Raw genomic sequence first — 72,089 nt, 5'->3', positions numbered from 1 at the left:
CGCACACACTGCACATTTTATTATAAGAATTTATTTACGAGTAAATGTGAACACATCACATGAAACGGGGCCCTATGACCTTGTGGGCCCTGGGGCCACCGCCCCCTTGCCCCCACTCTGGCTCTGCTTCAATCCAAAATGATGCGTTTTCATGTGAAACATCAAAGAAACGGGGTGTCAGGGGTTAGAAATGTTTGGTGTCAACATTGTGGACCAGGAGTGTTTAGTCCCTCTATAGCAGTTCCATCAACCTTTCACAACATGAAACGTGAGTAAGCATTTAAATTTGTATTATAGTGTCACACTGCAGAACTACCGGTATACTGAATGATTCATCGCCCTTGGTTCAACAGGGATTAAAAAAAGGTACAAGTAAAATTGGAGAAATTAGCTAAAACCACAAGAAATGAGGGGAAAAAATGATAGAATGACTTAAAAAAACCCTGAATTGTCTAGAATTTCTAAAACAAGAAAATGTAATATGAGATGAAAAATGAAGGCAAAACTGCTTAAAAAGAGGTAAAGCAGTTAAAATAGCTGAAATTTCAAAATGTGTCAACAAGAGAAGCTTTGAAAGAACAAAATTGAAATCAGGTACAAAAATCGGTTAAATATAGAAAAATGTTCACTGTTCTGATCTGTGGTTCAAACTTCATGAATGCATGATAAGATATAGTTTTTTTGGGAACACTTTACTTGAAGACCCCCTGTATAATACATTATAAGTAGTTATAAACACTCATAAATGATCACAATGCTTTGTAACCCACTATACAGCATAGGGTTAGGGTTAGGGTTCGGTCTTGATGTTATAAAGCATTGTGATCATTTATGAGTGTTTATAACTATAGTTATACAGTGCTATAATGTACTTATAATGTGTTATACAGGGGTGCTTCAAGTAAAGTGTTAATGTTTTTTCTTCTGCATCAAAACCAAGTATGAAACTCCATGAGCTGCATTCGCCTTAAGGTTAAATGTGTTTTGCGGCTCCAGACCAACCTGACTTGGCAGAAAGTCACAAAAATGGCTCTTTTGATGGTAAAGGCTGCAGAACCCTGATCTGGATCAAATGTCAACCATTTGTCGAGCCTCCCTGCTAACCGCTGCTCAGGGAGAACCAGCAGGGGCCTCATGGAGGGATTCTCAACACTCCGTCGCTGACTCTGGCTTTTCAGGCAAGCATGTTTTGTTGCTGACATTTGATGCATTTACATGGTCATTTTTCAGTCAATCTGATTGTTTTAAGAAAAGGAAACTTCTGTTTGACTACAGTTACTAGTTACTCATTTTAACAGTAGAGGAGCTGGCCTGAGGCTCTGACCTGGAAAAGGGCTGATCTGACATTGGTCCAGATTAGTGACAATATGACGGAATAGTTTTACAAAGTCGTCGTCTGAAGCAAAGACAATATGTGGGAATCCCCCAGATGGGAGCATCTGCTGGGACCTCTCATGGACTGGAACGGCCTGGAAATCCCCCTCAGAGGGCCCCGTTAGCCTGAAGCTGCTGAGATGTGTACTGAAAGCTCTTTTATTAAGAATATTTGACAAACTGATAAATCCAGGCAAGTCTCACCTCACTAGTGACAACAGCAAGGCCCTGAGTCCAGGAAGCCGCGGAGCTGTTACTGTTAAACCATCCCAGAACAACTCAGCAGAAACAGTTTGATTCCAGCTCTCTGTGAGATAGTACTTATTTAATACCAACTGCACCATGCACAACTGTTAAACAAAACATAAACAGTAATATTGCACAAACACATGTTGAACAAAGTTTGAAACAAAATGTTTTAAGATTAACACAGTTTTACACATGATGTACTGAAGTGTCTATGAAATTCACAGTTTTAAATATGCAAAGAAATGAGAACTGGAATCAATGATGGATGAGAGGAATGGCAGGATATAATGATCAAGCACAATGTTCAACTACTGTCATCAGAATTACAACAAATAACTGATTTTTCAAATAAAGAGCAGAGTTTCAGAAAATTAGTCTTTTCCACTACTTCCCCGGAGCCACGCTGGGGTTGTTTTAAAATGTTTCATTTCCCTCCTGTTTCTATAAAAACAATGTCAGAGGTTTTTGAAAAAGTTGCTTTTTTTTTTTACTGTTTCCATGGAAACGGAGCCAGAGCGTTTTCAAAAAGTTCCACCTTGCAAGCCGTTTTCAAAAAGTTGCCATTTTCAGTGAATCTGAGCAGCATCGCTGTGTAAACGGACACCTTATCAAAGTTTTCCATTTCCATCTGTAAACGTCATGAGGACGAGCAACACTGTACACTTCATGGGCGGCTGTGGTTCACTGGGGACAACGGCCGTCTCTCAATCAGGTGATTGTTAGTTCGATTCCTGTCTGCGTGTTGAAGTGTCGTTGGGCAAGACACTGAAACCAAAATTGCCCCCAGCGGATGGATTGAGCATCTCGCATGGCAGCTGCCTCCGCTGGTGTGTGAATGGGTGAATGTGATTTTACAGCGTAAAGCGCTTTGGAACCCCTGCAGGGTGAAAAGCGAAAATGAAGTCCATCTACCATTTGGAGCTCTGTGGGAAAAAAGAAATGGAGTCCTTTCCTGACGTGAGTCCAGATCTGAATCCCACTGACTCGTCTCTAGTCGAGATCTGAACTGAGCGACATGTGACAGAAAAATGCAGAAAATCCTGTATGTCTGGTGCTTTTGTTTGGAATAGCATATTTCTTGAAGGAATGTCAGAAACTGCTGGAAAAATATGCAAAACACTGATGAGAAGTTATTCCCAGGAGGACAGCAGGAGGAAAGCGGCGAATAGGGCCAAAGCTTTGACATTTCTTTAGGTAAAAAAAAGACAGATTAAAAATGTTGATTTCAGTGGTGGAAGCGTTGGGGACAGACTCGGGGACGACTGGAACCCCCCAGTGTGTCCGTGTCCTTTCTGTGCATTGTTTCACACCACTTCCTGTCATTTTCAGCTCAAGTAGTGCTGACGTTGTTTACCGCGCCTCACAGGATGTTTGTTTGCATCATATTTACCAAAATGATGAAGAAGAAAAAGTCTTCTGGGAAATTCTTCTACTCTATAATTTTTGGAATTTCTAAAACTGCACAGAACGACTGAAATAGAAGTTTTTGGAGATTCATCTCAGCAACATTGATTAGTGTTTTCTATTGGAAATAAACTGCTTTTTATCAACTATCTCTACATCACATGTATGTCTGTGAATTTTAGGATAACTGTAAATGAAGCTATTTATGGAAACAAAGTAAACAGCTCAGTCAGCAACACAAATATAAACTGTATCATCATACAGCTTTTCAGTGGTTAGAGATGGAAAAAAAAAACACACAAAGAAAGTGAAAAACTGTGTGAAACTGTCCTTTTTTCATTGCTTTTCTAAATTGTTTTTGCACATTCACACTGTGTGGAGCATTTATACAATTAGTGGCTCTTTCAAACACAATACACACTAAATACATGCTATGCAATTCCTTTAAGTGTTCAGATGCATCAGCACAGCGGCGACCAAACTGCTAAATAGACACGATTTAAGCTGCTTTTTACCGGAAGAGAAATTAAAACACTCTCCTTATATCGAAAAAGAAACAAAACTCACAGCTCTTGTGTGTGTGAAGGGGTAAGCTGAGAACATTTTAAAAGCTACCTGAGAGCGCCATTATCGGAAGGGTGAATGGAGCGTGATTAACGGCACAAAAACATGGAGTCAGCGCGGCCGGCGAGCTTCTACAGCCGAGCAGGAATGGATGCTCTGTGTGTGTGTGTGTGTGTGTGCGTGTGTGCGTGTGTGTGCGTGTGTGCTGGGGAAGGGAGTGAGGGAGGGAAGTGGTGGCTGCGGGGGGGGGGGGGGGGGGGGGGGGGGGGGGGGGGGGGGGCTGCATAATAAATCACCACCACTTCTTGCCCTTGACAAGGTTCCTGATTTTGAACAGCACCTATTCTTGACAGTGCTACTTTGAGAACTTGGCTTTTGTGTCCTGGCAACAATGGGAAAAAGCTGTTAGTTAAGGCTAAACTCAATTGCAACCTTGCTCGCTCTTAAATATATCGGCGGAGCAGTAATCCATCAGAGCGGGCGGCCGGCTCTGAAAGAACAGCCACTCACACGGCTGCCTGGGTCTGAATGGGGGCTCAGTGTAAAACCCGTTTGTGGTTTTAGATCGGTGGCGAGGCGGCGACAGCGAGCCAAGCTTCCCGACTTCAGCAGGATGATGAGGGAAGCGGTCAGAGAGAGAAAACCACTTCAGGGAGGAGTTTGCATGTTCCTCTGGTTTCCTCCGACAGTTCAGGCTGCTGGTTTGATCCCAAAGGCCTGAGAGTTTGGTATGCATGGAAGAGCATGTTGGAGCTGGACTGTCAGGAGTCGATCTACCCCGGTAGTCCCTGGACAATCTGGACTGGGATTCGGGAAAACTGTCCCCCGTTTGCACGGAGACAGGGTGGCGGTGTTTTCAAAAAGTTACATTTTCCTCCGTTTCCAAGGAGGAGACGGAGCGTTTTGAAAATGTTCAGTTTTCCTTCGTTTCCATGCAGATAGTGTTGGGGTGTTTTAGAAAAGTTGTGTTTTCCACCCATTTCCACTGGAACAAACTGGCAGCATTTTAGAAAAGTTGTGTTATCCTCCTTTCCCACGGAGACGGAGCATTTTCAAAAAGTTGTCTTTTCCCTGTTTTCATGGAGATGGAGTCAGCATGTTCTAGAAAATTTCTGTTTTCCCCATTTCCATGAAGATATAGTCAGGGTGTTTAAGGAAAAATGTTTCCCTCATCTACACAGAAATAAAGAGGGAACAATTTTGAAAAGTTTGATTTTCCCTGTTTCCATGGAGATGGAGTTGGGCTGTTTAAGAAAAGTTGTGTTTTCCCCCCGTTTCCGACACCCTGAACGCAGCAGAAGTTCTCCTGCTCATTTCAAAGCCTTGAGGTGTAACCGGGGCTGAAGACCTTGGAAACTGCTCAGTGCTTCTTCTCCGGTGTGTTTGAGTCCGTCAGTGGTTTGTTCCACTGTGACGCTTTATGAGCGGAGAGACGGCGGTCTTGAAGGGTCCCGACAGAAACACTGCTGAGAAAAACACCTTCAATTTACAAGTTAAACCTTAAATAAATAGATTCTGTAAAACTACACCAGAACGAAAATGGCTTTTGGAGACCGGAGCATTCTGACATGTTTCAGGCGGACCTAAGACGAGAGAATCATTGAGAAGGAAGCGGAGCTGAGACAATGGAAGCCCAGCCACCCTGCCCACACTCGCTCTTCTTTCAGCACATGAAGAAAGTCTCCTAAAGTCTTTGGAAAGATGAAGTGAGCTGATGTCTCACAGAGCAAATATTGCTGTAAGCCGAGCCAAACACTATCTCAAAATCCTTCAAATAATCCTTGAACCAAGTTCCCCTTTGACTGTTTGGAGAGAGATCTTAAAACGTGTTACATATATTTCATAACAACAGAAAATTGGAATTAAAAGTAGTTCCGTTCACTTTCTTTAAATCTCATCTCCTCAGCAGATAATTGCCAGTCTTATCACTATTTATGAAGGGGTGCATGACTTTTTCCTTTTTTCAAAAAAACTGTATTATGAGCATGGTGCGGGGAAATTTTTTCATTATCTGGACACCAGATGTTCAAGTGTAGATTTATCCCAGAATCGCATTCATTTTCAAGGCCACGGCAGGCTGGTTGGTAATTAGCCGCAATAAAAGAGGCTTTTTACAAACAGACTGAAGAAGGAGCAAAACACTGAGGAGAGAAAAGGCTCCTCTGAATGCCTCCACCGACAAAAACACAGTGACAAAATGTGAACTCAATTAAAATCAATGGAATCCTTTTCCTTGTTTCTTCCAATCAGGACTGGTCAGAAGGCGTAAATAACCACGGGGCCATGAGTAGGTCCAGTCCAGTAATTAGCGAGGACATTCACACTGTTTTCTGTGGGTACTTGTAGCTCACAGTGGCAGTAAGTACAGCAGGAGACACGGTGAACTCAGACTGATCAGTGAACCGCACGAGGCCGCAGTGTTAACACAGACGGACCGAGGACTTTGTGTCCGACCGGTCATTGAGGCGAACGGACGCATTTCTGTAGCCTGTGTGTGTTTTCACTCTTATTTTTCACCAGGAAACCACAAAAAAAGTGATGTTAAACAATAATATTCTAACAAAGGCTGAACTGAGTGGAGGGCAGATCTAATAAAGTATTAGTAATTAATGTATTTTTAACTTTAAGTAAGTTTTTCCTCTCTATCAAAACCTCACTTTGGTAAAATGTTGCACTGTTTCTTATTGGAAGAAAGTATTTTTCATTATGAACTTAATATTAAAAAGAAAAAAAAAGTTATTTTAAGTTATTCTGAATAAAAATGTCTACATTATTCAGAGCGTTCTCAAAAGTTGTTTTCAGAGACTCCGTTGTCGAGTAAACCGACCCCAGAACGCTCCAGAGTTTCCATTTTCAGTTGAAAACGTCGTGGTGTAAACGGAGCCTCGGTCTGCGCTCAGCCTGTCGTTGTGAATCCCCTCTGCTGCATGACATGTTGTATGAATCTTCAGGACCATGCAACATGCATGCAAACTTCAAACTCATTTTTAACTGATTTTCTGCGGGAGATTGTTGGTATAACATTCCTGTAACAAGCAAAAAGTAGTAATTTGAGTGTGATTCTGGGTGAAAACCGTCGATAAGTCGCATATTTTCCTCTGTGTTTGTGTCTGGAGCTTGTCTTGGTCACAGCTCAGTGAGAAACGGGCCTGATGCCGTTCGCAAAGTGGACAATCCAGGCTGCTCACTGCTGTATTTACTCTCCGCTTTATTCAAAATCAAACATCTCAGACGTTTGATGGCGGGCAGACCTGCAGGGAGCTCGAGCTCTTTGCCCGGACGCTCAACATGTGGCCCGCTTCCCGTTTCACAAACGGAGACAGAAATCTCGACTCCTGATGTTACCAAATAAAGTGAAAGATTTTTGAGCTGCAGCATCAACTGCTCCTAATTGCAAACGTGGACGTTTATTTGTATGGGCAGGTCGTGAGCTGGTCCTTAAAAGAGTGAAAGGAAACATAAAGAGGCAGAGAGGGAGAGAGGAGAGAGAGCTTTCAGGAGCCAAGACGAAATGGCAGCAGAGAAATGCGAGAGGAACAAGGTTACTCGTCCCCCCCTCACACACACACACACACACACACCCCTCCACCCTTTGGAAGTGTGTCAGTTGGCGAGGGGTGAGGAATGGCGGAGCTGTTGTCCCCCGTTATCGGCGTCCAGGTCACGGCGTGTCAGGGTCAAGGGGAACGAGATGAGAGGGAGCGGGGGGGGGGAGGGGGGTGGAGGAGGAGGAGGAGGAGGACCACACCTGGTGAAGCCACGCTCCGGGAGCGTGGAGGAGCGCGTGCGGCCACGAGAAGCCAAGAGAGGCTGAGCTTGGGCCGAGCTGCACAGCCAGTTCCAGCCTTGACTGGTGTCCCAGCTGACGTAGAGACAGTAGGCCAGAACCACAGCGGCGTGTGGGGGAGGGTGGAGGCGATGGGATGAAGCATGGATACAGTATCTGGGGAAGATTTTCATTAGAACACTACAGCCGAAACAGTCGTTTGGATGAATAATTCTCCCCCAAAAAATCCATTCAACTGAAGTAACATGGGTTACGGGAGGAAGATGCTCTAAAATAACGATAGTCAGTAAACCACCAAGCCTTTCACCGAATCTCCACTAGGATTGAAGATGGAGAAATGGATGGAGACCACGACGTTGTCAGTTAACTCTTAGCATGTGATCTCCCGTCTCGGTGTGCCCAATTCGTCCCATTGGCATTAGCACCTAACATGCAATTACTGAATATCCTCTACAGGCTGAATACGCCTGTTTACTGAATGAATATGTTGGAGCTAAAAGGGTAAAGGTGGCGGATGATATAAACTGAGCTGAGACTGTAGGAGTGGTGAACGAGTAAAGCTTATTAACCACCCGGCCCGCCCCCTGCCGTTCCATACCATCCCTCCGTGACTCACCTTTAAACACTGCTGGCACTATTGTGCCGTTTCAATGTCAGCCTGCGGGTTTCATTTCGTGCAGACGGAGTGTCCACTGGCTCGTCGCAGGCGGCTACAATGGCAGGAGATGAATAGAGCGCATCAGCATGTTACTTACATATGAATAGACGTTCCGGTACATCTCAGCTGGCTTCGTGGCTTTTAATGACTCCGTGTTCCGGCCTTGAACAAGCAGTCAGTTTCCAGCAGATTTCCTTTTGTTCCTGCTGCATTATTGCATCCCAACAATGTGGCTTTGACATAAAAAAAAAAAGTTACATGACACGGCTTGCTGGTGGCCAGCTGATGTATCTTCCAGCTGATTTTCAGAGTCAATCATCATGAACTGAACTCTCTGACACCAAGAGGCAAATCAAGTCAGGCGCTGTGAGGAGTGTTGGAGATGAATCACACAGAAAAGGGCAAATCCAGCACATCCTCATGAAAGCCACTCTGATGGGGGTGGTTTTCTGCCTCAGACAGGAGGACGTTTCCAGAAAAGATTTAAGCAGCATTTCATTCTTGACATAAAAAGTGAGTTCAAAGTGAAATTATCCATATTATCATTTGTACCTGGTGAGTAAAAGTCCCTCAGTCATTTTTTGAAGAACTAATATAGTGTCGTGGAAGATATTACTGTTCTATAGATGGAGGACGGAACTATTTCTTTCTATGGTTTCTATTTTATCAGCAGCTTACATAGATGTACAGTATATACAGTGTTGTTTGGAATTAGGCCAGTATGTGGGTAGATCGGTTGGTTTGCTGGTTGGTGGGCTGGTTGGTTTGGTTGGTTGGTGTATCAGAAAGTAGGCAGGTAGGTAAGTTAGTCGGTAGGTATTTATTAAGCTATGAAGCGGGTAGGTAGGGGATAGTTTGTAAAAAGTTGTACATGGAGGTAGTTGGGTAGGTAGATCAGTTCATTTATAATTAAATAGGTGTGAAGGGAGGTAGACAGTGACTAAAGTGGGTGTTGGACGGCAGATCTAAGTCAAATAAACCTGCGGTGTTGGTGATGATCACATATCTGGGTTCAGGATTTCTTTGTGTTGAGTTTCATCCTATTCTTTTCAGGGTTTCTCACAGTATCACACCGTCTACCCACAGTCCCAACATGCATCAGTCATGTTCATCAGTGGGTGAAAAGACAGAAAATGTTGCAGAGATGGTTTGAGCTTGGCGTTTTCCCATTTCTGTCATCTGCAGACAGCTTTTCATTAATCCTAAAGAAAGTTTGAGTAAGATTAACCACCATTATTAGACAACCCTTCAGAGCATTAATAGTATCATCATATCATAACAAATCATGTAGGTTTTATGCCTTAATATGCAAACTCACAGTTCGGATCAAAGCCAAGTTGGGCCGGGAGTCCCGTGACACTGCAAAACATCTCCGTGCTTTATCAAAGTGAAAGAGGATGTTGGACATTTGGTGCAGATAACACAATCGCAGGGGTCGGTGTTGGTGAAGGGCAGCGTCTGATGCCTCGTGCCAAGGTGAGCGAAGAAACACCAACACTCTACGCAAATAAACCGCCTGCACACGTCTGCTCTCCTGGGAGATGGCTATCTCCCGGCCGATAGCCGGCACGCTTATATAATCATGTATGAAATCCATCCTCTGACCCCACCCTGCCGGCCCCCCACCCCCTGGGGGATCGGCAGCCTTGACTGGCGCAGCGATCTGATTAGAAGCTGGCCGGGCTGGTGGACAAGCGGGGGGAGGGGGGAGGGGTAGGACAGCCTGTCAGAAAGCCGCTCCGTCAGCCTTGGGGAGATAAAGCGATGCCTCCCGGACCTCCGACCGCTCGTGATGCAACGAGCCGCCCCGCTGACAACCATCACTCACCCAGCTGATAACCCGCCTGCAGAGGGGCTGCGGGGCTGCGGGGCCGTTAACGCTTCATGTTCTCTGTCTGGGAGAGGATACTGGCCGAAAAACTCAAATGATGGACTTTTAATGAATAACATAAGCACCGCAGCAGGAGCGCAGGAAAAATCCTTAAAACCTTGAAAAGACTCTTTCGAACCCTCATCCTGGAGCTGAGGGATTTCATTTGTTGCATGTTTGTGAATCATATTTATCCTGAACAAAAGCTCAATAAAATGATGCTGTCTTCACAGACGGCATCATATTTTCAAGGTCTTGGTCTTGACAGGGTCTCGGACTCTAAAAGCCCTAAAAGCCTTGGTCTTGGTCCTGGAACGCTCTGGTCTTGGACTCGACTTGGTTTGGAGTTAGGCGATCTTGACTACAACACCAGCTCCATGTATCGACCGACACCAGTCTCCTGCTCTGCACTGGATTTCAAAGACTGGCGTCAAAGTCTCATGCTAATGCCTAAAATAAAGACAGCAGTGGTAAAGATTATCGTTAACTTTTGAATTAACTTTAGAATTTTCAACTTGTAGAAACATTTCAGATAATTTGTAATTGGAAAAACAACTTTAATGCATTTGGAATTACACAGTAATGTAGCCTCACACTTCTTTTGTTAGAGTTTTTGTTAGTTTCCACTTTCTACGTGCTGATCTCTGGACTTCGTTTTCAGATTGTTGTCGTGTGAATGTGAATCTTTTGTTAAACCTAAATTTAAAATGAAGCCTTTTCCCTTTGACGTGTGAACGGGGCTTTAGCTTTAGCAACAGCTAATATCTGAACACAATGTACTTCACCAAACAGCAGTCCAGCAGAGACTGGAGCAGCTCATTCATCTATTTCTGGACATGAAAATATTATTTACACATATATATGTATGTTTTACGTCAGAAGTGAGATCATTTTGAATATTTACTGAGATGTGAGATTTAAATCCGAGGTCAGTTCTTGTTGAATGAGTTTCAGCAGTTTTTCTGTAAGTAATTTCATGTATTTGAAAAAAAAAAAAACCCAGAAGATTTCACTGAATACGGGCTGAAAAGATGATTCAAAAGAATATTTTAGCATCTGTAGAAATACATGTATTCACTTCATTTCCACGGAGTCAAAGGAGAAGGTCAGCCATATCGGTGAGATTCAACCTGCAGGTCTTATTTTTAGCACATTAATGAGGCAGAAATCACTTGGAGAGCAACTGCAGGGGCTTATTTTCCTTAACTTATAGTAATTTTTGCTTCATTTACTTGTGTTAATACACTTTATTATTAGACCAATAAGTTAAGGAACTATTATGGATCTTTTTAAAAGAGAAACCGAACTCGGACTGCTCAGACTAATGAGTTAAAATAAGAGAAATCAGCTCCGTTATTCTTCATAGTGGTAGATTCATGTGAGTCTCAGTCCATCTAAACTTGTTCAGTATATTTTTCTCACCTTCATCTTGAACTGACAGGTCAGATTTCAGGCCAGTTAAGTTGGATAAAACCTCTGATTATTAAGAGACCAACAAAATATCCTTGACCAAAAAGTTCAAATTGTTTATTTAATCCATTTTAATGTGGGGCATGGCTAAGTAAATGCTGATTTTCACTACTGGGCAAAGGTTTAGGTGCTCAGGGTGTCCACATTTTTACAAAATCTAAACCTTTTCATTTATTTTCAAGACACTGCAAAGATATTCATCAATTACAAACTGTTTGTACAGCTGCAAGTCAACGTCTAACACAAAAAAAGTATTGCAATCAATAATGACATGAAGATGAAAATAAGGAAATATAATGCATTTAAAGTAAAATAGAAAAATGAAATAATCCCCAGTGACTGCCACTAAGCTCACAGACGTCCAGTCATCACACATCACCTTGATGAGCAGGTAGAAAGTCAAATGTTTACAAGGTTTGAAACATATTGAAGAAAAGGTCACCACTACTTTCCCTGCTTAACTTTATATCTGTCAACCATTCTGCCTGAGTGGGCGGAGGTGGAATCCCCCCACCTGAGGAGGATCAGCCGCCGGGCAAGAAGAGGAGTAAATGTTGCGATGAGTCTTTGCCTGACCTCCGACCTATGACCCCAGAAAGAGCGATTTTTAAATGACAATTATTCAGTTTAATGTCTCATTGCACTCTGACGTGAAAACAGAGTGAATGATAAGAATAATAGCTAGAATTTGGCACTCAGAGAGCGCAGACCTCCGCCACAGCTCAAATCAGTCACCAACAACAATAAGAACACCAGATATAATAAAACAACATTGTGATGGGGGGTGTGATCGGAGCGGAGCGCTGCGGCGTGCGGTGCCTCTCTCGCTCGCCCTCTCTCCCTGTGTGTGTGTGTGTGTGTGTGTGTGTGTGTGTGTGTTTATCTGAAAAGGAAAACCGAAAAGCAACATGATTTATGTTATTTTACTTTAATTTGAAAATTGCCCGGATTCTCTCGTATTTTCCGTTCCCGACTTCCTGTGTGGTGCGATCTGCTCTGTCCAGCTTTACAGCTGGCGGTGGCTGGCGGTGCACGGCTCGCGGAGAAAATAGAGAGGAGCGGAGCGGCCGCGCTCCACGGCGCGAGCCGCTACGCACGCGGCGCTTGCCCGCACCTCCTGTATGAACCGTCAGATCGGTTAACAGGGGCGCCGATCTGAAACTTGGTGCTAGGCGCTTCCGCTTCCACGCGCGGTGCGTCCTGTGTGAACCAGGCGTTCGTCCCCCCCCTGTCGGCGGGCCTGCCCAACTATGTGAAAGACTCCCTATCTCTCAGTGATAAAGAATCCTTAAAAAATTCCTTGATCCAGACAGTGATCCGGATCATCACCAAAATTTAATAGATTCTAAGTTAGCCCAAGACCCACCTTTCCACAAAGTTTCATTGCAATCCGTCCATTACTGTTTTCGTAATGTTGCTAACAGACCAACCAACAAACCGATGTGATTCCATAACCTCCTTGGCGGAGGTAAAAATAATAATAACGATGTATCTGGAGGGCCAGGGATGCAAAGACGATGCATTTTGTTTTCAAACGGGGAATTGAATTTTTTTGCACAACAATATGAACCAAATAAAGAGTCACATTTGAAGCACAAATAAAACCAAAGCTTATGATTTCTGCAGCAGAAGTGGACAAACAGGTTGTAAATTGCAGAAAACGATTAAAAGTAACAAATGGTGTAGACTTTTCATAATTATAAAAACTTAAATTTAGGTTTTAGTTCATCTAGAATTTAAGAAACATTTTATATCACCCATTCCTGTTGAACTGGACACGTCAACAGTCCCTCACAGGACAGATACTGACTCACATTCAAGCCTGTCAGACGTTCAGACTCACGTTTTCAGACTGTCGTAACACATCTGAGACATGCACAGGAAGAACATGCAAACTCCACATGAAGACTCACACTGGACTCAGACCGGGGGACATTCTGATGCTGCGGAGCGACGACTAACCGCCATGATTCCCGAGGCGTGTGGTGCTTACAGACGCCTCCAGTTTGCATCAACAACCTGACGACGGCATTAATTGGATCTCATTTTCCGGTGGAGTGCGAGTATCTGCAAAGGAGGCGTTAATAATAAATGGCGGCCTTGATCCCGGCCTGCCACTGAAAATAATCTGATGCACCACCTCATCGCTTTCAATCGCAGCTTTCAGATCGACGTGCGTGCGGCTCGGAGGTGCTTGTGGCGCGTGTGGGTGATATTATACCGCCGCCATGGAGCTGCCACTTGTGCGGGTTTGTGTTGTGCTGCTTGAGGTAAAACAACAAAAGACCACGATTCCAGGGTGCAATCTCCAACCTTCTGTACTGATAACCCCCCTCCACCCCACTCCACCACCCCCCCAACCCCCGACTGTGGAGTTATACAAGCATGAAGTTGTTTCCACTCATTGTGTGTATCCTTGAAGGTTCGTCTAACATGATAAATACGTTTCCTTCCGTATAAAACACTCGAAAAGCGTTTTTCTCTCCAGATCTTGACTTCTGCATTGTTTTGGTGGAGTGTTGGTGCATTACCACCCCCTGTTGGTGAAACATAAAGATTAGAAGCATCTCATCTGATTTTTGGAGCTTCTGAGTCTTGCCGACGGTCCTCTGTTTAGTGTCAGGCTCTGGGTTTGGTGTTGGTTCGTGGCCATGAAGACAGAAGAGGCTTTATGTCCACTTCATGCTTCACTGGATGCTGATGAGACACATCAGCACCGTTTTACAGCCTCTGAAATACTTTGAGAATCTTGTTCTTGGTTTGTCCTTCGACTTGGCGTTCTGGTTGCAGATTCCAGGTCAGAGTCACCAAACAAGAAGGTGAGGTTGTAGATCCATTCATGAAGAGCTGAGAGGAATAAACCAAGTGTGGCAGGGATTAGAGGTCAGAGGTCACATGGTTTCTGTTCATCATTCCTGTTCTTGTTGAGGCCATTAAGCTGTTGGGGGAAATCTGGAGCACCTTGAAAAAACACTTGTTTAAAAAAAACATACAAAAAAAAAAACAAAAAAAAACAAAAAGACTAGTATTTCATTTATTGAAATATTAATTCAAAAAAGCTTTTTTTAATTTGTATTCACTTCATTCATTTAATTTGTATTATATATTCACAAAAAAAAATCTTATTTATTCTGAATTTTGCTTTTACAAACTGAATTTATCTTTACTTTTTTTATATGTTAATTGATGCTTCACTCAAAAGAAAAAGATTTTTAAATATCTTCATAATCTGGAAATTATTTTAATTTGTTGCATTACTTACTGACAATCGATTGATTGGCATGCTAATTAATGCCATTAATTCATATTTCTGGCCTGGAAATCATATCTTTACTGCAGTTGTCACAACATGCTAACAAGCTTTTCCAACATCTGTGCGTATGAGCAGAAAACAAAAACAAAAAAAGCTGTTTCCTTTAGTATGAAGGAAATCTAATCCATTTCATTGCACTGGTTGACTATGGTTAACTAGTTTAATGAGCTTTAATAAGTTTTTCTTCAGGTGAAAATTTGCTGCTTATTTCCTGAAGCTGCAGGATGACAGTTAGTGGCTCAATGCACCACCTTGTGGTAAGAATTGGTATTACAGACCTGATACAGCTGCGCTAGCTGGTTAAATGTTGTGAGATCCTGCGAAGAAACATCTGAGGGGCTAAACAGTTTCTATATCACAGGGGAAAAAACAGGTGTTTTTGAGTTTTTAAAGTTTAAACTAAATTCCTCCAAACATGCTTCTGCAACTGTAAACTGCAAATGTCGGGATGAGTGTGTGAATGAGACGGCAGCGTGTGGCGAGTGGGGGGGGCTTCGAGGCTTCAGCCCCGGACCGTCAGCTTCACAGACCAGACGACAGCAGACGGGTTCACTTGCATAACGTTCACATTTATTTGGTTTCAAGTCCTAACACATTCTAAACATGCTTTTTAACACGTAATGGATCACATTCTTCACAGGTAGTTAAAGTAACAAGAGCAGACAAGAGATTTCTGTAGAGGAAAAAAAAAAAAAAAACAATAAAGGAACAGCGTAAAGGCGTCGTCTGATGACAGCGAGTCGATCGGTTTCTTCCCTGAGATTGGATTGGTCAGCGTGTCTCTACACACATTCAGGCTACACTGACTTTTTTGTTGTTGTTTTTTTAAACAGATGATGCTTCCTTTGTTCTTGTAGCTGCAAAGAAGTGAGCAAATTCTAAAGTAAAATGTAGCTTTTTATTTTTCACCACTTGCTCCAAGTATTCCCACTCTTGTCTGTGATGTTTAAATATTGAGATCTGGGGATAATTACAACCGGAATCCAAGGATTAAACAGTCAGATCACCAAATATTAAATAAACACACAGATTAACACACATTTCAGAAGGCAAAAGAGACCTCAAAGCATGATAAATGTTATACCATCCACTGCTTTTTAACTGTTGTTTTTTGTGAAACTAGATTCAAGAGAAAAGGCAAACTGAATGTATTTAAATGGATACTTGATTCTTAATAAACCCCAAAAAAACTTATGCACTCCACATACCCAGATCCCTGAAATATAGAGAAAAAATAGTGTAAGAGAGAGGAGGGCGACTTGAAGCCAATGCGAGCCGCAGGTCAAAGAGAAATGAAGATTCAACAAGACGAGCAAATTCAAGCCCTTCTAAAGTTCAGTTGGTCATTTAAAAGCACATTTTGGAGGATTTCTTTTTTTTTTTTTTTTTGCAAAATTAAAATCAAATGTGTCGAATGGAAACGGTGTAACGTCACAAACAGGACAAATGCACACTGATACATATGCATTCATACTGAAGCTAATATGTGTTCATACCTATATATGTGAACACACACACACACTCACACACTCACACACTCACACACTCTCAGGGTGTATGCATTCACTGACATACACTGTCTTATCCTCCCGTGGTTCCACCATCAGCCGTGTTATCTCTCTGCTGGCACCTCCACACGACGGCAGTCGGACACTTTCTAATTTGCTCGTCTTGCTGAATCGTGGTTTTTATCGCGGCGACGGCGTCGGCAGCGCCGGGTGTCATCACGTCCCGTGTCATGTGAGTCCAATCCGGCGGCAGATAAGGCCGCAGCGCTCTGGTCGCGTGCCGCGGCGTCAGGGTCACGCCTGCCGGGAGGAGAGGTCAGGCCGACCACGGTCACATCCTCCGATTGATAATCGATCACAAGCAGCATTGAACAGAGTGGAGATATGATAGCAGCTCCGCGTCACCTTGAACCGGCCTCAACAGCGATGTGAGGAGGAGCAACATCAAACACACACACACTCTCACACACACTCGGACTGACGTGTTGAATACAGTGTAAACAGCCGTTCACTAAACAACACAACGCATTCTGATAAGGTCAACGCAGGGAAATGAAGCACCGGCTCACTGCAGCACGCGACGCCGCAATCAGCTCTCTGACATTGTCATTCTTTCATCTTTGGTATTGGATTGACGATAACAGGGCAGGAGTGAAGTATACGATGACGCTAGTTTAGAAGGAAGAAAAAGAAATGAGGAGGAGGAGGAGGAGGAGGAGGAGGAAGAGGATCCCTGAAACGAGATATTAGGAGTGATTATTGGTGTGATCGCTGCTGGCAGACAGCAGGAGTGTGTGAGGTAGAGACGATTCTGTGGCAACATGTTAAAAAAAGAAGAAAAAAAAAACTAGATCTCGGCGCTCGGTAGAAATTTGTGTGAAACAAGAGACATAAAATAAAACAGGACATTGGTGCAATGAAACCAATAAATAAGACAAAAAAAAATTTTTTTTTTTGAAAGTTAGCAACATGATGACAAAAAAGAGGTAGTTTCAGTACAGAAATTGCAAAAATGACATATCCCTTGTCTGCACACACACACAAAAGAAAAAAAAAAACAAATACAGAAAATTAAAAGAACACTTTCTCCAGTATGTATTAAAAAAAAAAAAAAAAACAGTAGGAAGTCGGCGTGGCGGCGGCGGCGGCACGGAGGACGGGGTGGGGTTTACTATTCGCTGCTACATTAAAAGAGCGTGAGCTCCGCTTCAGATCCTCTGCCACGCTCAGATCTCCGGCCTGCCTGTGCGGTTCTCCACATTCCTCTGGCCACTTTGTTGTTGGCCACCCTGAACCACACTCTCACAGTATCACCGTGAAGGAGGGTCTTTCTCCTCACATTGCTATAAAACTATCTATCCCTGAGTTACCGTGGGGTCAAGGGTCACTTCACCAAATCAGAGCCACATTAAAAGAAAGAATTTAGGCGTAATTCCACTTTGTGCCACGAGGCGGTACATGGAGTCAGGTGAGCGTCCGGTGAGGACCTCAGCTCAGGAGGAGAGGAAGAAGCTGCCGACACTGGAGGAATAATACAGTAAACTCAAAACAGGCAGAAATGCCCAGCAGGGGGAGCTGGACTGAGGGCAGACCGGACGCTACAGACGCTTTCATTCAGCATTATTAAAGACAAAAATTTAGTGAATCAGTCTGGGGGAAATCAGAAATGTCTCCAATAAAAAAACTGAGCTATAATTTTGTGGCCTTTGTCATGTGATTGCAACCTGAACATTACATATTTGAAGTGGTTTGTTTTCTCTCACATGCCCAGAGTGGAAGCGCAGACCTTATGTTGAGAACCATTTGGTTATGATATATAATCCATGTAATCCACAAAACTACTGAGAACAGAAACATGTTTTCTGTCACTTTTTTTTAACCATATTATTAAAAAATTGTCTTTTTGAAATGTTTTTCTGATACTTTGTAACATTCCCTTTAATGTGGCTCTAGATGTTTTTCACAGCAGCAGCACTAAGCCATGCAGATGACTTTGAACAAATCCACGTTCAATGGTGCACAAAACATGTTGGACAGTTTTTCCAGCAGTGATTTGGTAACTATTAACACTACACTGTGACGAAACAAAGGTATATTTGAGAACATGTGACCACCGGCTCCAAACGGCCAACCAATACAAAACCACCTGCATGTCCAGACACCAACCACTGAGGTTAAACCTGTTTTTTCCTTTGAGTTTGGTGAGCTGACCCTCAAACCCCACCAGTCTGATGAACACATTCATGACGTTAAAAACAATCTTGTTGAATTTGGAGCCAACTTTGCTCCAAAATGTCACAATCTCAAGAGTAAAACAGCCGCGGTAACAGAAACAGAAAAAGCTGGAACGAAATCATCAAAAATGTAACTGACGCCACCTGAGTAACACTTTGGTTGATAAACCACACGCCAGGACAAGGGAACGAGTTCTGCCCTAAAAAAAAAAATCAAAATTCAAAAGTCATTCAAATATTAGAAAATGATAAGGAGGGAGGGGGGAGGGGGGGGGGGGGGGGGGGGGGCTGTCTTCACTCCAAAAAAAGACAATGAATATGTGAAAAGTAACAAAAGCCCAAAACAGTCACGAAAACTACAAATGTATTAAAAGAGAAAGGTGAGAGGTGAGAGGAGGCGAAGGGACGAGTTTGAGGGAGGACTGCTGGTTAAGGCCGCTCGTATTGAAACGCCTCACTTCATCTCAGGTTTTCCCTCAACAGCCGAGTGAAAAGATCCGCCGTGAGCCTCGTCTTCAAACTACATCCACTTTACTGATCGGGAAGGGGTGGGGTGGGGTTGGGGGTCGGGGACCTCGAGGGAAATAATGTCCAAAAAAACAAAACAAAAAACAAAACAAAACAAAAGAAGCACTTCTCTACGAGAGGACCTACGATGTCCTGGAACCTACGTCTACGGTTTCTACAAAGTACATCAGCATGGTGACTGAGGAACTCCTGAATGCAATACATAACACTCACTTTACCCTGTTTAGATCCAGGTCTGCAGGGACCTGAGAGAGAGGAACACACCGGGTGGGCAGTGGCCGAGGTCAAAGGGTCAAGGTCTCCCAACCTCACCGTCGTGTGCAAAAAAGAGAGTCGTTGCGAGGACTGCATTTCGTCTGCATTTCAGATCGATCGTACGTCATGAATCGGTTAAAAGGCTCGGGGGGTCCGAGGGAGGGCCCCCCACCCCCCGAGCGCTCTGAAATTATCATCTCATACTTCAAAAATAAAGACCATTTTCTATGGCTATTCTTTCTAAAACAATGTGCATATCTGTCCCAGAGGGTCTGCGAGACGGTGGGGGGGTCGCCGGGGTCGTCTGAACGGGGACGCCGTCTCGGCCGACCGCAGCCACAGCGCTGCAGGGACGGGTCAAAGCGGATCAACCGGAGGCGAGTCAAACCCGGAGAGCCACACACACCTGAGCCAGGCCTGCAGGTCAGTCTGCTCCAGGTCTTGGGGTCTGTGCAAAAATACTGATTGGACCGAACAAGACCTGAAAGCCGGAGAACAGACTGCTGGACTGAACCGTGACCCGACTGGCTGGAGCTCACCACAGACCGCGGCATGATGGGAAACCCCGGCGTCACAGCGGGCGTCTGCTGTTCTACCAGCTGTCAGTATCTGCTGCTCTTCAGATGATTCATGTAGTCAACTGGAAACCATCAACCCAACCTGAACCCTGCCCCCCTCTGGGGTGCGGTCAACCCACTGCACCATAACCAGACAGGGTCTCCGTGTCATTCAGAGTAATTCTGAGTATTAGAAGCAAGTGGAAAGCAGCACTGTTATTCGTGCAAGATGTGAGGAACACCATCGGGAAGGAAACCGTGGCGAGCAGCCGGCAGCAGCATCGACTCGTCGTGGTTCAGGTCACTTCATGTTAACGGATTCGGTGTTTTACCAACAGCTGAAGAGCTGGAGATTTTAATTGAGCTGCGTGTCGAGAGCGGGCTGCAAATGCACCATGTTCCACACAACCGAAGGCAGAAAACACCCGGTGAGCGACGGCGAGCGTCGCCACGACAACTGGAGCACATTTAGCAGCGTTCAGACTGAAACCTGGCGACACGCCCGTCTGCCCAGTAAAAGATCTTCCCCTCTGAGACAGATTGATTCATTTCTTATCCTGATCCTTCATTGATAAGAAAGATTTTTTTTCTCTTATTCGTCGAGCTGTCAGCTCCTTACCCATCAATGGGTGAAAAAATCGTTGCATAACACTTTGGTCAAGACAGGAAAAACACTAAAACAGCAAACCTAGCTATCCTCCCCTTCTACCCCTGCAATAAAGCCTTACATCCCCAGTCTATGATTGTAAAAAATACCCGTATGCTCCTTTTTTCAGCGATCCCACAGATCCAACCACTGTCACCTTAAACTTATGGAATGTTAAATTGTCAAGACCGCCTCCCGTAAGCAGGATGTCTGAGAGTTCATGCACATAAAGCAGCTCAAGCTTGCATTTCGGGCGCTACGCAGCACCGCGCTCTTGATTTCTGCAGCTCCTTTAAACATTCGTCTCTGATTGAAGGGGCCAAAGCATCCACAGGGATTTGGTTTCAGACTTGGGAAAACTCTTTGTTTAACAGCAAGAAAAAGGTACCTGAAAAATGGCAACAACATCTTCCTGAGGTAGTCTCAAAACACTCGTCACATGTGTCTAGCCGCCCCGTTTGAATAAAATAAACTCTTTTAAAGTCTCGCTCTAACAATGGCAACACGGACACATTGAGCAAACTGGATACACACTTGTAAACTCCAAAGACCAATGCATCTACGAGCATTTGTTTTGTACAGAAGCATGTGCACAGTGTAAATCAGCATACATTCAGCTCTGTCGTGTAATAAATATATAAAGAAAAAAGTTACAAAAATCCTAACTAGCTGCTGTCACATTCACAGGAGGGGAGACCGGACCCTCCGCTCGGGCGGCCGGGGGCGGGGTTTTAGTTTCCGGAGGCGGCGGTCACGCAGGGCGACGGGCCGGTCCGGTAGCTGGTCAGGCTGGATTTGCAAGAGTGCAAGACTGCTTTGAACAAGAGGGGGAGCTGCTCCAGAGGAACATTCACCATCTTCCCTGTGGAGACGACAACACCACGCTTTACACTCCGCCAAGCACGCGCCGCTCTGAGCGCCATCGTGGTGGCGGCGTGGGACAGAAAAGCCCGAATCGATGCAGATGGGAGGAAATCCAGGTCTTACCTGCGATGCAGCGGATCTCCGGCAGGCACATCATGATCTCAGGGAAGCGTTTGGGCTGGTGCGGATACTTGTACTCGGTGAAGTCCTGACACACGAACCAGTAGCGCTTGTTGAGCTGTTCGAGCTGCGAGACGTTGGACAGTCCTCTGATGTCTGCAGGAGGGGCAGCAGAGTCACGGGGGGGGCGGAGGGGGAGGTGGGGGTGGGGGTGCGGGGGCACGGAGGAGCCGCCCGGGGCGACCCGGACTTACCTTGGTTCAGGAAGTTGATGGCTTTCATGCAGGCGTACTCCTCGTTGCTGATCTTCAGCTGGTGGAACTTGCGGAACAGATAAATGAGCCGCTCCATCACCTCCATGCCGTCCTCACTGAAGCTGAACACAAACAGCTTTTCAGTTCACCTGCGTTCACCATCATCCAACGCCAGCTTCTCTACAGGCGACTTAACTTTAAAGTATCGCTTCTGCATTTCAGAAAAGTTTTGCGTTTACATGGCAACGTTTTGCTTATGCTTCTATTTTGTTGCAGTATTCGTATTTCAGTCATAAGAGAACTGTAACTCTTGTGAAAGCCGCTGCACAAACGAAGCTGGATTTGTTTGACTGATCGCCAATTATGCAGAAAATATGTGATGGTGTGTAACCGTCTGAGGAGGGTCAGATTTAGGGCCGTTTTAGATCTCTAACTTGAAACAAAGCAGAAGACAAATGAGTTTAATAGGTTTACTGTCCGCTTGTGGACATTAAAGCGAGACGAAGCGGCGTGTCAGAGAAGGTAAATCCCCCTCGCAGGGTTTTATCACAACTTTTCACGCTTCGACAAACAAGGCAAAAATGAGGGAGGGGAAGCGTCGGGCGGACTGACGGCGCTTTACAACAGCTTTCCCAGTTAAGAAAGATCCATAAAGTTTAATTCCCCTCGTCAAACCTCAATCCTCACACTTCTAATCTCTCTCTCTCTCCCTCAAACCTTAAATCAAGCGTCCCTCCTGAGGACCATTAAAGCCCAGGCGAACGGAGTGGAGCGGCAGAACAACGGCGAGTATTCATGAGAACCAGCGTTAACGGGGTGAGATAACTCAGCAGTGATTTACAGGAGGGGGGGTGCTCGCCCTCCTCTACCTGGCGTAGGGATAGTGGAGCGGTGCTAGCCGCAGCTCTGTCCTGGGGAGGCCTCCTGTTCACGCTCCGCTTCCCCAGCCCTCCCCAAAGCCGTGGGAAAAGTCTCAAACCCTTCAGAAACCCTGGAAACCCCTCGTCCCGTCATATATCCTTTAATATGAGTGAAATATGGACGCGGCACAGCTCCAAAAGGATGAATCACTCATTTAATATCTACTGAGGCTAATGAGAGGAGGCTCCGGGCATGATGGGAGCCGTGCTATCGTCAGGATTATTCCTTTTCTCAACTCCGCAGCGACCTTAACAACTAAACTAACAAGTAACCAGTCACTACCAAGAATGTACATAACTGCCAATAATGTGATAGCTACCCCTTAACGTAACACCCTTAACGTAACAAACACAAATCACGTAACCACTACCAATGATGTAAGTAGTTACCGATGGTGCAACACCTACAAATTATGCTATAATAACCAACAGTTTAATAACTTTAACTAGTAATAACTGGGAGCAGACTTCCTGCTTATGCCCGGCCGCCGGCGCCTCACCCCTGCAGCTCGTCGTCCGACGGCGTGTACTTGGCGGTGACGTCGGCCAGGTCGCCGAAGATCTGGGAGCTGTAGATGGTGAGGCAGGAGAGCAGGATGAGCTCCTGCCAGGTGGAGCTCAGCAGGCAGGTGTAGTCCTCGATGGACAGCTCGCAGAAGAACGGCAGCTTCTTGATCCAGGCGATCTGACGGAAGAGCAGCTCGTCCGCCAGGCGGCACAGCAGGGCGAACAGCTCCACCTGGGTCACCTTGTACCTGGGAGGCGGACGGCCGGGGATCACTCGGCGGAACGTCAGGCGGAACGTCAGAACCAGCAGAAACACCTGCGGCTGCCGCAGCGACGGCAGGCAGGCCGACTCACCCGTCCTCGATCAGCATGGGGGTGGTGAGGGGCGCCAGGTCCTCGGCGGCCACCAGCTGCAGCACCATCGGGTGGGACTGCGGGTAGAGGCCGCGGGGCTGGGGGGCCAGCAGGCCCGACTGGGCGGCGTAGCTGAAGAGGTGGGGCAGCAGCTGGTAGTGTGTGGACATGGAGGTGTTGATGTACTGGTCCCTGAGCGCCGCCGTGTAGCCGTTCATCTCCACGGAGCGGCTGCAGGCACATCACACCACTTAGCTCAGCTTCCATCCACCACCAGCAGGGGGCGGTACTGACGCACACCCAACAAAACACACAATACGGCGGAGAAGAAGCTCGACTTTCTATTGTTTTAAGCGGAACTTGATCAGTGTGAGAGTTTAGTAACCAGATTACCAGAATTTACACACAAAACTGTTCAGCTCAAACACATAAAACTTTAAAATCAATTCAAAAGGATTTCTGTTATTTGATGAGCACCGTCTTACATTCTGACTGAATCTGTTCCACTGAGGACTGTTAACATTTATATTTCTTTATATTTTTAGATATTTATATTTATTTGTGTTTGTTTATTTTATTTAGTCATCTATTTGCTATTATTATGATTAGTGGTATTACTGCGACTTTACATAATTTATAATTGTATTCATTCATTCATGGGTTCTACTTTAATTAAAAAGCCAGATTTTGGATTTTCATCCTCTTAAACCTCTTTTTCGTGGCTTCTCATATGAATCTGACTTTACTTTTTAAATCCCCTCCTACTTAATCATCAAGTTTTCATATTATTTATTCTACATTCTATTTTTTTTTTTTCATTTTGGATCCGTTTTCTATTTTCCACTGGTTCCGTCTATTTTTTAGGCTTTGTCTCCTGATGATGAACTGACGTTATGTTTTATGTATCAATAAAGTGATTTCTTACTTCTTTGAACGTCCCTGCTGTATTTCTGAGAGATGATGAAGGATTTATAAAGAATCTGCTTTGTTCAGTGTGATAAAATGATCGATCAATAACCCTCATATCAGGACCCAAGCCGTCGACAGCTCGGTGAGAAACCGTCTGGCTGTTAAACAGGCTGCACCTCTGACCTTGCTGGGAAGATTCATCAAGCCACTTTTAGAAGACAATCTGTGCATTTTTTTGGAGGAACTTGCAGACAAAGCCTTGCATTTCTGTCCCGCATGCCGCCGGCCGTGCAGCTCGGGCTTCCCTGCGAGCTGCTGTTCATTTCTGCCCAGATTTCATTTGATAAAACAAGTATTCCTGTGAATAGCTGCCGGGCGGAGATAAACCTGCTGTTTACACAAAGCCAGACTAAAATACATGCCATCATGTGAGTGCTTAGACAATATTTGTCCTTGATGGGTGCAGACAGACAATGCGCTCGTCTCCACAGCGGGAACAGCAGATAGCGCGGCGAGTTTTTCTTTGTGGCCGCTATCATCGCCGAGCCTGAGGAGGCGCACATTCAGGCATTCTTCTGCTCATGAATACCTTAACTAAAGTCTGGCTGCGACGGAACGAGGTGTTAGACTGTCAGGGCCGCCTCACTGGCTAAGTGATGGGGCGGGGCGGGGCGGGCGGGGCGGGGTGGGGCGGGCCACTCACTTGGACGACAGGGTGGAGGCGGGCGACGGCTGGTTGCCCTCCGACGCCCCGTTGCTGGGCGAACTGTGGTCGCTGTCGCCGTTGTTGCCCCAGGTGTGCTCAGGGGCCTCCTCCTTGAACTCCTGCCCCGACATGATGCGCTCTATCTCCTCCTCTGTGATCTGGATAGCACACACACACACACACACACACACATACATTTCAGGATTGAAACACATCCAGATGTCAAAAAAACATCAGCAAGCGCCTCGGTTCAATCGATCAGCATTGACGAGCACCGTGCCGCTTTTCACCACAATGCAGAGGAGCAAGGACACAATCGCACAATGAGACAGGGAGTGTGTGTGTGTGTGTGTGTGTGTGTGTGTGTGTGTGTGTGTGTGTGTGTGTGTGTGTGTGTGTGTGTGTGAGACACAGGTAAAATAATGGGCTCCTTGCAGGTCGCTGTGAGCCGGGGAGGGGAAACGCAGACAAAAGCTATTCTGAAAAGCTCCGGGACGCCAGAAAACGTGGCGTCTTGTATCTGCGGTCGGGGTCAGTTCACTTTCATTCCCATCAATTCATCACATCCTGTCAAACAGCCAATTCATTCCATATTAATGACAGAGAGGTCCTGCTTTCACTGGGGCTCAGAAATAAATATATTAAAAAAAAAACAAAAAAAAAACAGTGTTTCTTAATGGAAGCGGACGCACTCTGTGTTTTCGCGGGTTGAATCGAGCTGGAATGAATTGACTGCATCCCTCCGGCTGAATAGTGGCTCGGAGGTACTTATCCTCGTGTCACACATTTACCTGACCACTTGTTCTCTCGCTGGAGTTAATAATGAAACCCGGCGCTGAAAAGGGAATAATCAGCCGCTACATGATTATACTGATGATATAACAAGGTCAGGGCTCACTCTCATTACATGCTTCATGAGTGCCGCTCCCCCCTCCCCCCTCCCTCTCTCAGCATCGCCACACTCCAGCTCACTGTTATTTAAGTGAATGGCCTCAATGCATTCGCTGGATTTATATGTTTTGGGCTGCCTGGAGGTCAGCACACGGCTCTAAAACAACACTTCCTGGCGAATTACCTGCACAGGCCCGATGCTTTTGTTCCTCCCTCCCGGCATGCCGTCCTCCCTGATTGCTGCAAGACAAAAAAGAAAAAGAAGTGAGAAAAGAAATCTACATCTGGCTCATCAACAACAAAAACCATTAGTATCGCAGCACTACCTAGTGGCTGAAATATAGATCCTCACTCCTGTGAGTTCTCTCTAGTTTCAGTCTTCCTGTTTATATCTGCAGCTCTCTGCAAAGCTGAGTTGAATTAAGTGGTGCAGATGGATGGATAATAAAAATGCCTTAATTATAATAGGAATTTAAGTGCAACTCTAAAAGCAAAAACATCTCCACAAGTGTGGAGACCAGTTTTCATAACGAGATGAAATGGTTAGAATGCAGTGCAAGTATTAACAGCATGGATCAATAGTGCGATGGACATTTGTCGAAAAATGTCATGTATAGCAATGGTTCAAAATTTGTATTCAAAAGGTTCAAAAATGGAATGAAATGGTTCAAAATCTCATACAAAAGCACATAGTGTTTTGCAATGCTTAAACATGTTTGGTATTAGAGCAAAAAATGCATTGTAATGGTAAAAAATGATATACAATGGCACATAAATGTGATTTACAGAGTCAAAAATGCCACGCAATGAGGTGAGAATATTAAATGAAGGTTGAAGAATGTAAAACACAGCATTCAAACGATGCAAAGATCTGAAGTAAAAATGTAATGCAATGGTCCAAACGTGCAACAGGCCATAGTTAAAGGGATGGTTCAAAATGGACTGCAACGGCTGGAAATATATTGCAGTGGTGCAAGACTGTTACTCAGTGGTGCAGAAATGTGATGCGGGAGGTCAAAATATCACACAACATTTAAAAATATGAAATACAACATTTAGAGAATGCAAAGATCTGGTGCATTAACGTAATGCAGAGGTTATAAACCTTAATAAAATGCTTACAAAACTGGATTAGAAGGTTAAAAAAACTAATCCAATGGTTCAAAATGTAATGCAATGATCAAAAATGTCATATTCAGTGGTAAAGAAATGTTATGCAATGGTGTCAAAATGTGATATAGAGTAAAAAGGCACTGCAGTGAGGTAAAAATGTCTTGCAAAAGTTCACAAATATAATGCAATGACAAACAAATGTAATGCAATGGTATAAAAATGTAACGCAAAGGTCTAACACGTAACAGGAGGCTACAAATACGTAGCATGATGGTTAATACTGTAATGCAATAGTACCAAAATGGATTTCAATAGTCGAAGTTATCCTGTAATGTGGCAAAAATGTAATGGGAGGCAATAGTATTAAAAAGAAAAAAAAGAGAGAGAGAGAGAGAGAGAGAGAGAGAGAAAGGCAATGGGATGAACCCACAATGTATTGCAATCATAGAACAACATAATGCATTCGTCCAAAAATGTTCTGCAATGGGCAAAAAAATTGTTCTTGACAAGTTTAAACATTCTCTGGAAAGGCTCAAAATGTATTGCAATAGTCAATCAATTGTCAAATAGAAAAGAAAACTCATGCACACAAACATTCTAGCACAGAATTGCAATGTAGTGAGGAAAAATAAAAGGATAAAAAGGCTAGAAACACTTAATACAACAGTCTGAAAATGGAATGCAATGTTTAAACGATATAATAGAACGGTCTAAACATGCAGGAGGAGGCTGCAAATGTATAATATGACTGGGGAAAAAAGTATTGCAATGGCAGTAAATGTTTTATTCCTCCCTCGTGTGATTTGTCTTAACTTTTCTAACTATAGCTTTTCCTGTTTCTGTTGGCAGGCAGACAGATTTCTTTTCCCCTCAGTTCGCTGGGAACGGTTCTCTAAAATCTAGGAGTAAAGCAAATTTATTTCAAGTGTCAAGAACAGTTTGCCTTGATCAGAATATTTGGAGCATAACTCATACAAAATGAGGCTGCCAGAGAGAGCAGGGAGGCCCACTACAGTCACTCATTTCCACCACGAGGGGGCAGTATGTGCACGTGAAACTGCAGGATGAGGAGGGGTTGACTCTGCCTGGCTCAGCATTGCATTGAGTCTGTGTCACTAAACATTCCAGAGGTGAGAAAGCAGTGAGATTTATGGGTAGAACTGATGGTTTTCAGCCTCTCTCTGGGCTTCAGGAGCAGGTTGGAGCCTGGAAACAAAGGCAGCTGTTTTATAAGTCTCACTCCAGCGTTTAGAGAAGCCCCCGAAGAAGAGCGTTCAACTCAGCTGGTTCTTGGTTGAAAATGACCTTTGTTTGGCAAAGGATTTTTTTTTTTTTTTTTAAATATATTATTGCCCAAAACGACAAAATTCATATTGTAATACTGCGCAGTGATGCTAATACAGGGACTCCTAATAGTCACAATCTATATAATTGGATTAGAAAATGGGGCCAAAGAATAAGGACTTCCTGCTGAGTAAGCCTCACACACAGGCCAGAGCCATTCAATTATTAGAAGCTGCTCCTCATTAAAACCCGTATTTATGCAAACATGTTTCAGATTTCATCTCTCCAACATCTGTTTGCAAACTTTTCTGTTATTCATTATATTTTTGCAGATGGGCTCACAGAGCTTTTTGTAATGGACAAAGAGACACTAATGAGGTGAATTACAAAAGCCAAACTCAAGCACACTGACAGATGCGGACTGTTGCCAGAGGTGCTTGCTTGAACAGGACAATCACGACTCGTGCAAAGAGAAATTGAATCGGCGGTCCAATGAATATAATACTTTTTTGGGTATGTGTAAGATTAAAAAGATTAAGGAAAAAGTCCACCTGGAGGTGCAAAAAAGTAAGAGCTTTAAAAATGTGATATTCCAGTTGAAATGTAATGTAATAGTCTAAAAAATGTAATGTCATGGCATAAAAATGCGATACTGCAATACAAAAATGATAAAACAGTGTAAAAATGTAACGGAAAGGTCTAAATGTGAATACAATGGTCTAAAATGTATTGTCGAGATTTAAAAGTGCCATGCAATGATGTAATGCAAGGGTTTTAAAAATGAAATAAAGCAGCTGAAAATTATAATTCAATTGTCCAATAAATGGAGCGCAATGGTGTTGATTTTACTGCAATAGTCCACAAATGCATGGTGATGAGAAAAAAATGATTCTGAAATGGTTTAAAATTGCAATGCAATGGTTGAAAAGTGTAATTCAATGATACAACAGTGCACAAATGTAATGGTGAAAAATGTGCAATGTTGGAAAAAATGTGCAAGCATGTGATGCAAAAATCTAATGCACTAATGCAAAAAAAATAATGCAATAGTGAACAAAACGTAACCAAATTGTGAAAAAATAATGCAACAGTAATTAAATACAAGTTGAAAAAATGTAATCCAATGGTGAAAATATGATATAATAGTACAAAATATATTGCAACAATGTCTAAATGCAATACAATTCTGCAAAAATGTCATGGAATGGTACAAATGTGGTGTAATAGTACAAACATGTAACATAATGGTGCAAAAATGTAATGCAATGCTTAAAAAAATGTATTGCAATGATGCAAAAATGCAATGCAACAATGTCTAAATCTAATGCAGTAGATGCAATGGTGAAAAAAATTGAATCCAACAGTGCCAAAATGTTATGCAACGGTGAAAAAGTATTATGTAATAGTGCAAAAATGTATTTCATGATCTAAAAATGTAATGGTGCAATGATCCATAAAAAAAACTGCGCAACAGTGCAAAAATAGAAGGTAATCTAGAAGGTAATCACTGCTCAGTTGGACTGAAAAATGTCATCTTATGGTCATGAAACATAATGCTAAGACATAGATAGATAACGGCATGTTCCAAATATATAATGGAATCCTTCCACATGTAATGCAGTGGTGTAGAAATATAATGTTAAGGCCTAGAAAAATGTAATGCAGTGATGGAAATTTAGAATGGAAAGGTCTGTCAATGTATGTTGATGGTGTAAATATGTGATGTGATGTGATATTGCAGTGGTACAAAATGTAAGGTAAGGATGAAATGGTCCCAAAATGCATAGCGAGGGTGTGATGTAATAGTGCTACACTGTAATGTAATGGCAATGTAAAGGTTTCAATATTCAGAGAGACTAATAAAGAATATAATAAAAAGTGCATATAAAGTGCAGTTCAGCACAGTGACAGTTCCAGCCTCGGCCCTGCTTTACCTTTGCGGTTCATCCCCATCTGCAGACACTTGAGCAGGCGGCAGTACTGGCAGCGGTTGCGCTGCTTGCGCGACATCTCGCAGTTCTTGTCGCGGCTGCAGCGGTACACCCGCTTGTTGCAGATGCTGCGCTTGAAGAAGCCCTTGCAGCCCTCGCAGGAGATGATGCCATAGTGCAGGCCTGTGGCGCGATCTCCACAGATAAGGCAAGTACGCTGGTCAGCTGGATCATCTGCAGAGAGGATTGAAAGCAAAGTAGGGGGAGAGGAGAAGAAGAACAGAGAGGGATTTAGAACCATTTCCACCCACTGCTTTGCACTAATTCATCCACACCGTGAAAAAAAAAAAAAAAAAATTGTGGGTGCAAAAACCTCGCTGAAGGCACAAGTTTTTAATTGAGATCATGGGGGCGGTTGGGGCTTAAGCGCTAGCCAGGCGCTGGCTAATCCAGAGGGTTCTTAAGCTCTAACTCTCATTCTGTGAAAGTGGAGGTGTAACAGGCAGCAGGACGGAGAGCGCAGATGTCTGGAGGATGTTTTATTCAGCAGCTCTGATGAGCTGAAACGACACGACTGATTTGTTTACAGTCTCTCCTTTCGCTCGTCTTAACAACAGCGGTGTCGCGTGAAGAGGCCTCCTTCCAGGAAGCCACCCGACTCCACGAGAAGCAGCGCTTCTTCTCTCAGCTCGCTGCATCCATCAATGGCTCGCCTGTTTTCATACCTGAGCAGTCATTTTGTAGCTGAATCGCCAGTTTCAAGCTGTTGCCATGTAAACTCAACACTTTTCCTGAACGAAAACACACAAAAAAAATACTTTTTCACTTGAAAAGTTTAAACAGGGTCTATTATGGAGAACTGAGCCATAAATTCTACTCAATTATGTTTATTATAAAATGTACAGGATTTCAAAATAGAAAAGTAATGAAACAAGCCTTTGTACTTCTTTATAATAAACGAGTCAACACGAAGCAGTGGTTCTTCATGCACGTCGTGAACGTCACGCAGGCCGGGTGTGGCTGCTCACAGCACGACGCCTGCCAGGAAAGGAGTGTGAACGCCAGGATGCAATTACTTAACTCCAGGCTAAGACTTTGTTTTGAGTTAAGTTTTACTCGTAAAGTAGGATTACACCCAAGATCCAGTTTGGGATCAGGTTGGGATTGGAATTAAGCTTAAAACCAAGGTTAATGTTGGGATTAACCCCAATATGCTTTTCCTGTCAATACTGACATGATTTTCGTGGGTGAAGCTTTCATGACAATAACTCTTAAACCGTTCATGCCAACTAATGTATTTGAATAGCACAAAAAAGTGGAGAAATGGAGCGTTGCGACCACATAATGGTTGCGTGGTGGAACCCCCCCCAATCTGCAGCACGACCATCCAATCACAGACGAGATTCAGCAGTGTCATTCTCAGTATAGTCAGAGAATATACAGTGACACTGAAGAACTGAGAAAGTTGAAGTGATCCTGAAACATCCTCATAGACAATTCTCCAGCTATTAAATTTAAAGAAATCCAGGCAGCCTGAGAATAACTTGAGTCATAAGAGGATTAAAGCTGTTGTGGGGGATTCATTTGAGGTGAGGTTGGAGATAGACAGGTTCAAAGCCCAGGTAAAGGTTAGGGTTAAGATCAAGGCTGCTTGTGTTTTCCCCCCGTGTCTTTGAGAGCCTGCCCTGGGAGGTAGAGGTGAACACAGTGGATTTACATTGGGAATATCTAATCCCAAATCCTCTTGTGTGTGTGGACTCTGCATGTTGCTGCCATGTGTTTGAGGTTATTTGTACCCTTTTCCCACTGGCCAAAAAACCCGTTTAAACCCGCTAATAACCGGCTCCTCATGGCAGTGGGAAAGGGTTTAATCTGCATTTTGACCCGGGTCGATGGACCCTGCAAGCAACCCAGGTTTTAAACAGCTCGCCTCCGATTGGCTTCAGTGGGAAAGGCAGACCGGGGTCAACGCGGTAATTTACGTGATGACGTCAACGTAGCGTGCCTACGTTAGCGCGCTTGTCGTTTTTGGACACAGCGTGAGATTTCCTGCATCAAGTTGACCCAGCATTGGCAAGACAGCGAGATCAAAAAGCTTCTCTTGATCCGTGGGGAAGAGGAGATCCATCGACAGGTAACGGGGACTGTGCGCCTCTATTTTTTACGTCGCTGTGCTCCGTCGCACTGATGATGTCATAGACGTGGGACATCATCAGTGCGAGAAAACGCAGCCATGCAGCTCGCGTGCAGGAGATTAGACCCGGGTCTGCAGGCGGTGAGAAATGACTCAATTGCTTATTGTTAGGGGTTTCAGTGGGGTTTCCCACTACTTTCAGTGGGAAAGGGGTATTGGTGACTGTAAAATGTCCTGTAGGTGTGAATGTGAGAGTCTGTCTCTGTGTTTGTCCTGTGATTGACTGATGGTCCGACTTCACCCAGTGTTGGAATGGAACAGCTGCAGAGTCCCACAAGCTGGATGAGCAAAAACAGTGTGGATGGATACATGTATGTACGGATGGATGGACAGTCAAGGATGGATGGATGGAAGATGGATGGATGGACAAACAGTCAAGGATGGATGAACGGATGGATGGAAGATGGATGGATGGACAAACAGTCAAGGATGGATGGATGGTGAAACAGTCAGTAACTGAGGTCATGTTTCAGATATGACCTCACACACACACACACACACACACACACACACACACACACACACACACACACACACACACACACACACACACACACACACACACACACACACACACACACACACACACACACACACACACACACACACACACACACACACACACACACACACACACACACACTTTTGTGCTGATCACTTGAAACAGGAAAGTTGTAAAGACGGGGGCGGTAATTTGGAACACATGTGAGGGGAAATTTCGGGGAGCGGTCGGGGGAGTGGGCTCATTCAGAGGAAGTTGTTCAGAACAGGATGTACTCAGCAAAGTACATTAACAAAACGTACACACCAAAAATACGCGGAATATGAAACGGATGATCCGATTTCATTCCTACCGTGAAATAATTCCATATAAAGGTCAAAGAGGAACCGACCGGAGACCCTCTGGTCAAATCTATTTTTCATGCACTGAAGGTTACATCACCTCCTTTTTTTGACCTGTTGCTATCAACTCCACCCCCTGAAAACAGAGTGCAGTATATAGCAGAGTGCACTGCAGATGCTCTTGATCTGCACAGCAGATGAGGACGTATCAAGGAACAGAACGAAACAATGAGCCACTTTTCATAAAGACTAACGCTTGCACTCTTCATGTCTCAAGCTCGCCGTTTTTCAAAGTGTGGGAGGATGATGGAGTTTAAAACACATCGTTGGCCCTTGGGGGGGGGGGCATGTGAAGTTACTTTTGCTAATCATGTAGGTGCTCTCAATACTTTAAAGACGACGATCTGAGAAAGCTGTTGAAATCTTCTCTTAATCCCACATCTACCTCCAGGCCACAGAGTCAAACTCAATGCGGAAGCTGGGAATTAGGTTGGAGGGAATATTGTCTGCTGATCATACCGTTAATCTTCATCAGGCTCCACACACACACTCATCACGCACAACATGAAGTACGCCAAACGAGAACAAGGCGAGAAACCCGGCCAGGTGTTGAAACCATTCCTATGCGAGACCGTCACAACGGGCAACTTGTTTTGTTCAAGTTTAACTTTACAGGCGTGTGCTGATGCAGAAAGAAGCCATCAGTCGATGGTCCACTGTCGAGAGACTGATATGATCAGCTATCATACTCCATGTATGCTGATGACAGTGTATTAAATGATCATGTTTACATTTAAGAAGCTCTGCATCCTTATTGTGGATCTACTGGTGAAAGTGCAGTACTATTTACAGTCAGCGTTTCAGAAAAGTAGAGTCTACCTCGTCTCCACGGAGACATAAAGCTGAGTGTTGTGGAAACATTGCACTCTGGTTTTCAGTTTGTCCAAACCGTTGTTGTTATGTAAACCAACGGCCAAACTGAAGCGAAAACTCGCCCGCTTTTATTTGAAGACATGGTGAAAACAGGCCTCGAGTTATGTTGAAGACCTTCCCTGGTAGATAACCCTTCTAAAATCATCTATTGTCCAGTTTTAGAGTCCTTTTTGAACTTCAGATTAATTTTTCTAGCTTCAGTGTGTTGACAGCAGCATTCAGAGCTGGTCTTCAGGTTCCTTCCCCCCAGTGTGTCGTCCTCTCTAACTGCTCTCTAAAAACCACAGAGAGATACTTAATTCAGATCTTCAGCAGGTTGCTCCTTTGCTCAAATTCCTGGTCTTCCTGCCATGTGGTCAGATTAACAGATCTTTGCAGGCAGGTGTGGTTGAGGTGGTGACCTGTGAGTGTACATACTGATTAGGTCCTCCTGCTCTCCCCCACCGCTAACAGAGAGCAGATGGGTCGGACTCCATGGTTACAGAGAGAAGCTGCAGCTATCAGCCAGCAGCAGCTGATCAGTATCAGGGGATCGAACACATCAGGACCAGACACAGATCAGACGGATACAACTTGTTGCTGATGCAATGAGGGGAAGTGACGGTGGGAAGTTTGACTCGTCTACAAAGCTTCTTTCCTGACACTTTGAAGCATTTGTGTTTTGAAGGTAACCGTAAAGCTATTATTCAAAGATTTGTAAATGTCTCAAGTTTGTGCTTCATACATCCAAACTGATTCACAACTCTTTCATTCATACATTTGTTTTTTTAAACATTAAAACTGCTTTTGCACCGTTTTTATTAAAAAAAAAAAAAAAAAAGTCTACCAAACTAAAACTGATCTATTTTTTGATTTGAGAAGGAATTTCTTTCACATAAAGAAAAGGAGATCACTCATAAAGCCCCTTCGTGTTTAAACAAGTAGTCGACATTGAGTGTGAGGGACTCGGGTTTGAATCCCGGTTATGGCAGGAGGAGAATGAGCCAAGTCAAAGGCTCCATTTACTGGAGGCTTGCACTGTTTTTGCGTTCCTGTTTCAGATAAACCGATCACTGTGAAAAAAATAAATCGTTACAATGCTGAATCTGACGAACGTGGCACGGAATTACTAGTTTACAGGTTCAGCCTTCAGGTGAACAACTTACCGCACTACTTGATCAACGTTAGCCCCAAATCTAGTTTTCAAATAATCTTTTTTCTCATTACTTCTTCATGTAGGAATTGAATTAATCATTTGGTAATGTAAGCATGAGAGAGGCTTTAGTTCATATACACACACACGCGCACACACACACATACACACACACACACACACCATGTTAGTGAGTAATCGCTGCCCTTCCACGTAGAGCTTTTCACGTGAACCGGCGCTCGCTGGGCGAGGCGGACGGGGACGCGGCCGAGCTGCCGCTGCCGTCCTGCAGGTTACCGCTGGCCGCTGAGCCTGGAGATTAACCTGGCCATCTGATTAATGTAAGACTCTTGTGTAATACAACAAACTGCACTACACACAGGCAGCTTGACCCTTACCCTCCTATGGGATTCTGCGGTGGGGAAGCCAATAATGGAGGCGGACAAACAGGTTTCCAGAGACCAGCTCGATGCTGCTGCTGCTGCCTCGCCTCATGGATTCATCTGAAACATGCAGCTGAAGCTCTTCTAACACTGCAGGCCTGCTCAGTTATTGCCACATATGTGCAGGCCATATATTAACGGCATCCCATTGATCCAGATTGTGGATTGATTGTGGTTGTATTCTCATTTGATCGTGGAAAAAAACTATGCTTTGAGTGGTTTGTTCGAGTGGACTGTCTGCTGGCGTGTGAACAAAGAGACAGCGACACATCCAGAGGAAGGTTGGGCTCTATTCCAGACAAACCCAAACTGGGTTGGAGTGTTCAAACAGCTCAGACTGAAGTCAGGGCCAAACGTAGGCCATTCAGAAACACCGTCGCTGAGAGACAAATCGTCTTTATCTGGGTTTTTGGGCGCCGTGAATGAATTTCTGCAGCTGAAAGACTCAACTCAGCTTCTCCCTTTTCAAGAGTCCTCACGACAAATCATTGCAACTTCCATTGTGGACTTGGCAAGTTTTTATGAGTAGCTCATCCTGGTTAATCACAGTCAAAGTGACACTTAATGTGGATTCTTAAAACATCCCATGAACACTTAGACCTAAAGCCAACATCTCGTATATCTGGTTGGTTTAGGAAGAATGTTCACATACTCAACTCAACTTTATTTCTATAGCACTTTAAAACAACTGCTGCTGGCACAAGGTGCTGTACAAAGCCATAAATATCTCAGTGCAAGCAGTTGTTAGCATTCTTGACTCATATCGAGTGTCGAGGGCTTGAAACATCTTCTTCATTCCAGAAAAGTTTCATGTTTACACTGCAACATTTTAAAAACAATGTCTGTTTGCAGGGAAACTGCAGAAATGCTGAAAACAGTGAAGTTTCCATACTGGGTCACTGGCAGGTGCCTGTTGTTGTTTCTGTAATGAAACCACACTCTGTTGTTACCGTCTATCTTCTCCCCCATGAGCAGGAGAACTGTTCAGTACGGCTGCGGTGAGCACACACAGGAGCAGGGTTTCAGAAAAGTTGTGCTTCAGCGCATTTCCATGGAGCGTTTTCAAAAAGTTCCACCTTGGGAGTCATTTTTCAAAACGTGAACGTCACCATCCAGGACAAACCCTTCAGCTCCATCATCTGGGAGCAGCGACACCCTGAACTGGATGGAGAAGACGTGGCTCACTTGGTAAAATTCCAATTCCAACGTGGATGGTTCAATCACAAGTCTCGCCCTGATGAGTGCTAAAGAGTCTTTGAGCAAAACACTCATCCAAAACAAATGGAGGTGAAACACCTTCAATTGAAATAATAAAGACTCTAAAGAAGGCTTTTTAACCAATGAAATGGGGAAATATTGATTCAGAAATGTGGCCCATCAATGGAATCATGAACCAAACAAACTGACCTCCTGGTCCTGATCTAAAACAAGACCAGAGAAGCCTGGACTGGGATCAACAAACGGTACATGGACCAAACAGGAACTAAAGAGATTCAGAAGCTCCGCCTCCTTCTCAGCTCGGGACTTTTTCTTCTTGGTAAAACAAGTTTGACTTTGAGCATTGATACTCAGGACAACCTTCATCCATAAACAGCCGGCTCAAGAACCTGCAGAACGAGGCTGGAACTGCTGCACGTCTCACCTGGCGCTGCGTGAAGGTTAACGTCTGAATGTGGTTGTTTGGTTCTTCAAAGCAGTCATGTTATTTTATTTCCCCACTTACAGATCCTGCAGACTGCCTTCTTTTAATTTTCTCCATGTGAATACTAGCAAACCACTCAGGTTTTTAAGAATTTCTTGACGAACTGCAGTGGAAATCAGCACCATTGACTCTCCAGCTCCAACTAGTGGTGAGCAGCCGTACTGTAGATAGGAAGTGGTTAAAACAATCGTTTCACCAAATAATGTTGTGATTCTGAGAAATTTACCACCCAGCTGTTAAAATTTCTCAAATTAAATTTTAGTTAATGAGATCTGTGAACTCTGTTCTATGTTTTCATTTAATCATCCAAATGATGGTTGAAGAAAGTGATATGTGTGTGTGTGTGTGTGTGTGTGTGTGTGTGTGTGTGTGTGTGTGTGTGTGTGTGTGTGTGTGTGTGTGTGTGTGTACCTCATGGGAGCTGGCTTGTAAAGGAAACCTGATACAGTGACTGTAGTCAACGTTTGACCCAGTCACCCTCTGATTAGGAGACACTATGTTGTGACAATAAACAGGCCACAGGAACCTAATCTTTAATATTAAAATGAGCGGGATTAGGCGTGTGTGTGTGTGTGTGTGTGTGTGTGCATTAATTTAAAGGGGCAGCTCATCAGAGGCATGTGACTGAGCTGAGAGCTATAAGCCTCCCAGAGAGAGCGTTTGGGGGGGGGGGGGGGGGGGGGGGGCTTCATAGCGGGCTTCAGGATTCATGTACTGGAGGTAATTAGAAGGTGGTGGGGGGGTGGGGGTTGGATGGGGGGGGCATATGGCATAAAGCCTCTCCCAGATAATGACTGGTGAATAGAGGACTTCTAAAGCCCAGAGACAGATTACCATTTAAATGGCGCGGGGCTCCAGCCTGGTGGCTGCATGCAGCCTCACTGTACAGAGACAATGGCCGCCCGGCCCCGGATTACTATTTAACCATTCTGGTGATTAACTCTATATGGCGCAGAGGTTAAGTCGACTCGGAGAGGAAGCTCCAGCAGTCAAGAAGAAGAAGCCGCCGCCGCCGACTGTCTTCAGAAATCCAGTGATTTCTCAGTGTGACGTCAGATTAACGCCCTTCTCTCATCTTCATGGCTTTTTTTTTTTACCTGCAGATTAAGATTCTCTCTCAGCTCTTCTTCCTTTCTGCAAACTCCCTTTTTTTTTAAAAAAAAAAAACGATATTCAGTCATTCGAGTATAGCTCATAGGCAGTGATGAGCAATTTTTCACCGAACAGGTGTTTAAAGAGAAAAAAACAAAAGATGATTTTGAACATTCTCTGACAAAGTTTTCCATTTCAATCAGTGAACGGCAAATCAATGAAACGCGGACAGTGTTAAATCATTAAAAAGAAATGGAAATGTTGCTTTTTTACTGCAGATTATGACGAACAGTATTCAGTATTCATCAGTTTATTCATGTTGCTTTTTTTGGATAATGTTAAATGAGATTTTAAGTAGAAATGGGCCATTTTCATAGCTCCACTACTTCCTGAAATTAACTGTGCACATTCATTTCCTGTCTTGTATTATTGGCCAAAATGATTAATCCAGGTGTGTCTTGTTGCAGCAGTCTAAACCAGACACACCTGGATTAATCAGTTTGGCCAATAATGTAAGACAGGAAATGAATGTGCACAGCTATTTTCAGGAAGTAGTGAAGCTGTGAAAATACCCCATTAGTGATTTTCATTAGTTGAAACGTAAAATTGTTTTCAGAATAAAAATATTTGTAAAATAGAGTTAACTTCATTGTTTAATCTGGATTATCACAGCAACAGAAGTGTAAATAAAGAAAAAAAATATTCCAGAAAATTAAAGGCTGATGTAATGATCTGGTAATCATTTGCAAACATTTGCAGAAAAAAATAACAAAACAAATGCAAAAATCAATGTAGTTTTTTATTCTGTGGTAAAACCACAAATTAAAACACATTTTTAATTTTCAAAGTATATTTGTTGTTGTTACTTTCTGTGACCAAATGAATCAATGTGAGCGCCTTAACTCAGATCTGTAACTTAATGCAAATACAAAAAGAAAGATATCTACAATTTCAGGGGAGGAATTGAAGCAATTTTTATTCTAACTTTTTTCAAAGGTGCTGAAAAATTTGAACTGGTTAAATATTTTTAAGTCCAGCGAATTGTTCCTCATATTCTGTGGAAAATGTTTTAGTCTGACTTTTTCTGTGCCCTCTGAACTCACTTTTGTTATCAAATCTAGACTAATTAGACTAAAATCAAGACTAATTGATGAAAAATAACTAAAAAACAATGTGTCACTGGTTCAATTGTGCTTTGTAATGATTTTTTTTACATATTTGGACCAAAAACAGTTATTTATTTGCTAGAATTGATTAGTTTGATCCATTAGTAGCTCCTGAAATGATAACAGATGATGTTTTGTTCATTTTTCTGTTGTATGTCTGCTTGTTTTGAGGGAATTCAGAGGTTTTGTGGTCATTCTGGCTGTCCATATGACATACTGGAATATTAAAGAGAATCCTGGCCACATGCGTAGATTACAATCCCAGTTTTTGCTCCAGTGTGGCCGTCGGTAGCTGGCTTCATTATGTATCACAGTCATAAACAAAAGGGAATCATCAAAAAAACAAACAAAAAAAAAGACAACATGAAAGTTTTTTGTGTTCATTTTTATCAACTTTAAATAAAGCAGAACGAGAGAGCAAACTTTAAGAAGCTCTTCCTGCTGGTTTTTGTGTTTTTACTGTAAAGCGATCACCTCGGTCAAACACATCAGATCTCCTCCCTCCTCATCCTGCCATTTGTCGGCCTATTGAGGAAGACGCATTCGAACCATATATTTCTCTGGCCAGCACCTGTGAAACCCGACTTCCTTCAGCACACAATGGGCATTTAGCCGCCTTCACTCAGGCTGATTTGAGAAATCCGTCACCCCCGTCTTTCAAGTGCATGGCCACCATATAAACGGGCCGGCTCGCACCTCCACACACTTGATCTCAGCGCGTCGCGTCCCGTGACTCCTCCCCGTCCCGCCTGGAGATGACGGGGACATATTCAGCACGTTTACAGGTGGGGATGTGGCCTTTGTGAGGCTCCCGCCTGCTCCGGGTTTGACCCCGGCTCTTCCCACGCCGCCCCGACCGGCACACACACACACACACACACACACACATCACAGCCCTCAACCTGCTTTCACACCTCTACTCTTACAGGAAGCAGGGGATCAATACATGTGATTTATTAAAATATGGTCTGATGGTTTGTTTTTGAGGTCAAACCAGCTGCTGTCAAACATTTAACTGTGAAAATAAGACTTCTTTCAACAAGTTAATGTAATTGGAGGAGCTTAATTAAAGCCTGACAGTTTGAATGATTTAAATAACATTAAGTCAAGTCATCTAGAAACAAATGCTGAAAAACAGTTCAAATAAATGCATGAGGCATGTATAAAAGTGGACCTATTTCCTGAATATTATCAGTATTTTTGACTGTAAACATTGTAACAGGGTTGTTTTTACATGAACAATGTTAAATTAAAATAAGGTGACACTGACAAATTACACACTTTTGATCAATTTTATCGCTATTTTTAGAATCTTTTTACATAAATACACACATATGAATGTAAATAACAAATATTTTACATCTTCAATTGAAGCACTGAATTAATCTCTGAATGGGGTAAAAGCATCACTGGATAATAACACATACAGTACATACCAAGAAAGTAATTATTGGTTTATAGAATCTAGATTTAATACACAGGAAACATTCATCTGAATGATTACAGCTATATGAGGATATCTCTTATTGATGCATAACCTGATATAAAGGATTAACTTCGCTTTTTGTAATGAGATGATAGCGGAGATGATTTTCACCGCTAATGATATTAAATATTGACAATATTCACACATTAGGAAGCTGGATTGAAGTGCTGGTGTAAAAACAAACAAAATGCTGAATGTTTCACTGTCCCTCCATGAGCCACTTACAGGAGATCGTTGGATATGTTTACTACATGAGGCTCCAACTCCTGATTTAGAATATGGAATGTTTGTATACAATAATAAAAAACAAATCAGAGTTTGAAAATCGAGTACTTAAAAGTATTTCGGTGATTTCCCTGTAATGACATTCTAATGCTTTATGACTCACTTAAGTTTGAGTAAAAAAAATTTTTTTGCTTTTAATATGGAATAAAGTCAGTTTTTAAGTTTACAATTGACCAAAAGTACACTTATTTTTGAATATATATACATATATATATATATATATATATATATATATATATATCACATCACAGTGTGGGTGATGAAATATCTCTTTATATCTTAAAAAGGATGGGAAATAGAAAACACTGAAAATACATCAAACCAGCATCCGTACACACAAACCCCAAATATAAGGCTAAAGTGGCAAGCGTAATCAGAACTGTCATAAATTATCAAAACATTACTGAAACTACACTTTCTACACTCTACACTACAATGTGTAGAGAACTGACTAAATACAGTTTTTACGGTTTGTTACAGAGGTAATTTTGAACAAAGGTGAACTTTTACAAATTATGGTCACTTGCTGGATAAAGATTTAATGTACATTTAAAAAGTTTGCCAGTTTTGAACTTCAGAAATAAAAAATCTTTTGAAATGAGGGAGTTCATGTCAAAGTGTTTTGTTTTGGTGTGATAAGCTTTATTCTGAAAAATGCTGAATTTAAAATGTTCATGTCACTAGTTTAACGGTTTTCATTTGTACAGTGCTGATGATTAAATATTTATTTCAGGGCTGTCACTTTTAATGGCATTAATCGCCATGATTTAATGTGAGTTGTCCAAAGTTTGATTTTTCTATTGTGATTAATTACAGAAGTAGGATAAGGGGTTAGCAATTGGATCAAAGATAAGAAATATGGAAAAGTTAGAAATCAGACAGCGGTGGTGTTGCTGCACTTTTGTTACTTTAAAATTGACTATGCTAATGAAAGGCTTTTTTTTATTATTATTTTCGGCCATGATAGACACATGAACTGCCCTTCCCTTGAGCATCTCACATTGTTAGATGGTTCAAATCCCACATTTGCGTTTTCCCATATGAAACAGTTTATTTTATTCACGTTATTTTCATATTTGCAATTGAAAAATATGTCGTGTATGGGCTGGAAGACATGAAGAAACAAGTTTCAACTCGTAATAATCCGTGCTGATTTTAAATCTCAAGACTGCAGATAAACTCAGATTCACTGAGAACCTTCAGTACAAACTCAAAGTGGAGAATTTAGCAATGTAGCGATTCTTCAAATAGAATAAAATGTTACGAGATGTACTGTATGATCCCACTTTTCTTTGGCAAAATACTTCAGCCTCTTTGCTTCAAAATCTACAAGAAACACCCTCGTTGCTATATACACGATGTCTGTAGTATTGCATCTGTTTATACTGTATTGCTATATATGTCCATAATTTGATATCTGTTGTTGTTATATATTTAACTGGCACATACAGGTAAATAACAGCAGTATTCAGTATTTGATCAGTATATACTGCTATACAGGTTGGTGTTAATATTGACATATTCTGCTAAATATTAGTTGTATTGTTTTGTATTCAATCCGTTGATGTATGATACATGATTTATTCAGAATACATTGCTTTATATGTTGGGTTATTGCATATTATTGGTATGGATGTCGGTAGTATTTTGCAGTATTTATTCTGTATATAATATTAAATACGTCACTGATACAGTAAAAACACTACCACGTATTGCTAATGTTGGTGGCATCTGCCAGTATTTAATCTGAATGTATTGCTATATGTTAGCTATTTTTCAGTAATGGGTTTTGATCTATTGCTGTATAAACTAGGGTTAATGTACAGCGTACAATCACATTATAAAATATATTTCATTGATTTGAGTTTGATGTGTAAATATTAATAAATTGCATAGACGTCTAGTACTTCATGTAAATATGCTTCTGTGAATGTATTCTATCTTTTTGTAACCTTTAGTTAAAGAAAAAGCCTACGTTCCTCTGGAGGAGAGTATACATTTAACTAATATCTGTAATTAACTGACATTAGAAACTCCCTGAAGAAGTGATGATCTGCTGAAGAAACGCTTCCAGCTGCATTCTGGGACACATCTGGACTCTGCTGTTCAATATCAACCTTCCTGACCAGACTGAGGAGCAGCGCTCATCGTTTAATCCCTGAGAATAAATCTCATCTCCTCCGAATGGGCTAATTTTAGGCATCAAAGCCAGAGAAAGATAGATGGATGAATCTCTGCAAATGTTCCCACATTTAGGGGAGAATTTCACACGGGGGTGAGACAATATTTCTCTTTCAGGGTGAGTCTTTGTTGAATCGGGAGATTCTCGGGTTGCGAATCTATCACAAGGTCATAAAAGGAGACGATAAATTCCCCCGAGGTGACGATAAAGAGTCATAAAAGCCCTGCTTCATCTTGAACTCCACCCTCTCTTTCTCCCTCTGGCATGGGTGCAGGAACCCCCGATGCTTCTGTCACACACATACACACACACACACACACACACAGTCACCCCCACCCCACAGGCTCATTAAAGGCTGCATTGTTTCCCAGGGGTCAGCCCGGGTTTCATTCCAATCTTTAACGCAAACCAGGAGATGCGAGCGGAGCGTTTAAAGAAAAGACACACAGCTTATTGAGAGCAAGAACAAGAGTTCTGACTGTAAAACCCACAGAAATGATCATTTTCTATCACAGGGAGTTCAAAAAAGAGCTTTAACTTAAGAGTTAAAAGAGCGTTGTATTAATTTTGGTCTCAAATATGACTTTTTCATTGAAACAGGTTTTCAAGTGAAAATGCCAAACGTTCTTTTTGTTTTCGGTGTTCATTCAAACAACGAGGTTCGGAATCACTGAAAATGCAACTTTTAGAAACCAGTGTTTCTATACGTTTGTTAGTCGATGGACGACAACAACGGCGGCCTCCAGAGCGGCGTGACTCCCAGTCCATATTCTCCTGGGGCTGAGGGTTACAGACCCTTTTTACACGGTTTCCTCGTTTTAGAAAAGTTTTAAGTTTACCTGATCATGTTCTGAAAATGTGCCAGGGCACACGTTGGTGGTTTTCTTAATGAACCACAAACATCCTGGTCGAGAACGTTGCGCTGTGAACAGCAACAGGGGCATTGGTCCAGGAGCATGTGGACTGGAGGACGCCACTGCATTAACCTGGTGCGCTTGCTCAGTAGCAGCGTTTCTTCCATCTACATGGAGACAGAGCCCAGGTGTTTTCCTGAAAGTTTTGCGAGGCACTCTGGGCATTTTCACTAACTTCCACCCTGCGAGCCCTTCTCAAAAAGTTCCCATTTCAGTAGCGCTTACACTCAAAATGCAACCAGGGTTTTGCATTTTCCCTTGAAACGTGGCGTAAAGGTGGCCGGCGCAGGGCCCTGAACGCATCGCGCTGGGAACAGAGATGTATCGTGGCCAGATCTGCCCATTGTCCGCCCCCGGCGCACACAAAGGCCGGAGTGTAGTGTAAAGCAGGCCTTTGAGAGGCTGACAGAGCAGCTCCTGCCACTGAGGGGCTTTTCTCCCGGCCTGGTTTTGTCTCAGGCTTTCCATCACAATCGTGCCCAGCTGAGCCCGGGAGCGGGGGTTGCAGGAGTCTGCTGTACTTTTCCGCTGTCGGCATCCTCCCCCCTCCTCCTCCTCCTCCTCCTCCTCTCAGCCCCCCTCCCTCTTCCTCCCTGTAACTTATCTCTTCTACCTGGGAGAGAAGGAAAGTAAAGCCCCTCCGGCCACCCTTCTCACATGCACACACCCCGACCAGGACTCTGCTATGCAGATGGACGCACACCAGCGCAGTGGCGGCGGCTGAAGGCATGTGAGGAGCCCGTGGGACTGAGATCCCGCATTCCTGGCAGGCCTCACTGTCATGCTAATGTTTGAAGTAACGTGCATGCAGTTGTAGATTGGGCTCATCCAGGGGACAATGGCGACCTGTTGACATCGCTGTCTTTATAATATACACCCGGGCCGAGGAGGCTGAATCAGTAAAGATCGGCCTACATGCTAATGTTATGCTAATGCTAGCCACATGGATGCTACTTTGTTGAGTAATGTGGGAAAGCGGCTGTACTGGAGGAGTCTGCCTCGCGCTCTCAGCGCCGTTTGCATGTGAAAGGATCATTCAGATGTTTTCTTTGACTGGGTGTAAATTTCACATTACAATTTATTTCTGCATGTGGAGAATTCAGGTGTTTTGAACACACCTCGACCACCGCGGGAAAAAGCCACCTAATGGAGTGGCATGGAGAGGGTGTTTGTTTTACCAACCTAATTATTTTCAGTTTTCTTGCAATTTTCTGCCTTTCAAGTCATGGAAACTTAAATTTTGTGAGTTTTGTTGTCTTAAAATACCATTGTTGTTGATAGGCACTACAGAAGATGTGATTGTGTTGTCATTTATATCAATTAATTCAACAGGAAGCGAGTTTAAAAGTTAAGTTTAGATGATTTTTGACTAATAAACAGATATTCATGTGAATGTATAAAACTCAACATATCAAAACTCAGTTTTAACCAATTATCAGAATAATTTCATTCATTCTGAGGAAATTTAAGGATTAGATGGAAAATTTCTCGAGCAGCATTAGAAACTTGCATAAAAAAAAAAAAACTTCATCTGGAAATCCAAGTTTTTCTAATTAAAGTGAATACATAAGATTTTCCCAGTTTAGCAATTTGACAATTCATCAGATTATATTATAGTGGACTGACTGCTGTGTCAAAACTTGAATGGAAAACATTTAAAAAAGTAAAAATGCTAATAATAATAATAATAATTAATAATAATAATAATAATAATAATAATAATAATGAAATTAGATTGCATAGATAGAACTTTGAACATTTTTGTGAAGTATAAAAATAAAAGATAACATAAAATGAGTAGAAATATTTTATAGATTTCTTAATGAAAAAAATAAACAAAATAGGCACACATTGAAATGAAATACATGTTTAAAGGCAGCAGACTGTTTTCATTCAACCTCTTTAAAAGGTAAAATTTAACATCAAAGTTTGAAACAGAACATTTTTTTAATTTCATGTTGAAAAAAATTAGAAATACATTTTTAAAAAAAAAATCCAAAAAACAAAATTTTCTAATCTAAAATTTTTGAAAGCCACAACATTTATAACACTGAAGTTTCCCTGGAGGCTGTCTGATGTGTTTTATAACCAAAACCTGGCTTATTTATCTCCCTCTGCTCATAATGATCACATACATTCAAACAGCAGGATCAAAACAAACTGAAAATTTAAACGGCCTTCGGCTCGATCATCAAATTTGTGCGACAAGCGTTTATGAGTTGTTGCAGCAGTGAGGCATGTTAAACATCAGTGCTTAAGCTTTCTGCCTTAAGAGACAGCGGGAACTTGTTTAGACCCCGAGACCCCCCCCCCCCCATTTAAAAGTCAGGTCTAAACAGGCAGCACACTCTGATATGAACCAGGTGGCGGCTTTTACAGCCCCTGCTTTGTGATACACACACACATATAAAAGCATGGTTAATGAATGTTGAGTCTCCTCTGTATTAAAGGGAAGGGGAGGGGCGAAGTGTGTGTGAGGAGTGTGGAGGGGGGGGTGTGTGTACTTCCCACAGCCAGCAGGAAAAACTCCCACTGATCCAAAACACACATGTGGGGGACAGAAGATACAGTAAAACATGCTCGGTTCAGGCGCTGGTTTTGCTCTGCTGGTGCAGTAAAACACGGCGTGTTTGTGTGTTTGTGCTGGGGAGGGGAGGGGGGGTGGGGGTGGGAGAGGGCAGCTGCAGGAACACACCCTTGAAAGACAAAGATCTGCAACATGACGGACCTGACGGTTGGGTTTGACGTGCGCGACGTGGACCCGGAAGAGTGCGAGCGAGGGGCTGGGGGTGACTGCAGCCTGCATGTGAGGCAGGAATGGGCAGCTTCTGGTCATCGGCTATTTATAGGCCCGGCATTACAGAGTCACAGGAGTCCCTGACCTCCCCCCACTGCTACTATTGATCTCCACACTGCCTCTGTCCCCTGCATCCACACAAACAACCCGGCAAACACACACTTTTCTCAAACCGTTTTCTGAGTGTAACATGCAGTTTGGTCCCATCACATCGCCGCACGTGCACAAATCCACATCATGTAGCAGCAGCGTGGAGTTAACCCTCTCCCAGCTGGAGCACAAACCAACAAGGCTGCTGGGTGGGGGGATTAACATGAAGAGAGGGAAGGGGGGAGGGGACGAATACAGTAACATGGTTCCTCCACATGCTCCACTGAAGTCCTTCAAAGAAAATATCAAGTGAGACAAAGACGGTCTCCACTGCTCTCCAAACTGCTCACACAGATTTCTTTCTTTTTTTTTTTTCTAAAGAAGTTACCTTAAAAAAAAAAAAATCACCAATAAGGCAATAAAGAGGGGAGTGATCTGCCCTGCTTTGCCATGTGGGCCATATCTTAAGAGTGAAAAGGGATCACATTCCAAATTCCTGCAATACAAGGGGGAGAAGGGGGAGAAGGGGGTGGCAGGGACAGTTTGGCGAACAGATCTTACGTTTATTTTGCCAAAAATAAAGTGATCAAGGAGCGTTGAAGCTGAAAACACAAAGTTCAAGGAGAGAAAAGAAAAGGCGGCGATAAAGCAGGAGAAGGAGGTTTTGGGGTTAGATTTGACTAGGACCCTGAGAGTGACCCTCCCTCCGCCGTATCAACACTGCTGACTGTGGTCAAACCTCCACACGCTCACATAACCGGGATCAATACGATATGTGCAATTCCCCACCGCGTCGATACACGTCATAACACGCACGTAAACAAAGCACTTGAAGGTATCGATCGGCTGTGCAAGGCTTGGGTTTCTCCGCTCATTGAGCCGGCCCGAGCCTCATCAGGTATGCACCGCTAACTGTAACATTAATTTATTCTAACAGGGGAAAAACAGACACACCTGAAGATTTGGGAGTTCTTCAGCTTTTTACGCATTTTTTGAGGCGTAAAATGAAACGCTACATTCAAAATGGTCCCTGCATTTTAACGGCTTTGAGGGATTTTAAACATATATTGCAACAATAAGGGACACACCAATGTAAGTGAATGGAAAATGAATAAAAACAGGTTTTTCTAGGTGGAAAATCAACATCTCTCTTGACCAGAAAGCAGTTGCAATGCATCCTTATCTCCTCTCCCATTCACATGCAATTACAGTGAGAAGTGTGGCCCATTAAGAAGAAAGCATAGCCTCCTCAGCCAGCCTGTCCTTACCTTCCCATGTATCCATTTCATGCTTCTCCCAGGCTGCCTGGACCCCATTCAAGCTCGGACTGGGCTAAGGAGAAGCCACCGGGCCTGGTCGCCCCATCACCCTCTTCTTCTCCGCTGCTCTGTCTTTATTTCTCCCTTTGGCCCTCTCTCTCTGTGTCTCTGTCTCCCAGCAGCCTCTTTCCTCGACAGCCTGCCCCTCTCTGACCACAGCCAGAGCCCAGCAACGCCACTGGTCACTTTACTGCCTGGTCACATGACCAGCAGAGTTCAAGCCCCCGGGGTCACCGCTTGGCTTGAGGTCCAATGACAGCCAGGGGTTATCTGAGTGGAACTGATAGTCCTATTTTCGCTGCCGTTCAACAATACTGCACCTTCCCCCCATCTCTCCCTCCCTCTCTCTCCCCTCACCCGAATTAGCCTCCTGTTCTGCCTCTGGCACTTCTGAGGGGGACCAAAGTGCACACCCGAGCACAAACACAGGTTCAAGCTGACAAAACACACAGACATTAACTAATTGAAGCACTTAGCTGAACAGGGGAAGAAGCTTCCAGCTAAAGTTTGGTATCCTTCTTGGTTACAAACCCAGTTTAACGAAGAAGCCGGTGAGATTTAAACACTCAACCCAGGCAGAGAGACTCTGCGTTAAAGGTTCTGGAGTGTGGACAGTCTACAGACAAGATTTCAGGTTTCGGTTCACAAAGGTTTTTGACAGGAACGTTTTGATCGCAGCACGACTAGAAATACTGAAGCTTGTATGTCAGGCCACTAGGTGGTGCTGTGGTTGGTTTTTTTGTAAAGCGCAGCACTCGGTGTCTGGTATGGAAGAAATGTTTCTCCACATATGCAGATAATGTGATTGTATCATGTTAGCATACATTCACATTATGAAGCTCTGAATCCTAAATTGATATTTTTACTTGACTTGACATGCAGAAAAGCTATTTTCCAGCACAGGACTGCACTGGAACTCAGGAAAGCTACATTTTCACAGTTTACATGGAAAGCTGAGCGTTCCTAAATTGTCGCGCTCTTTTTGAAATACGCCATGATTACTGTCAGTTTTTAGTTACTGAGACTTTTAAACCAGACTCCAAATGCTTCAGAACTATTTCAACGGTTCACTGTAGGCAGAGGTGGAAAAAAAATAGTTCAGCTGTGTCTATGAAAGTTTTTTTAATAACTGGAAAAGGGTTCTAGCCGGTAATTTCACAGAACGCGACTCTGTCTTCGTCTTTTCAAGCGAAAACGCTGAAACATGGACGTCATCACTAGAGTTCAGATATCTTCACTAATTTTTATGGTAACATTTTACTGTTCCTTTCAATATTCAAAAATAAAAACCTGTCCTTCCTCCTTGTTTTTAAACTCGATGAAGACGATCCAGACTCACAGTGAAGATGTAGAAGATCAACTTATGTTAATGAGGGATTATCTAAACACTGAAGAAGATGAAGTAAAACCAGATTATTTAATATTAGAAACTATTATAGTAGCTGAAACAAATAAGACAAAAAGAGTACTGTGTGTAGTTTTTACAGACTGCATTAGATACATCCAACAAAAAAAAGCCTCAAGATTGATAAAGGTTGGAGGGCGCCATTGCTCTTACTGTCCAACTGCTCACACACGTGCAGAAGAAGTGTTTACTGGGAGCAATCTTCAAAAAGTTGTGTTCAGTGGCTCCAAATGTAAACGGATCCCCTAAACACACTTGAAATCTTGTAAATGGAGTGAGGTAGGGTTGGGCGGTATGAACAAAATCTTATATCACGGTATCAGAAATTTCATATCACGGTAACGGTATTATTATTATCATGGTATTATTTTTTTCCCCTGTAAATTCAAATAATTGCTTAAAAATAATGAAACTGTCACATTTGCTCATTTTCCTCTTTTATTTTTTAAACTCCGGTTTATATAACTTCAATTATTTAAAAAAAAAATCACAACATGAAAGAAAAAAAGACCTGAGTTTTTAGCGTCACTCCCGGAGCCGCTAGTCTCTGTGTCCGCCATTATGGCTCCCACCTCCCCTGGCTACGCTGGTGTTGTTCACGAGCGCACCCTGTGCTTATCTGACCAATGAAACGCAGAGGACAAACCCCGCAAGACGTCAAGACACGCTGTGAAAATGCACAAACACACCCAAACAACTGCGCTCCAGCTGTCCTGTTAGCGAGTCCAGACGACTGAACACCGACTCAGAGAGCTGCAGCAGACATCTGCTCTCTCTCTGGGATAAACAGTATGGCAAAATTTCATCCGGTATACTCTTTTACACCGTCACAAGGTGTTATATTGTCACACCGCGCAGTCCCAGAGTGAAGTCAACAGGGTTCCCCAATCTGAGCTTTGGGGAAAATCAAAACTAGTCACTTTATTAAGTGGAAAAAACAATCCTGTGCCTCATCTTCTGCGTCTCCAGTCACCTCTGTACTGAAGCTCCATTTAGTTTTTTCAGTGCTGAAAAGGCCAGAGAAACAAAGTTTAAACACTTGTTGATATTAGCTTGCTGGATACAGATAAAGCACAAAGGCGTGTGTTGAGGTGTAAAGAGACAGTAAACTGTCTAATCGGTGGCTGACCTTCGCCGCTAAAGACAAAAAAATAGCATGTGAATGAAGCTACAGTGGGTACAGCTGATACCAGGCCATCAGCAGTTTATTAAACTTGAGAAAGGCTCAAATGAGAAGAAATGTGATTTTAATTAAGAAAAGAACATCTAAAATCTAATTTTTTTCCAGAATTAGGCCTAAATCCAATCATGAATGATCACAAACTAAATGAAACGGTATGACAGGTATGAGATTCAGAGCTGCCATGGCGGCAAAAGAGAGTCGTGCTTTTCACCAAAGAACAAACGGGAATATAGGTCTCTGTACGGTACTTCGTTGGAAGCTAGTGATTCTCTTGAAAAGGCTAAATAACAAAGAGCAAGTCAGCCTTCTTAAGTCCAACTTTAATTCATTTTAATTACTTTTCTAAGTATTTGGCTACATCAACAAAATAGCTGAGTCACATCATTTCTGAAACCAAGCTAGTTAGCGTCTATCGACGCAGCTCCAGCTAATGCTAACTAACTCACTAAGAAAGATACAAAATGTCTTTATCCAGCTTGGGCAGAAAGTCACTTTTAACTTTTTATTGGATAGTTGTTTGTCTAAGAGGTTATTTCACTCATTTGTGTATGTCGGCATATCAAGAAAATAAAGTTTTGACATAAATTTACATCAAACTTGTTTGCTGTTTTGTTGTAGTTTTGTTTTTAGTTAAATTTGGTACGATTTGCAAGTGTTGCTCCAGCTGTAGCTGCTGTTCAGTTAAAGTTACATGAAGCTGCATTAGTCTGGTAATGTTGGTGACCTACTGCTCTATAATCAGTTCTTTGGATGCTTGCCAGGACTTTCATCCCATTATATTCACACCTTTTTCTACAAATTAGCGAGTGAAACTAGGATAATGTCATTAATGAATGATGCTGTTAACTTTTGCTTGTAAATCTAAACAAAGAGAAAATTTGTAGTATATTTGACACCATTTACTTCAAAAATCAAAAATAAGGCTGAAGAATGAGTGTCCACTCATGTATCGACATTAAAGCTTTACATTCTTTATACTCTTTGGTTTTTATTTAAAAAGTGGTCATTATTCCATTGTGCAATGAAGAATTTATCCGTTTTGGAATTTCCCGGTTCAGACAACTTTACATTGCAGCAACACATGAGGAGACAAACCCAAGAAAAGACTGAATGAAAAGAGAAACAAGCCGCCTGACTCGCTCCACCAAACCTTGCACTACAGCTGCATCTCAAAAATTCTGTCAAATGTGCCAGTCAGCAGGATTCAGCCTAAACCCTGAGCAGCGGAAGCTGAGAGCCCCCCGGGAGTCTCACCATCCAGGGTCTTCTCTCCCTTCATCCCCTCCAGCGTCCGGGGCCGGGGACCATAGTGAGGAGCGTCCAGTGTTGGAGCGGCGTGCCACACCCCGAGCCGCGCTGCCCGACCTGATCCTCCACCTCACGCTGCGCTGGACGGCGAGCCTCTCCTCTCCTGCAGCCCCGGCCTGAAGCGGCCCGGCCTCTCTCTCCCCTCCACGGCTCCACCCTGCTTAATGCCGCCGCTCGTTGGCTCTCAGGAGCGAGCCGCGCTCCCACGCAGGCCCTGCCCCCGACACGCATGCTAATGGCCTCGGCCGCACTAAGTCACATATAAGGAGCTTTTCACATTGAAACGCAACACACACACACACACATCCACACAGCGATGAGACTCATGTGCATGCATACATACATGAACCTGGCGAAGCCCGGGAAGGAGCCCCGGAGACGTGAGGAGGGCCGCAGAGGCCCGGCGGGCTCGCAGGAGGCAGGTAGAAACACGAGGACGCATGTAACCTGCTGGAGGTGATCAAAGGCGGCGGCGCCGTCTCCCACTTCACTCTAATACCATAAGAGTGCGCCGCCGCCATATGTCACCGTGTCAGCGCCGCGGCTTACCGACGAGGACCTGGCCAAGGTGTTGTAATGGGATATGTCTTTACATGCAGATTTGAGCATTAAAATTCTTCATCGCCGGCCGGGGAGTTAACAGTCGGGAGCATTAGGGAGACGAAACCGACCCAAATCTGTTTCCAGACACGCAGATTTTCAGAGGCATTCTTCCAGCTGACGGAAACTCTTAATTCCAGACGTTTTATTTTCAAAGCGGGGATGTTACTTTTCAAGGCAAGGCAAAGGATGAGCTCACTTTTTTTACTCCGAACGGTCCATCTGAGCAGGGAATCAAACTTGATCCGTGCGACAGGGGGAGGGGGAGGGAAGGGGGGGGGGGTTTGTAAAGGTCTTAAGTCACCCTTGACCTTCGCCCCCCATGGACCGCATAATCAGCCACGCTGCCTTTAACCTTGAAGTCAATCGGAGCCTCGGCGGAGCGGAGAGCTCTTGTTGTGAATCTACCTGTGAATGGGGCCCCTCCCACCGGGAAAGAGTGGGGGTATCTGCTCCCACTGAGGGGGGCCATCATGACCCCAGCAGAGGGGAATATGTAGGACTTCCTGCTGGTGCACCGGCACTCACAGGGGCACCTAAAATCCTCACACAGGAGATATAACGGGAGCAAAAAAATAAACGCTTTTCTTTGAAAACACTGTCCGTTAAAATGGAAATGTAGGAAATGCTGATAACGTGGTGGTGAGCATCCCAGGCCACGAGCTGGGGCTCGTGTTTGTTTCTGTAATGGAAGCTCACACACCTGCACACGGAGAACAATACCTTATTAACATTAACAGTGGTGAGCAACGGCCATTCCAATGGACATGAAGTGGGATTACTATCCCAGGTGACGCCGCTGTAAAACTACCAAGCCCAGGAGAATCTGGACCGGGAGTCATGACACTCTGGAGGAAAACACTGCTATTGTCCATCTACCCACGCATGTGTGGAACAAATGTTGACAATGGCCGCGATGCATATGCACTGTTGCAGTGCTTCCAGAAAGTCCTCACTGGTTGACATGGGACAGAGTCGGAGTGTTTTCAGTGGCTTCAAGCAGCCAAATCCAATGAAAAGTTTCTCGTTTTTACTTGAAATCATCCTGGAAGCAAGACTTCAGCAACCTCACAAGTAACCGAAGAAATGTTGAGTTTTTCAGTTTTTAGTCGTGCACAGTACTGATCTGCAATTATGAGGATTATGTTTTTCACAGAAGCTTTTAAAAGCAGGTTTTGTGGTAAAGTTCACAGTTACAAGATACAGACTCATATTTTGTATTATTTCTCAACTTGAAGTTGTCGTTATTTAAAAAATAAGATTTAAAGCCCTTCCTTTAATAAACTTTCCATTAGAATTAACCTGTTGGTTTATGCATGAATCATAAATTTCTCCGTTTTAAAAAGATGAAGTCATCTCACCTAAACAAAGGAATAAACTTTAAAAAGAAAGCATCGCTCCGTCTGTCCTTTTCAAATTGGAGAAAGTTGTTATCCTGAATGCTAACTTGATCCGTTAAGTGTCTTTTTTCTGCATTTCCATGAACATTAGAGTAACAAAGGGCCTCTGCTTTTGTTGGAGCCCCCCCTCACCCCCCTCCTCTGAACATCTCTCCACTCTCAAGACAAAGAGCTTCAAGTAAAACAGGAATAAGCCACACTCCTCACCTCCCAATAAACATGCTTTCACTCCTCCGTTCACAGCGGAGGAGCAGGTTTCTACTCTGAGTCCGATGCACAAAGCTCCAGCAGATTCTTCTTTTAAACAACCTGAGCCCTGAAGTGGAGGGTCGGCCTCACCCTGCCTCCAGGCCACCCAGTCCTCAGAAAACACTCAACGACAAATTCCTCTCTCTGGCCAAACATCTGCATCTCTGCTGTGGAGGAACGAAGCCACATCAAGTCCGCTGTTTTAGGCTTTCTATTCATTTTCCTGAGAGCTTTCATTTATTTTAGTTTTTGGTTTGGAACAGAAAGACTGAATAAAGGAAAAGTAAAACACTGGAGACACAGAAAGAGAAAGTAATTTCTATTGGTGTAGTGAAGGATTTGATCACGTGCAAACATTTCGTTGTTTATCTGGATATGAAGAGTCCTGAGATGGTTGAAAACATGTCGGATGGGATCGAACGAGTGGTGAATTAAAACGTTAAATACTGATCTAACTCCCACTGAAACCAAATCTGAATAAAATACTTTTAAATTCATTGCATAAAATCTATGATATGACCTTTTCTCCCATTTTTTCCTATTCTTTTTTTTAATGGACATTAAAAGGAAAAGAAAAGAAAAAAAATTAAAAAGGAAAAACAAAAGGTAACAAGGAAAAAATATAATTATACTTGTAGGAATGACCAAAATAACATGTTGCTCACTCTGTAGGTTCTCAATAATACATTTTGTATTTGCAGCACTCATCACTAGAATAAAACTAGCGTGCCTCATGATGGTCTATGTTACAGTGATACCATGTTTTGCACTTGGTGGCAGTAGTGAGTAACTGTTACTCATATCTCACAAACTTCAGCGTTTCTCCTTTTCTACTCTTCAACACATGTCGTGTAAACAGAAAAGTTTTCCGTTTTTACTGCAAATCATTGTCACGTAAACGGGGACTTGGTTTTAATGGGTAGTTATATGCAGTTTATATGTAAAATGTCTATGGAGGGACAAATAAAACATCCCCCCAAAAAGATCACATACTTTAATATTCGTGGTGTAAAATGTCCTCTAAATGGGAAGGACTTCTCTCTCCTCACTGTGAATAAGTCTTACTGCTCTTTACTTTTTTGGAAAAAGACAGTAAATATGAGTTTATTGGTGAATTGGGCACAGACTCACTGGCACTATGTTTGTATTTAAACTGTTTCTCATTAAATATGTTGTCACCAGTTTTCATATTTGTTTATATTTACAGCTTAGAGGCTGTAATCCGGTCCTGACCGAGAGGAAGAGACATTCCACCGAAGCCAAGGAGCTACACAACAGTATTAGACGAACTGTCAGGTGTTACATTATTATCACAAATTATAGAAATCCTGTACAAGTGGTGCAAGTTTTAATGCTCAGCACAGACAGGCTTGAAACAAATGGAAATTTGCAGCCAGTGTTAGATCAAATCTGCAGACTTTTTTCTGCTTTTTCAAGCTTGTGAATTCAGCTTCCTTCAGCACTGATGTGTTTGGAGCGGTCTGGAGCGAGCAGCTTGTGTGATCAGCGACATTAGACGTCTGTCTGATGTGAGAGGACTCGTCCTCCGCATGCGGCCGGCTGTACCGTCCACACACCGTCTCTGCACATTAAAGCTGTGACGAGCGAGCGTCCTCGGATGCTGCAGGCTGACCCCGGCGTGTCCGGGTCGTGTCCACTCCTGCAGATTAGCTTTACAATGATCTGCGCTGCATTCCCCGGATGCATTTGGTTTTTGGGGAGGCCTGATGACCCGCGGATCAATGCAGCTGTTCTCCCGCTGAACTTCCAGAGGGCAAATAAAACCCGGCTTAATGACCACAACAAACAGCCGCCAGCGCCGGCTTGCTGGAACAGACACAGAGAAGGAATCGGCTAAACGTTTTACTCTTATATAAGAAAAAAAATGCATTCTGTAAAGAATTTTTGCGAGCAATGGAAGTTGATGAAAGTTAAAATCTTAGAACAGCTACGAGAGCGCACCGTGACTCACCAGCAAAGAATTCAGGGAATTTTGTTAAACGATGCTACTGAATAATTAAGTGTAACTACAGCTGCTTTTAACTGTGTAACACTGCACAGACTGCATGGGAGTTCTTCACAGAAGGTTTCTCCTCCGTCTTGAAAAACGCTCCTTTCAGGAGGCACAAAGTTAAAGGGAGCGATAACCCACCGGTCTCTTCTGAGTTATCCGACCTTCTGCGAAACTAGAAAAGTTAACTGGAAACACTGGACCTGAGGCGGACTGGCTCACTTTCAGGCAGCTCAGAAATCACCCAACTTTTATTATCTGAAAAGCCGAGTCTGATTTTTATCTCTCCACGACCACAGAAAATTTAATTGACCCCTGAATAGTTTGGAAGGTGATAAAATCTGTTTCAGCCGGTGAGAATCACAGTGCCCTCCCATCCAGCGTTGTTTACAAAGACACCACTGTATCTGATAAGGCTTCTATGCTGGATTGTTTTAACAAGCGTTTTATTGCCTCTGGCTCCTTGTTCTCGAGTCCCCCCCTCCCCCCGTATGGCCTGCCCTAAGCCCAGATGTTCCAGATGCTGGTTTCACACCTGTGGATCAGCCCGTTTGTTTGAAATTGTTCTCAGTGGATGAAGTTCACAGAGCTCTCCTTCCTCTGGATATTCGGCCCAGATCTCCAGGTCAGTATTCACAGGAACACACTTGGCAGAAACGTCCCTGACGCTGAATTCCATCTTTTTGCTGACGATACGCTCATTTACTGCTGCGGCTCCACCCTGGGCTGCTTCCAGACCGCTTTCAACCTTGTGGAACTTTAGCTTATAGATTTAAAACTTGTCTGAAACGTTTCTAAAAACCAAACTCATGATGTTTTCAAATGGCAGGAAGACGCCCGAAGTTCACACTGAATTCGGTAACACTCCTTTATGGACTCTGCTCCCGCTGCTTGGAATTCACTACAGAAAACTCTGAACCTGAAGGAGCTAGTTTCTGTTGGAACATTTAAAAACCTTGTGGGAAAACTGGAATCAGCCTTGTACCATTCTTGCTCCTGCTTTACATTATAGTCCCATTATTTAACTTAATTGATCTGACTTGTTTACATTTGTTTTTATGTTGTCTGATTTGTATTTTATGAGGCTTCTGCATTGTTTTAACTCTCAAAAACTTAATGTTTGCAGCTGCTGAGTTGGCCAGGTTTCCCATCAGAAGCCCTAAATACAGGCTTAGAAAAAGAAAGCTGTTTCATTTGTGCTGGGCTGGTCAATTAGATCCCCTTCAAACAACTTTAAGTGAAAGTGGAAAACTTTCAATGCACTTTGTGTCCGTTTACACAACAGTGCTCGGTAAATAGTCCTCCTGCACTCCGTAGATGGACGATAACAATGTTGTCTTCCAGAATCTCATGACTGCAGGTCCATATTCTCCAGGGACTTTGTAGTTTTAGAGTTGACAGTCAGCAGTGACAACAGTCCAACTTGTTCGCCTTTCCATACAAATTCATTCTGACGTCAATATTTTGATCATGTTCAACGTAGCTTGATTTTTTTTTTTTTTTTTTTTTTTTTTGGTTCATGAGAATAAAAAGTAGGAATCCACCAGCATAGGAGTTCCAATAGGTTTTAATCCAGCCTCATTAAATGTGAATTTTAATATAATATTTAAATAAGACTTATTTTGCTATGGTACAAGATTAAGGAACGTATCGATAAAACTGCATTTGGTGGAGAAAACCAAAAATATATTCTTGCACAGATTCCAGCCAGAAACATTAGTATTCATTAGCAGATTGGACACATCCAAACATTTATCACACAACGTGTGGATGTGTCAGGAAATCCAGCCCACACCCTGATGTCCGCCACTCTGGAATAAATTGTGATAATTGACTTGTTTTTTCGTGCCTTTGCTCCCCCAGCCAGCCTCACTCACGGCCTCTTTCCACCTCCACTGCACCAACAAACATCACATCTCTCCCTCTCTCTTTCTGTTGGACTCAAGTACAAAATTTCAGTGGTAAAAATAGCTCAGGGATTGTAGGGGACAAAGACCTGATGGTGGCATTTCATCGTATCAAAGCACTGCAGCAGCAGAAACCATCCAACATCAGGGTGTTATTTTGGCCAGTTATCCACAGAGAGTGGGGAAAAAAAATAAAAAAACACCAACAACATCTGAGGGAGGGAGATTAAAATATCTGTGGCGCTCCAGGTCAGACGTGTCCCAGCATCCCCTCTGAAAACTGCATTTCTGCCTTGGTAAAAAAAAATCTCCTCATCAATCTTGTTTTAATGCATATCCATGCCTGTTTCCTCCCTCCCATATTTCTTTCACATGCCTCTCCAGGTCAGATGACGCTGTCACCTCTGACCTTTCAGCCTTGCTTGTCATGTGTTTGGTGAAAAACACAAAGCGTGTTTTACAAGCAACACGCAAACCGTAACCTTGGATCAGGCTTTTCAGAGAATGATGAAAAAAAAAAAAGCTTGAATTCTGAGCTGTTGGGAGTTTCCATGTTTTCCCTGCATCTGAATTCTGCAGGTATTTCAGTTTCCTGCCATGGTTCAAAGATGAAGGTTTGGTTTATTAATGACACTACAATCATGTTGTGGTCAAGACCATGGAACCTGAGACCGAGTCAAGACCAAGATCAGTTTTCCAACACAACACCAAGACGTTAAGGAGCTGAGATGACGTCAAGACTGAAGGCGCTTTCACATGAGCCCTGTTTAATCGAGACCCGAGGTCACTACAGCGACTGTTCGGGTCAATATGTGGGACAATTTATATTGTCAGAGGACTATATCGTAGATGTTTGTGGTTAGCCGCAAGCCGGCTACAGGAGCAGGACTTCTGCTTTCGGTCCAGACTGATCAAATGAGCCGCGTTTCTTCTGAATCAAGCTTTACTGCCTCTCTCTGGTCAGTGTTCATTCCAGGCAACAGCGTCTCCAAACAAGCATCTGTTGTTGTAATTGCATGATGTTTTCCACTCTCAAAAGTGCAGAGTGAAAGCTAGCCAAACCAGCCGAAGGTGTGCAAGGTCTCATGTGAAAGCAGCTTAAGTTAAAGAGACAAGAGCAAGACAAAATCAAGACTTTAGGTTGCAAAGACCACGCCAAGACTAAGACGTGAAAGAGACGAGACCAAAGCAAGACCAGAGGATCCAAAGACGAGACCGAGACTTCAAGGAGCTGAGGCCGAGTCTTGGCCACCAACATGCTAAGGAGCTGAGACTGAGATCATGTCAAGACTATGTGATTATGGAGACGAACAAGAATTTAAGACAAGATCGAGTCAAAACCAAGACCAGAGCATCCCTAGATCAAGACTTGAAGTGGCCAAATCAAGACCTTGAAAGAACTCTGGAGCACAACACAACAGTACCCAACAAGTGATATGTGCAGGACAGCCCACAATCTTAATTAAATAAAGTCATTTATTGCTGCATCTGTAATGTTAAGATGGCATTTTGAGGTCTAAATTCAGACATCCGTTAAGCATTATTCAGCTTGAAAGGTTGACCTAGGAGTAAATCTCCTGTTGGCCTTTCAGTGGTTTGCTTACATAATCGACCTATACGGTCACATTTCAGACGAGGACACACCGACTGAAGGGAAAGAGCTCCGTCGCCTGAAGAGACAGCACAGCTCAGAGTAATCATACCAACGTGATCGACGGAGGCGAAGCGGACCTGGCAGGCCGTCCCCGTGTGCCCACGCCGCTCTGGGTTTGTGTGAGGATGGCGTGTCAGCCAAACGCCGCCGCCGCCGTGCGGGGCCGCAAATGTTAATGCGTCTGACAAGTAAGGACGTCTGCACTGGTGCTGAAGTGAACGCACTGTCAGCCCCGATGTTTGTTTCTGCGCGCGGAGCTGCGTGCATTGCTGGAGGTGTTGATATGAGGGCAGATGTCTACTCTTATTCCTGATACCTGATATATTAGTGGGCCGGCATGCAAACAGCAGAGGGGCCTTACATAAAGGCTGTTTTTATGATTGCCATGCAGAAATACAAAGCAAGAAGCTCAAAAATTCTACATCTTTTTTTTTTTTTTAAAGGTGTGACCTCATTTTAAGAAAACTTTTCATCTTGCAAGGTAAAGCTCAAGACCTGAAGAACAGTTGCATCAAATGTATCATAGGATGATCAGAAGGAGAAACAAATGTATGAGAATCAACAAAATATAGTAATTATTTACACACAAAAACAACCTTTTCTGCCATTTTTACTCATATTTAAGGATAATGAAACATTACTAGAGGCTAAGGGAAGCAAAGTTCAATTGTGGGTCGGTGAGAAAGGTACGCTGAGTCAGCAGAAGGAGGGGGAGGTCAAAGGTGAAGCCTTGCCTTCGTCACAAGTCTGAGAAAAACAGGAGAAACTCCTTCTGTGGATTTCAAGTATTTCTCAACACTGTTTGACCCATGAACCTGAAACTGACTCTCTGAGACAGTAAATACCTTCGTCTGCACGCTGCTCGCACAAGTTTATGGCAAAAAAAAAAGAGGAAACGGAAGCAAAAAACATGGATTCATGCATATGTTAAGCAAAGGTGGATTAACCATCTACCAGGATTGAAAGCAAATACAGTTCCTTACGAAAGTATTCTGCACCTTGAACTTTTCAAAATTTTGCCACCTTTCAGGCTTCAAACATAAAGATATAAAATTTTAATCTTTGTCAAGAATCAACAACAAGTGGGACACAATTGTGAAGTGGAACAAAATTTACTGGATATTTTAAACTTTTTAAACAAATAAAAAACTGAAAAGTGGGGCCTGCAATATTATTCGGCCCCTTTACTTTCAGTGCCGCAAACTCACTCCAGAAGTTCAGTGAGGATCTCTGAGTGATCCAATGTTGTCCTAAATGATTGATGATGACAAACAGAATCCACCTGTGTGGAATCAAGTCTCCGTATAAATGTACCTGCACTGTATATAGTCTCAGGGTTCTGTTTAACGCGCAGAGAGCATCATGAAGACCAAGGAACACACCAGGCAGGTCCGAGATACTGTTGTGGAGAAATTTAAAGCCGGATGTGGATACAAAAAGATTTCCCAAGCTTTAAACATCTCAAGGAGCACTGTGCAAGCAATCATATTGAAATGGAAGAAGTATCAGACCACTGCAAATCTACCAAGACTCGGCTGTCCCTCTAAACTTTCATCTCGGACAGGCGCCAACCTCCGCTCATAAAACATGAAGATAATGCAGAGGTGCAAAAAAGCTGTAATTCCAAAGAAATTCCAGCAGGGGGCGATGATGCTGGTTTCAAAAAGAGCCCTGGTCTCATTGGAACCCATTCAAAAATGTCAAATTTTCAGAGTGCAAATAAACATATAAAGCACCCGGTTTCAGGACGTATTTTGGTCTCTATCACTAGTTTCTATAACCGTGTTGGCTTCACCAGACTCTGAGTTTCACAAAAATCATCTGTTGATTTTATATTACGAGTTAAAGTTTTGCATAAATCGCCCTATCACAGCGCCTCCTCTGACCACGTGATGCGGTCACGTGACTGGCTGGACCAATAATATTTACATCCGGTTTCAAATATTCAATGTGGAGACGTCCTGCTGGACTCGCTGAAGTCTTCAGAATGACGGTTGGGAAAGCTATGGGTGACGTCACGAAAGGTCGATCCATTTATTTACAGTCTATGATCTCGAACAAGGAGAAGACTGATCAGATCCAGCCAAGAGGCTCAAGATCCCTCTGGATGTCCTGCAGATATCTACAGCTGAGGTAGGAGAGTCTGTCCAGAGGACAACAGTCAGTCGTACACTGCACAACTCTGGCCTTTATGGAAGAGTGGCAAGAAGAAAGCCATTTCCTAAAGCTATCCATAAAAAGTCTCATTTAAAGTTTGCCACAAGCCACCTGGAAGACACACCAAACATGTAGGAGAAGGTGCTCTGGTCTGATGAAACCAAAATCTCGAGAATCTGTGGAAAGAGCTGAAGACTGCTGTTCACAAACGCTCTCCATCCAACCTCACTGAGCTCCAGCTGTTTTGCAAGGAAGAACGGGCAAGAATTACAGTCTCTCGATGTGCAAAACTGAGAGAGACATACCCCAAGCGACTTGCAGCTGTAATTGCAGCAAAAGGTGGCGTTACAAAGTATTAACACAAGGAAGCCGAATAATACTGCAAACCCCATTTTTCAGTTTTTTATTTGTTTAAAAAGTTAAAAATATCCAAAAAAAATTGTTCCACTTCACGATGGCGGCCCAGTTGTTGTTGATTCTTGACAAAAAAATATCTTTATGTTTGAAGCCTGAAATGTGGCAAAATTTTGAAAAGTTGAAGGGGGCTGAATACTTTCGCAAGGCACTGCATAACCTGCAAGATCCATTCACTTCCACTCTCAGTGCATTGTGTGAGTTAATAATGAGCGAAACGTGTTGAGTATGCGGAATTGCAAAACTTTAACAGCAAAGCTGTTAAACCTCAACTTTGGGCCCTAATATGAGATTACTAAAATATTCTGGCACTTATTCTTTTATATCTGTATAAGCCATATTGTAGTCAAGTCATCATCCGGTCTGGGCGAGACACTTTCAGATCGGGATCCGGTCGCTCCTTAACATCGCTAACACTAAAACGCCAAAGGGCCCGGATCGCAACTGTGCCGACAGTCGGTCAGTGTTGTTTCTATCTTGGTGAGCTAAGATCAATGGTGATGTTTCAAAAGCTACTTGCGATTTTCAGACTGTTGCAAATTTTCCGAACGGCAGGGCGAAGGGGGTTTCAACATGCAACACACCGCTGGAGGAGACGCAGAAGGATCGGTGGGTATTTTGCTGAAGCTCTGGAAACCACAGACCAGCGCGCCTTGATGACGTTTACGTATGACGTGTTTTCCAGCTACGCTTCTGTCGCAGGGAGAATTCAAAACACACAATGTTCCTACTACCGAACACACGGGATCATATGTGTGCCAGACCACCTCGAGAAGTGGTCTGAGCGAATACACATTGGTGCCTGTTCGCACTTGTCTTTAGGACTCGTATCACTGAAGATGCATTGTAATGCCTGGTGGAAATGGGACCAGAGTCAGGAGCAGGATCTAGAAAATGTGTTCTGGAGTCTCAAGAGGAAGGGTCTCCGTCGCCTGCCAATGGAGCAGGACAGCGTCAGCATCCTGTCACCGAGGGGAGACGCTGTGCAGTGGCTGCAGTGGGTCGTCCAGGACGGACCGGACTCTGGCCAGGACCCGTCGCTCGGCCACATACGTCTGCTGGAGCCATAACTGGTTGTTACCTATTAACATATTGACTAAACTCCTCACAAATAAGTGACTTATTTCATCTTTAAACTGTTAAATAATGCCAAAACCATCAATGAGAACTTATAAAAATCTTCAAGAAGTTTAAATTGTCTTGCTTTGTCCTGTAATACAGTCAATGAATAAGTTCATTTCAGCATTGTATGATTTAATGTTCTGAAAATAGGCTCCTCTGTGTGATTCCATGATAGACGCTGCGTCAGGACACCTGTGATTATCTGCATATGGCCATTAAAACAGAAGGTTTTGTTATCTATTAAATTGATTATATTCCCAACAAATCAATGAGTTATTTAGTCTTTAGCACATCAGATAATGCAGAAAAATGACCCTCAGTGCTTACAAAAGCAATAACAAATGAAAAATGTCTTGTTTAGTCCTGTACTGCAGCGAAAAAAACGGGTTCTCCTGCAGAGGCACGACCGAAATCTTACATGGTGCCACATTAAATTTAAATTTTAACGTTTTCTTCTTCCCACTCTCTTTTAATTTCATTATAAGTGGTTGCTTTAGCTGCATTTGTTTGTTAGACAATGAAAGTTTGATTACTTTCCCAATAAATCAAAAAGCTGATTCAGCTATCTGTTCAGATATAGCTGAAACAAGATCCACATAGAATAGAAATATTTGTCTTTGTTTTACAGCCCAAATCTGCCATTTCTGAACAGTTGAGCTGGTAAAGGTTTATCTAGAGCAAAGCTCTGTTTTGGGCCTGGAGATAGTGTGATTATACACACACTGCCCTGAGGACTTTAGTATACTACTATCTGTACCTGCCAGAACTGCAACGTCAAGTGTTGTTATTCAACTATTTATGGATTATTTTCAAAGGAATTGATAAGCTATTTGATCTTTAAACTCTCGTAAAAGTGCTTAAAAAAGGCTGACATGCAAACTAAATGTTAAATTATGTCCTGTCTACTGTAGACGTCTGTTATAGAAAAAACGTACTCAGGTGCTATCATGAAGCAAAACAAAGATTTAATTATTTAATTGTTTCTGCTTGTATGGGTTTATACAAAAACTTTAATCATGCATGAAATTATGTGAAAGCTCTGTTAAATTATTGAAATGTTGTGGTTTGATGGCAGATTTAAGTCCAGTAGGACCTCAGAGGACATTAAATGGATTCCCCCACTGCAGCTGTCACGTGGTTAAAAAAAGATTTTAGTGTCCTGAAGAGTCTTTGCATGAGTTTGTTAGGGGTGTTTAAGGTCTGCGGCAGTGCACTGCTTCGCCACCAGAGGGCAGTGTCACATAAACACACAGTTCACCCCCCAGAAGCTCAGAAACTGCTTCTGCTTCACAAGACAAAGAGGCCGATAAGTCAGCAGCGTGAGCTGACTTGTTTGCTCACAAATACCAACAGGCTGATCAAAGCCAAGCAGTGTGTGTGTGTGTGTGTGTGTGTGTGTGTGTGTGTGTGTGTGTGTGTGTGTGTGTGTGTGTGTGTGTGACCTGAGAGGCAGCGCAGCAGCCATTCTAATCTATAGATGTGGGCCAGCAGCTTTAATGATGGAGGGTGCCGAGGGGCGGTCTGCCTCTCGCTCCCTGTGATCTGCTGCCAAACAACCAAACACCACCTTTGATGCCGTTCGCTTTCTGTTAACAGAAGTGGTTTCTCTTCCAGCCGCGGCCCCCCCCCCCCCTCACTCCACCCTCCCCGGGACCTGGCGGTCCAGAACCAGGAGCACAGCTACATCATACTGCCGTCTTGGAGACAGGAAGCGACGGTCACCAACAGAAGCTCCTGGACGGAAACACACAAGCACCGCCGAGGTGTGAGAGACTCCGGAGCTGTGGGAGCGAACTCGTCCCAGTGTGTGACGCTTCAATGAGAAGTCAGAAGAAATGGAGGCCTACGTTGGCATTCACACTTAGTTTTTCTTATCTAGAGCAGATTTAGCTTTTCATTTATTAATCTTTTCGTTTGCAAATAATGTCCGTTTTCATAAAAAGGAGATGTAGTTTTCATTTTAAGCCACTAGTAGGTGCTGTTGGTTGTTTGGTTTTTTTTTTTATGGAACAACACACACCAGTGTGCAGTGTGTACAGTGAAAGTACAAACAATAGCATATACATGGACACACAGTGGCGCAACTTGTCCCCGGAAAACATTGTTTTAATGACGCCACAGTTAACTTCAATCACTGTGAGGGTCGACAAAGCATCACCCTCAATAGAAAAGGATCAAATCGTGGCAATTCTGGATGCTAGTTTAATAAAACAGCCTGACTGTGTGCCTTTAATAATTGACACGAAAAAAAAAACACAGCACTGTATTTAGTTTCAACTGACTCCGGGTCCTAATGTGCCCAAAAACCTCAATCTATTAATAATCCTGTATTAATATTTGTTAATTATATGAGCCAAGTATAAAAATGGGTCCACGTGTGTCTTAACTAGAAAAATACTTAATATGGGTATTTTTTTTAAGATTAATTTAGGTTTTTATTGCCTTTAGGAAACAAGAAATCCAAATATTCTAACATACCTGTGCAAACTTTATTCTACCAAAGCTTAAAAACTGGCGCTGATCCTCATTTTCCAAATAAAGATGCAAAATTTAAACCATTTATTATTAAATTAGTTGCCAATGTCACAGTTGAGGTTGTCAACTGCACCAGAACCACACGTTTTAAACCTATATAAGCTACATTAGTCAGGGATTTAACAGCATGGAAACAGCCAAAGGTGCAAATACCAAATTTGAGCTAAAGCTGCAAAAATGTAATAATGTGGAAGAGAAATCATACATTTAACACCAAATTCATCAACAAATGGGGAAAAAGAAGAAAATATCTAGAAAACCGTACAGACATACATCAAATAATTCCAATAGACCCTAGAGGTGATTCCATGGCAGGGTCTCTGCTGGATGACTGTCCTGAGCTGGAAATATCATCTCGCTGTGGGGGAAGCCTCTCTCACCAGTAGACTGACGGCCCCCCAGATGGACAAGTTACTAACTCCATCCATTGCTCTAAAGTGTAGTAGGGACCTTCACATCTCCCGACCACCTCGAACTGGGTCCACTACCTCCCACGGTGAAGCTTCTGGGGGTATTTAAGGCACCTGTGCCATTATGCCCCCCCCTGTTGTCTCTGAGTGAAACAAACACACCCCGTGACTCTGAGGTAGGTGTAGTCATTGTGATGATTTGAAGGATTTAAAATGTTTGATTTTACCGGTAATGCACATTGTGATGGCGTTTTTTCATTCGACAGTCTTGTTCCCCTCATTCCGCTCTCTGTTGGGCTGAGTGTGTCAGTCTGCTGCCACCTCCTGGGTAGGCAGGTGTGGGGGGGGGGGTTTCCACACCTTCCTTTGGCTTGGCTTGCTGCACTTCTGAGAGCGGACTATTGACGGGCCAAACACACAAACATCAAGCAATTACAGCAGAAGCTCGTTTGGAGGCACTGTCAGTCGAAAAACAGCGACCAGACGGGCAGAAGAAGAAATCCGGCTCATTTGATTGGTGCGGACCGAAACCGGTTAGCAGCTAACAGCTAGCCACAAGCAATGTGATTTAGTCTTGTAACCATTTATCAATGAGCGCCTGCTCTTCCTCACCACTCCATCTCTGCCCGCCAGACAGCTTCTAACTCTTTCTTTGTGCGTCTGCTTCTTCTGACTCACTTTGTTTGTTTTGCTACTCAAACGAATTGTGCTCCACGTCACATCCTTTCACTGCAGCTGTAGAAAAGTCTGCTCTGAGACCGGTGTATTCAGAGGGACCAGAGTTCGCCCCAAAGATGTGGATCTTTGATCAGGGGAACTTTCACACATGCATAAATGATGAGGATTTTCCCAAGAAGTCCTGATTTGGTCTAAAGTCCGGATTCTACAGGCCTGGTGTGAAAGCCACCTCTGTTTCTATATCCTTAGGTGATGGACTTTCAGACTGTTCGACTGTGCCTTCCAGAAGTGTACAGTATAGCAACCAAGTTATTGAAGTGTATTATTGAGCTAAACTGATCTCTAAACAGAATCATAGCGCCATCCTCACGAATACGGGCACACTCCTGCAGCAGGGAATAAAATTATTTTCGGGTGTAAATACTTTCCCACGACACCAGCAAAGCAAGTTTGAGATAATGAATTACATCTTATTTCCTGATTTTTATTAAACAAACACATAATAGAAAATCATATTTTCCTTTTTTCAGACAAAAGGTCAAAGAGGAAATGCTTTGTGTTCATTTGATTCCAAAGGAAGACCATCTGGTAAGAAATGCTTCATGTTTTGGGCTTAAAAATGTCTTGAAATGCAAAATAACAGAATTTCAAACATGCATTTCAATATTCAATTATCACGATTAATTGTGGAAATTCTAATTTTTTAATATTGATTAAAAATGAATCTTTTGACAGCATTATTTATTATACATGTTGATGTGCTAACGGATAACATCCAGTGAATCACCTCACTGAGGATTAGCCTGAATTTTGAAGCTAGCTCGTTTGTTCCACAATGGAGGCTAAAGAGCAAAGTGAGCCAGTGGTCCAACTTATCCCATCGCCTCTGGATCACTAAGAGGAGAAGCAGCTCGTCGACCAAACTGAGGACGTTGTGGAGCAGTTCCACGGCCTTGCTCCAAACAAATAAGGTTGAGATTTCAGCATGAGGTTCCCCTCTCGTTTTTGGCCTTCAGTAGTTCTTTTGCCACTCAACCAGAGGCGGAGTGTGGGTCTCAGTACAGAGGGGGCGGAGCATTCTCGACGAGCCCTTACGATAGTAATTTTACCATTCAAACAATCCCTCATGCTACCATCAAACAACACACTAATGCTCACTTTTATTGAGCCAAGCAAACCTCTATGCCTCAGAAAGCAGAATAAAGTCACAAACCAGTTCACAAACTTGTTCTGAAGAACAAATACACATATGCACGCACACACACACACACACACACACACACATACAAATGCAGCCTGAGTGACAGCTGTCAATCTCAGAGCGTCCGCTGTCCATGGTGCTGAAAAATCAGAAACTCACTGGCTAAATCTGTACCATCTTTGATACAGCTTAAATATAAAATGAGCACAGCTGGTCTAAAATTACACAATCTATTCAGATAGATATAGACACAGCTATCTATAGCTTTTGGAATTCACGTACTGTATAGTAGAAAAAAAAAGACTCGGCGGTCTCTTATAGCTCGTGTCCGGAGTTTTGAAAGAGAGAGGGTTTTTTTTAATCCAACGTCTCAGGTTCCGCCCTCCCTCTGCTTTCACGAGCGACCAAGCCACGCCCCTTTAATTGTACACGCGAGTTATCTGTCGGGTGAAAATGAGAGCCTCCGAGTCCTACAGCATCCTACAGCATCCTACACGTTTAGCTGTTTACGGTGGATGTTCAGCAGACAGTGGATATATCCGAGGTAAGCGGGCCGGCTGCTGCGGAGCTAACTCTGCCTGGGCGAGTGCTCGTGCTCTCTGGCTGCGTGCACACTTTGATTGACGGCACGAGAATGTGGAAGCTCGAAGTCTATTGGCTGACGCTGACCGGCGCTTTTTCGGATAACATGGGGGTCTATGAGACGAAGGCGGGGCTCATAAATACATTTTTATATTGCTTTATGCTAATATTATATTGTAGTACTGAACCAGACTGACACATTTAAGCTCTGTTGAAAAATGATACATACGTTGGAAACGAACGGAAACTCCGGACACGAGCTTTAAGGTGTCGTCTGCAGCGCCATCATTGATATCTGTAACATAATGCCAGCTGCATGGCTCTGTGAAGAGCTCCCCAGCTGGAGCTTAAAAAAATAAAAAAAATAAAAAAATAACCGATAGTATTAATCGGTCAAAGTTTCTGTTATCGGTTAACGGTTAAACGGTTAACCATGTGCATCCCTAATAGCAACACAAGGCACATTCAAATAGGCAGGTGTTTAAGACCACAGCATTCTGATAAAGATAATATTTTTGAAGGTTTCACTGACTCACCAGTGGCTCCGATGTTAGGTTTTGGGTAGTACCGCTAGCGGCTAGCATAGCTTACAGCTCAGATGCATTCATGGACAGTCATAATGCAAGAATTGGCAAATTGGAGCCCACAATCATATGTGGATACCTTCTCGCACACACTGCACATTTTATTATAGGAATTTATTTACGAGTAAATGTGAACACATCACATGAAACGGGGCCCTATGACCTTGTGGGCCCTGGGGCGACCGCCCCCTTGCCCCCACTCTGGCTCCGCTGCAGCACTCATCCATCCCCTTCACTGAACTGTGACAGGATATCAGGTTGTTCTGAGTGTCACAGAGGATCACAGTTCATTCAGTGAAGTGAAACATGAAACTCAAATACACACGATTATGTAGCAGATATACTGAAAACTGCATCAATTTACCCTATATGTGCCTGTATATAAATAAACAGACTCATCTATATTCAAACAATCAGTCATTTTTGCAGAATGAACCGTGTAAAATACAGAATCAGAGGAAACCTGAAGAAAACACCATAAAATGATTAGATTTTATCAGAGCTTTATGTATGAGAGCAGTAGGTTATGTTGAATTCATAAAGTAATACGAATTAACTAAAGTAATTTAAACTTTATTAACCTCTTTTTTTTAATTGTCAATTTTTTATGACATAGTGAACATACAGCTGAAGTATCATGAGACTGTAAAAGAAACATGCAACACATTTTAGCTTAGGGAAAAAATAGAATATTCTCTCATTTGAAGACATTAATATTTTTTGCGCAAACTGTTCAATATCAATGCAGTAATGCGACCAAAATATCCCGCCAATTAAACAAACTCACATGACTTACTTGTAATACTGATTTTAATCACACAGGACAGTAGAGAAACACTGCAGAATCAGGTGAAGTGTGTTAGACAGAAGATCAACTAGATGCTGCAGAAAAGTGCCATTACTCAAATCCGACATATGCATTAATCCTTTTTCAGAAACATTTTTAAATGATCAATTCTGGATATTTTGTTTGTCATTCCTTTAAAACTAATCATTAATTAAAAATTAACCCTAGTACCATGGATTCTACTGGATTATCAAACTAATTCTGAAATGTCTGTTTTGGCTATAACTTGTGAAATACTATCATTCCCTGTTTGCGACACTTCGAAGTGAAAATGTTAAACTGAGATTGTGTTTTGTGTATCTACTGACACAACGGTGCTCCGAACCACTGAAAATACGGCTGTTTAGAAACACTGGGAGACATGTTCCTACGCAAGTGCGCCACAGCCCTCATAAACAGCTCGTTTCCTATCATTTCCATGGAAACAGATATTTTCAAGGCGTTGCTGTGTAAACACGTCACTTTTATGAAATGAAAACGCAAAAAAACAACGCATTTTAACTTGAAACTTTGCTCTCCAACACATTTTACGACATACAAATCACAGCGATTAGTTTATAGTGACAGAAAACTCATCTTGATTTGGTACAAACGCACAAAAGATATTTCAATGAGTTCCCTAAGAAGGGTTTAAGTGTCACATTGAACTACAAAACAACAGGGATTCAGTAAAAATAACTCAAGAGATATAAAGACATAAAAGAAAGAGTGAGAAAAGCACCGGGTGGGAGTGAAACGTGTTTGTGCAAATCTATGCTGAGCTCCAGGAAAGCAGCTCTTCTCTGAAGGACTGTCTGCTGGGCGACATGAATGGATGAAGAGCTGACAGACGCATCGACATGAAAGTTTGAAATTCTCCCAAAGTCTCGGTTCCTTCCTCAACCTGCAGCGCGACGCTAATGACCCTCCTGCAGGAACCGACCCGCAGGCTGAGACACGGTTCCCTCCGTAATCGGAGGTGCGTTTTCAAAAGGAGGACGAGACAATGACGAGA

The 72,089-nt window shown here is 43.1% G+C and overlaps 1 protein-coding gene across 1 annotated transcript; it reads right to left on the bottom strand.

The window, feature by feature from the left end:
* Window positions 1-20,362: 20,362 nt before the first annotated feature.
* Window positions 20,363-48,836, bottom strand: nr6a1a (nuclear receptor subfamily 6, group A, member 1a). Its single transcript, XM_030105026.1, has 9 exons — window positions 48,798-48,836; window positions 30,274-30,504; window positions 26,127-26,182; window positions 25,049-25,209; window positions 23,437-23,667; window positions 23,076-23,330; window positions 21,656-21,777; window positions 21,405-21,557; window positions 20,363-21,279 (listed from the first exon to the last, which is right to left on the bottom strand). Exons 1-9 carry the CDS (start codon window positions 48,811-48,813, stop codon window positions 21,149-21,151), a joined length of 1,356 nt encoding a protein of 451 aa, XP_029960886.1. The 5' UTR covers window positions 48,814-48,836; the 3' UTR covers window positions 20,363-21,148.
* Window positions 48,837-72,089: the final 23,253 nt, after the last annotated feature.

This window comes from Salarias fasciatus, chromosome 12, assembly GCF_902148845.1.
Source record: "Salarias fasciatus chromosome 12, fSalaFa1.1, whole genome shotgun sequence".
NCBI lineage: Eukaryota > Metazoa > Chordata > Actinopteri > Blenniiformes > Blenniidae > Salarias > Salarias fasciatus.
Note: the sequence above shows the minus strand (reverse complement) of the source record. Positions and strands in the feature narration are given on the sequence as shown.

Bases quoted from the DNA above. Each gene is read 5' to 3' on its own strand.
- nr6a1a (XM_030105026.1), bottom strand. The intron at 23,331-23,436 runs GTGAGTCGGCCT...TCCGCCTCCCAG, and splicing joins CCCATGCTGATCGAGGACGG to GTACAAGGTGACCCAGGTGG. The intron at 21,280-21,404 runs GTAAGACCTGGA...TCGTCTCCACAG, and splicing joins GGAGATCCGCTGCATCGCAG to GGAAGATGGTGAATGTTCCT.